This window comes from Amphiura filiformis, chromosome 15 (genome assembly GCF_039555335.1).
Source record: "Amphiura filiformis chromosome 15, Afil_fr2py, whole genome shotgun sequence".
Lineage (NCBI taxonomy): Eukaryota > Metazoa > Echinodermata > Ophiuroidea > Amphilepidida > Amphiuridae > Amphiura > Amphiura filiformis.
Genome location: NC_092642.1, coordinates 17,915,299 through 17,987,387, shown reverse-complemented (window position 1 = coordinate 17,987,387; position 72,089 = coordinate 17,915,299). Strand labels below are relative to the sequence as shown.

The window sequence follows — 72,089 nt, the reverse complement described above, 5'->3', positions numbered from 1 at the left end:
CAACCACCATCTGAACTACCTCCGCCGGCTGTTCAGGACCTGTCAATTCAAGTCAATTCACCAAACGTGAGAAGACAGACCCAGCGAACTCAAAAGTTTTCGACATCATTCGCAAAAGTTGGCATAAAACGTTTAAATATCTGTTATATTAAGGGCATAAAATAATTTTATAACATTAAAAAACATTTCTTGATAACCTACTGCAAAAATTCTAACCTAATTTTATTTAAGTGTTGACAAAATATTAGGCAAAAATTTGCAACAATAACATTTTGGAAATATTTTAAAAATATTGTTGCAGTGTGTTTTCATACAAAACGTTTTAAAACGTTTCCATGACCTTTATATAACCCGACATTTAATGTTATTAAAACGTTCTTATCTAAACCAAAACCCAAAATATAATATGTTAAAAACGTTTGAAAACATTTTTGTTTTTGCTAGCAGTGGCTGTGGAAGCATTAAAATTTAGGGTGGGGTGGGGTGGGGTGGGGGGGTTGTGGGGTTCGTGGGACGAGCGTATTTGCTTCTGTGTTACTAGGATTATTTTTTGCGTGTGTGAAGCGCAGGAAAAATTACAATTACAGACTGTTAACACCAAATGAATGTGTGTTTTGCTATTTGATGGACCAGATGGGCCCAAAAGTGTTTTTCATGCTAAAAAGGAAGATGCACAGAGCAATTGAATACATGAATACAAAAGCCACCTAAGTCCATGCGAAGTTATTTTGAGAAAAAACCCGTGTATCATTTTAATTCCTTCAGTTAGATTTACCTGGTCAATATGGTAAGTTTTACGTGCAAATGAGTGGATTAACCTGTATTAGGTATGACGATTAGCATTTCAGGGACTTCGTGGGGTTCATTTTAAATTTTGGACTTTTGGTGGTTTTTTGAATCATATACAAAGACAACAATGTTAGAATGAGATTACCACTAGTAAGATAATACAAAATAAAGCACACGGGTATGTATAATGTTGATAAGCATTCTGCCATGTAATATAAACCACACACTTTCCTTTATTAAACCCATTTTTTGTTCAAAAGTCATTCTCTAGCAATGAATGTGTTACAAGTGGACTTTTATACATACTGGATTTCAATCAATGTGTTACAAGACTCAAATCATGGAATTGGGTGATTCTTTCATACATGCTATTTTTCACATGCCCAATAGACACAGAGAATGAATTTGAGTTGTTCTTTCATGCATATGACAGGCCTATGTATAGCAGCAATTTCCCATGCTTAACTCAATTTGGCCAAAGTATGGACTTAGGTGGCTTTTGTATTCATATATTCAATTATTTGCTTATTGTTTCTTATATTATTATTTTAGGGGGGGGGGGGCGTTCCCCTTGCTAAAATTTAAGGGGGAACATGCCCCCTCCCTTCCCGCTTCCGCCACCTATACCTGGCATTAACCCTTTGGTTGCCACCTCTTGATTTCTTTACATGGATACCTAGGTCTCCATTCTCTGATACTAAATCATGCCGCCAAAAGTGCTCTATTTAATGGTTTCGCAGGACAGATGTTTCAAATGGGCAAATCATATATTAAAATGTTCAGAAGAGTCTGGATGATCGTTTCTACCATGTTGCAAATTTGTAACCTGCGCATTCTATTCGTTTTCATAGCAATTGGTCACGCGAAAACCCATCCTCGAAGTTTAAACGTCCATCCTACCGTGGGTAAAGTGGTAGGCCAACGAACTTTTTGCTAAAACATGAAAATGAGCGCAATGGATGGCTCCAAGATTACCCCCAAGTCATTTTGTTGATTATAAATATGAGTGTTTTAGTGCATCAAAGGGGGCGCAGGGGGGGGAGATTGATACAAATGATCAACAAGCAGACACTTATGATGTTTGGGGGGCAGCTCTTAAGCGAGCGCCCCATATTTTGTCTTGTACTGATGTTTTACATCAATTATGGAGTTCTTTAGATTGACCTTTATCATGTTAATTTTGATTTTACTATTTACTAATAATACTAGAGACAATATATATTACTACATTTACGTTATTTTATATAGCATTTACATTATTATTTAGTGATTTCCTTTATGAAATGGCAATATCCAGCTGAATCAAATGACACTTAGATACAAAAATATCCTCCTGGGGTGTACCAACTCCGTTAATAACGCCCTCACCTTTTTGTTCATCAGTATTTGTGCCTACCGCTATCGATGATCAGTGAGATTTTATACCAATTCCAGCTCCAGGTGACTCCTAATTAATTTTCTTGGACCTTTGGATGCATTGTTAATAAACTGAGCTCAAAAAGAAACTTTAGAATCACAGGGTCATATCTTAAAATCCTGTCTATCAAAATGAACCAAAATTACACACAGGATTACTTCAATACTCCACTCAAAACACATGTCAGTAACCAAGCAGTTGTCCAACTGACACAACAGTAGAATACAATGACACGGAACAGCTTCCTGGACCACTTTCACAGCACAATATTTGGCACCCAGCATAAGAAATCTGTAAGAATGCATACAAGATCCTTGCACAGATGATGAAACGGTGTTGCGTTCTGCTTTTCACGCACTTTCTTCAAGAAACAGGTCTTGTTCCGTCCTATTCCACTTACTCTTTGGGAATTATCACCTGTGCAAGGATCTTTCTCACAGATTTCTTGTGCTGGGTGCCAATTATTGGGCTGTGAATGTTGTCCAGGAAGCTATTCCATGTCAGTGCATTTTTGCTGCTGTGTCAGTTGGATAACTGCTTGGTTACTGACATGTGTTTAGAGTAGAGTATTGAAGTAAACCTGTGCGTAATTTTGGTTCATTTTGATGGACAGGATTTTAAGATACGACCTTGTGAAAAATTATAAGTTTCTTTTTGAGCTCAGTTTAGGTATTAGCATTTCACTTTGAAAAATCAATATAACAGGACTGTAGTGCAATTTGCGTTCCCCTCCAGTGAACATTATGCCTAATCCTACCCTAGATTGACTTTGTATTTTGTCATGTTTGTTTTGTTCAGAACAAATAAATGAAATTTATTACTGTTTACTCTAATAAGACTGGATATAATACATTTACATTATTTTATATCTACATTGTACAGTCTAAACGCAGGACAACCGTTCTTTTGTTCTGCTTAGTCGCGCTAAAAGTCGATCGATACATGTTAAAATCAGCACAATTCCGAGATACACCTTTTTGCTATGAAATTTATTTTCTCGGTCAAATATAAAGCAAAATTTTTTTTTTCTTCAGTAATGTCAAATAAAAACATAGTGCTTGGATGAACATTTTTTTTTAAATCCTGGTGTTAAAATTAAGCATCAAATTGTGTCTTTTATTGTGATATTTTTGATTTTTATAGGCCTTTAGTTCGCCCGTGAGCTTTTTGCAGAATTCATTTTTAGCGTCTCAAACTAATATAGTTTGCTAAAGAAAGATATTTCCCACCTCTGTAAAGCACATCGTGTGGGTCTATATATTATAGTTTTGTCAGAATTTCCGTTTTTATTTTACCCTTTTCCCTCCATGCTCCGAAAATGTCAAACTTAGTACTTTACCTCGAGAGCAACCAGCACAAATAATCGATATTTCAATTGTTGTCAACCCAGGTCCCTTTTCCATTGAAAACCAGGATTGCCTGACCAGCGATTTGGTAGCCCAAATCCCCAATTCTGGTAAATGAGGTGGATTTTGGAAATTTGCTCCCGTGATAGCCTGCAATTTCAATTTATAGGGGCTATGGATTCCATGATTATGAAAACCATTTTGTCTGTTTGTTTGTTTACCTAGGATGAGGTCCATGGGAAAATCCACTGTCCAAACCTAGAAAAATTCGCGTGTTATTAGAGGGGATTTTAATTTTCTGTCCCTCCTATCTCCAGGTGAATTTTGAATGACCCCCCCATCGCGGGTTGGCATTTTCATTACACCCTTCAGACTTGCGTTCGTACTTGCATCATATTGATGATGAGCAGTGAGATTCTGATTTAGTTAAACGTTGGTTAACGTCAAATGGCACATAAAACTTCTCCCATCCAGGATATGGTATGCTAACTGGAAATTGATTTTTGGTGTCAATCATCTATAGTAAAAGCAAACAGAATGATGCGCAAAGATATAATAATTATGTTAGACTGAATTAATTTAGTGTATCATAATTTAGTGAATAAAACCTTAACGATCTATATATCTATGGCCGGTCAAACTAGACCCTCCTTCGCGCCCGTGGATAACGACTGGTCATATGACTACCATTATTATCCAACCCAAAACACTTTTTTTTCTCTTCCGCTTCTTCAGTTAAAAAGACATTTCGTGATCCACAGCATTACCCCCCCCCTCTCCCCACTGAGCCCCCTCGGTATGTTGAAATCACTTACACTAGACCCAATAACAGTAGGACTTATATTTGTGTACTTATATCCACAATGTAAATAAAACCTAAGAGTTACAGGCCGTGCCCATGGTGACGTTCCGAGGTAGAGCTTTCTGAATCCTTGCTTCAAACAGAAGTCTTCAAGCAACTCCAACAATCTTGTGCCAAGTCCTCTTCCACGTCGGGATTTTTCAATGACAACTGAAATAAAGAAATGGACAAAAACTACCGCATTTGCAATTAATGTAACTCGATTTTCCGGAATATTATAAGCCGTTAACATTAACGCGCATTCCCCCGCCCAACATCCAATTAAATTTGTATGTAGCACCATAGCCTTGAAAGGCGTTTGGAGATACTCCATTGACCGCGTTTTATACTACACATAACATTTTTGATCGATGCGGCGTGCGAAAAAATAGCAATCTATTCACCTCGTTCCCGGGAAACAAATTGAATATGTTATGTGCGACTTTGCTTGTTCTATCCTATAGTGACCTTGAATCGCTTCATTGTGAGATTTTAGTACTTTTTCTGATGATTTTTTTGTGGTTATTTTTGAACGTCATGATTTGACGTTAACCGCAATGGGAGCACTGTACTATGACGTGAATTCTCCGAATAGATTACATCATCTTGTTCGCGGGCATACTATTAAACTTATTTTGGACTAGTGCTGGACTAATGTAAAATCAGGTTGTAGTGCAAGTTTCATGTTTCACGTAAAAATCGCAAACTCTTTGGTAATGAAAAGCGTACGTTTTGTGCGTAATTGTGGCAAATGAAAAACACACTCAGTGCCACTAGTGGTTCCCTGCTCAGACCAAATCATGCACCCCACACAAACTCCCATAATACCTTACCCCAAACCCAGTAGCTTTTGGAACTACTAAGTGATGCCCTAAGAGAGAGAGAGAGAGAGGTGAAGGCTGATTAACTGAAAACACGTTCCCGAAGCCGCCACTATATAATTGAGTCCGGGCATTGAGTGTGCGTTAATTAGGGATTCAACAACTCTTCCTATACTTGTGTACAGGAGCCAACCGTTGTTAATCCATGATGAATCCACACTTTTGCAGTAAGCGTATACGCGAACGCCAGCGCGCAACCGCGTTACGGTGATTTCGTTGTTGGTATCAACAATAAAACTACAGAATAAAACAGCAATATTTAGTCGCTACCTGCAAAATAAGTTTGTATGTTAGGCTTAACGCATTAGGACCAGGCTTCGCTATTCCTTTTTTTGGAAATCAGTCTTCTGTAGCTGTAGTCTACGCAAGCCTGTTAGGCCAGGCTTGGAACGCTTATTCCTGAGCCTGCCTCCGAGCAGGTTTGAGTTCATAAAGTCTATTTCAATTTTTTTAAATGGTTTAAGTTGCAATGCAAACTTGAGTTTTTATAGTAGTAACATACGATGTTTTTGATTAAGGCCTCGATTTAGTTGAACATTTTAATGCACTTTGCTTTGTTTTCTTTCATATTTTTCAGCTGTTGCTTTTCAATTAACATAATTAACATCCATTCAGCTGACCATTGTTACCATTCTTTTGTAGCGTTCATTTATTGAAAATGTTTCGTTGCTATCATAGACCCTATATAAACATGATTTTTTTTAAAGTGGACCAGAAAAAGTTCATTTTTTAAGTTAAAAGTAAAAAAAAAAAAAAAAAAAAAAAAAAAAAAAAAAAAATAGGACTCAGTGCACACATGCTATGCATGGGTGCTGTATAATATTATACCAGCATCAGTGCACACATGCTGTGCATGGGTGCTGTATAATATTATACCATGGATGCTGACATGCTGTATAATATTATACCATGGATCAAAAATAGGAATTGCAAATGCAATAAATTTTGATGATTTTTTAAAAATATTTTTGTATTTTGTGTTGGGGTTCGGACATGGAGTTTATCGACCGTCGTCGTCTACCGACGCGCGCACGGCGGCGCGGAAGCGGAACGATGGGAGTTATACGCGTTTTGTGATTTTTGCTGGACGCGTCTCGGTCGTCTCGCTTTCGACGCTATTCTAGACGTACGCGGTTGTCATTTCGCGACGTCGGGCGTCGACTTCAAACTTAGGTTAGGGTTTAGAATTGGGGACGGCTATACGTTAGAGGTACATATAGGATTTAGGGTTATTGCGATGGTTAGATTAGGGGTATGATTGTGGGTGTAATTTTAGGGCCCCCCACCCCCCATTTATAAAACATTCTTCCATTTAGACAACATGGGATATTTTTAGCATGCAATAACAAGATCCATTGTGCAAAATCACAGGTCCATTGCAATGCAAACAGACAATGTAAACAGCTAGCCCTCATTTCATATTCATAACCTTGGATTAAGGGTGTAAATTACAAAAGGTGTTACATAACAAGCTTCTATGGCCATGCAGAATCATAGGTTATGTGTGTACTGTATACTAGTACATTGTAGTATAGGAAAATTTGTCTACTGAATAGAATGCTAATGCACAAAAATTAAATGAACATCTGGGAAAAGTTAAATTATATTTTTTTTAAATTAAATGCAGGCTTTTTGCTAATCAATGGTTCGTTGGATGTGTTCGCCATCTCACGATGCGTCACAAATTACAAATAATTGACGCGTCATTTCAAACGGCATAACTGTGCGTATTTAGCCGATAAAATTCGGTATGCATAAAATTTCATTTTAAAAAGGCTTAATCTTGTATATGTTGTTGCTACCCTATGGCGATTACAGATATGGCCATTGCATGCATGCGCTCAGCTACATGCAGTTTCGGTCAAAGAAGAACGGCACTTGTTTACATTTTGAGAGCGTGCACAGCGTAAACACGGACGTGTGTTTCTGATCGGTGATTCAATCTGGTTCTGGTTCTGGTTGGATACTGCCTAACGCCCCTGAAAGGGGTCAAACAAGCAGTTGGTGCTAGGCTGCAGTTCTTAGTTGTTGGTTGCTTTTCTTGTGTAATACTGTAGAGCTGTTTCTTTAAACTTTTTCTTGTCCGGATTTGATGTTATAGTTGAAGGTAAATTATTCCAGTCGACAGTGGTACGTGGTATAAATGAGTACTTTAGGCAGTTCTTTGATGTTTGAAATTGGATAAATTTGCTGTGTCTGGATGAGCGTCGGACTGGGTGCACGATGTTTTCCAGTGGAATGGCGAGGTGACCTGTTAGCGCTTGGTGGTAGATGGTGACTCTTGTAGCTTTCCTGCGAGTTTCTAACAGGTCCCAGTCTAGGCTTTGTTTCATGGATGTTACGCTACTCAGCCTTCCGTAGTCGCTACATACAAATCTTGCACTTCTGTTCTGCACTGCTTCTATCTTTTGTGTGAGTTCTTTAGTGTGTGTATCCCAGACTGACCCACAATACTCTAGACGTGGTCGTACTAGAGATTTATATGCCAGGTTCTTAATTTCTTTTGAGCAGGAATACAAATTTCTTTTATGAACCCCAGAGTTCTATTTGCCTTTGATACCATACCATTGATGTGTGAGTTCCAGGTTAATTTTGATGTAAGTTGAACTCCTAAGTAAGGATACTCATTTGTCTCAGCCAGAATTGTGTTGTTTAGGGAATATTTGTAGTTTGATATGTTGCGAGCATGTGTCATTTTCAACACAAAGCATTTTTTGGCATTGAATTTCATCTGCCATTTTGTTTGCCATGTAGAGAGAGCATCTAAATCTTTCTGTAACATACCAGCATCCTCTGGACCGGAGATCTTTCTGTATACGATGCAATCATCTGCAAAGAGTTTTATACTTGATGTTACATTTTGAGGCAGGTCATTTATAAAAATAAGGAAATCCAATGGACCGGTTACTGTCCCCTGGGGAACACTGGATTTCACATCCACCCACTCAGAGTTCAGCCCGTCAATTACCACACGTTGTTTTCTTTGTGTCAAAAATGCTCTAGACCAGTTTAATGTCTTCCCCCGTATGCCATAACTTTCCATTTTCATTAGCAAACGCTGGTGTGGCACCTTGTCAAAGGCTTTTTCAAAATCCATTATGACTACATCGACCTGATGTTTTTGGTCAAGATGTGTGGCTAAGTCATGAATGGTATTTATGAGCTGGGTTTCGCATGAATGATTCTTACGGAATCCATGCTGATTTGGGCATAAGATGTTATGTTTGTCAAGATGATGCATTATGTTAGATTTCATGATGTGTTCAAATATCTTGCTACAGACTGCGGTGAGATTAACAGACCTGTAATTTGATGGACTTGACCTATCTCCCTTCTTGAAGATGGGCGAGATATTTGAAATTAACCAATCATTGGGAACCACCCCACTGTCATATGAAAGTTGGAACACAGTCTTAAGTGCAAGTCCAATTTGGTTTGCAGTTATCTTGAGGTATTTGGCAGGAATTTCGTCTGGGCCGTTTGCCTTGTTTGGATTTAGTTCTGCTAGTAACTTAATAACACCCTCCTCACGAATCACAAAGTCAGGCATGGATGGAATCTCGCTGACGGGCATTTCAGGCAGCTGACTCAGATCCTCATCAGTAAACTGAGATTTAAACTGGAGGTTCAGGAGCTCAGCTTTTTGCTTACTATCAGAAACTAGACGACCTGTAGCGGGATCTTTCAAAGCTGCAATTCCTGTATTGTCATTATTCAGCGACTTGACAAGGCTACAAAGCTGTTTTGTGGATTCTAAACATTTCTCCCGTATGTATTTCCTGTACGACTTCCTTGTTTCTTTCTTTACATGTTTTCTTAGGTCATAATACTTATTCCAGTCCTCCTGTGTGTTTGTCTTTACTGCTGTGTTATAAGCTCTCTGTTTACGCCTATGGTAGCGCTTTATTTTATGCGATATCCATGGCGATGTGTTTTGTTTACTTATCATTTTGGGGGACATTTTGTTCAATGGATGCAAGAACTCTATCTTTGAACTCACCCCAAAGGTCATTAGCATCCACCGCAGTAAGATCTTTACGAGCAAAATCATCACTTATCTTCTGCGCGTCTGACATCAGACCTTCAGTGTTTGCTCTCCGATAAATGAACACCTTTCTGGGTTGCTTCTTTGCTTTCTTGACCCAGGTATCAATGACAATTGATGGAATTCCATCGTGATCACTAATCCCCGGCACTGTTGTTGATTTAACAACCAAAGTAGGATTCGTTGTAAAAAAGAGGTCAAGAATTCTACGCTTTCTTGTTGGCCTATCCACCAACTGTTCCAAACCAAAATCGTTGGCCAAGTTAATCAATTCCTTACAAAGGGCTGGTTTTGGTGCCCCTGGGTTGACAGTCTGGGTTGGCCAGTTTATGTCACCCAAATTAAAATCACCTGCTAACCACACATTACTGTGGTGAGTTTTGTTGACCATTTCAAGGGATTCACGTAACTTGCTCAGGTAAGCCAAATCTGAGGTTGGTGGTCTATAAAACACCCCAATGATGACCGGTTTGGCACCAACAATTTCAAACTGTGCCCAGAGAATCTCACATTCAGAGTCCAAATCATCTCTGCGCACTCCGATGATGTCATTTTGAAAGCAATCAACACACCACCGTATGCTTTACCTTTGAAATTTGGGTCTCTGTCTTTCCTGATGACAGAGTAGTTTGACGGAAACAGTTCACTACTTTGGGTATTACTATCCAACCAAGTTTCCGTACCAATAACCACATCTGGATCATGCGTTTCCAGGCATACTGCGAATTCGGCTACTTTACCACGTATGCTCTGGAAATTGATGACCATTGTCTTTATTGGACGGCTTTTAGTGCTTTGGGTTTGTTTTCTTTGTTTGGACTTTCTAGTTCCAGTTTTATCATAGTCCTCTATCTGTATGCGTCCTTTGTTTTGATTTCTTTGGTTTTGTTGTGGTGAGGATGTAGCAATTGGGGATGTGATATTATTAATATTACATTGTAGATCTTCATCTTCAATTGTGTCTAGTGTGCTGAAACTATTTGATAGGTTGATAGAACCTAGGTCAAAAAGGCTACTGGAGAAATTTGGCATGTTGCAATGCCAACATATCCACGTAATCTTACTGTTCTCTGCAAACACGTCAAAACTAGTTGTGTTCATTCCCAGACATTGAACGTGGTACCACCCATCACAGTGGTCACAGCATATCGAGCGCTCGCCCCACAGGCATGCTTTGTGACACAAGTGACAAGGAAATTGGGAATCCGACAACACGTTTGAGGCACTTGAATTTGAACCATTAACATTCACATTATTACTGGGTGTTGGCCCCGGGTTCGGTTGGCAATCATGGGCCTGAACAATTACAAGAATACAAACATACAATAAAGCACACTTGTTTGTTTTACTAGTATATGTTGCAAGTTTTTTGGCTTTGAGACATTGAGTAGGCAAATATTTAAACTTGAACTCTGGTATTAATGAACCACTACTATCTCTCTTGTATGCAATCTCAGCGCTTTCACTGGCAGTGCCCCGCTTGTTGTCACGTGGGCGTGGCGATGGCATACACGACAATGGTCGAAACATACTCCAACAGATGATAAAAACGGTTACGATACTCACTGTAAACGATGCCATAATTACACATAAATGCAACAAAGATTTAGGTAACAGGTCACCCCACACAAACCACTGTACTCAAACCATGCACCCGTCCACTGCTAAATCTCTACTCCATCTTCATGGCGGATGTCACGCACTCCATGTGTAGGTATCCAGGCAAGATGGTGACGATTTCTGATGGATGAAAATCGTCCAATATTTCCACAATCCACTGATAAAATCGTGTCCAAAAGCAACCAACGTGCAGTTCAAAGGTTTATGGTGGTATTTAAACCTTGATTTTGTGGGGAAATTAGCTCAAAAAGATGGTATTTTTAAGCTCGGTAGACGCAGTGATCTCAAAACACGTCCGACCAGTTCTACCCACAATGCACCATCGTCTGACTTCATAACAACATACGCGGACGCGGTAACCTGATTGGCCGATTACGTGTCAAAATGTTGCGTCAAAATGTCGCTCATTAACAGGGCGCTTGCGTCAATCTGAAGGGACTGCCGTTCTTCTCTGAAACTGAGTGTGGTTCAACATGCATGCATGTATATGTGTATACTGTGTCAGTAAGCTTAAACAAATTTTTGTGTACTCACTTCATCAAAATTGAATTCACTATAAATCCATTATAACTTGACTTCGACGAAAACATGGAATTGAATCAGGCCTTATAGTTAAATATATAGACCTAGCCTTTCAAGCACATGACACTGTTCACTTTCAAGTTTCAACTCTTATTATTTGATAAAACCGCCACTTCGCAATAGATAGATAGGATGTCGCCATTCTTATTTGATTTGTTTTTCTTGTTGCACACCACTATACATGCAAAAATCCTCATTGAACGACATGTTCATATTGATGATTTTGTCAATGCTGATGGGAACTACAAATGAAATTTGGTATCAAAATAAAGCTATTCATAAGTGATAATGTTATTATATTATCTGTATACCATGCTAATCATCAACTTCTTTTAACCATCAACCTTACAACCCCCTCCCCACCCCACCCCCATTTTTTTTCCATTAAATCAACCTGGTGTGGTTCTCAGAATAAAACACCGAGTTTTGAGTTTGATTCGAACCCGATTTGGTGGTGTGTAAAATCAAGATTTGTTCAAGTCTACTCACCACATACTCACAACAAGTATGCATTTCTCAATGGGCTAACTTTTTAGCCTGATTACAAGTCTGTCATTTTTAAGCAACAATTTCTCATTCAATTAAAGCATCAAAATAAATTGCAAATTTCTAGATTTTTTTTTTTTTATGAAACAATATGGACTTTTCATAGTCCATTTCGAAAAAAAACCTCTTTATAGTCAAAGACGTGTTACAGTGATATTTGTATGCCTATAATATACTAGTTTGGACAATATTTTCATATTATTATTAAGTATTCTTAATAAGACGTAATAATGCAATTATTATAAAGCAACAAGTAAAAATTATATATACAAATGTCTAACCTCTTTCTATATACACCATATCATCGATGTCCTTAACTGGTGCAAAACGACAATGCCCAATTACAATGTCTTCATCTGACAACAGGATCAATGAGCAAGGCGGATCTGGACAATCTGTTTCAATTTCTTTTAACCTGAACATGGAATAATAAGAGAGTAACTCAATTAAAGTTTAAAACTTGCACATTTAAGGATTTAGTGGAAAATTTCGCCGGCTTACTCGTCGACATGCCCGTATAATAAGTACGTTTAATGTTCCAAATTTTTAATTTAATTGTATTATTTCCATGTGCTTTATGCTTTAATGAGCATCCGTGTATAAAAAGAAGGTGAACACCAGTTCAAACCGGGCTACATGTAGAACCAAGCACGGATCAGTTGAATATAATCAGCATTTTTGTAAACATTGGATATGATGATAATATTATTGACAATTGTGCTTGATCTTTCATTACATCACTTGTTCCATAAGCTGCAGACAAAATTCACTCATTACAAATATCCGCTATCACCCACATCAAAAAATATACAGAGCGCATAAATATTCCGATCTCCTGGTTGGAATATTTGTGGTCCACTTACATGAGTACACAAGTGAAAGCGTCGCATTACGAACTGGGTTTGGAAGATACCTTCCCCCAAATTAACAGTATTGCATACCACCAGCATCCATGGTTCGATGTAGAGAGTCTTTCCTATTCAGAGAAAATATTGCAATTACACACCTTATTGCCTTTTAACAATAACCAATGCCGGGAACCAATGACACTAGCACATAGGCTATACACTTCAGGGCCATGGATTCCTGAAAAGTGTAAACCCAAAGTGCATGATATGCTTGGATTAGGGTTGTTCAATGGCTACACAGAATAATAGGCACAGTGCATAGGGCCTGCACTTTGGCTCCACATTTGAAAGGGGCGTGAATTCATTTTTGGATACGCCCCTATTATAATTAGGTAATACTCACACATTCCCTATATGTATATACATGTACCACATGTAGTAAATCTGTCTGCTTTATCTGTATTGTGACGTTCTTAAGCAAATAGTTAAACACGATTTCATCAAACATTATAACAATAGCTCTTTTACAGTGTGCAATCATCCCGGGCAATAATTGGGCAATAATAGAGGATGTGCGTGAAATTATTGATTGGCTCCATACAAAGGATTTGAACCGGTGTCCTTCACCGTAATCATGGCGCAATGCAGTGCATTCAATCAAACGTTGTCGTCAACCTATTTGATCGTATAGTGCATTTGTTATGTGTGTGTGAGACGAACTGTCGCGGTAGATTGCAATCATGGTTTTGTTGAATGAATTTGAGTACTCCGCCATATTTACAGTATGATACGTCATAATCTAGGTGATTATTTGCATTGGATGTCTTGAATACGCTGGCGAAGTTGTGTAATAATCGGATTAATGCTATAACAGTAGATGAATACAAGGTTTGAATATATCGCGTTGCAAAGCCCCATTCAGTGATCCCAGCGAAAGTGAAAAAAAAAAATCAAATTGTTACTTTTATAAATTTTTTTAATGAAAAAAATGGGCAAAAAACCCAAGAAAACGGCAGTATCGACGAAGTTGAAGCCCCATTGAAATACATGTAGCTAATTTATATATAGGCCTATTGTCAGTATAAAAATTACAGATTCACGTAAATGCATTATTTTTGTCTTAAATAGGCCTACTCGGCTTTCGGCTGAACCACTAGCAGAAGATACCAAATTGATGTTTTATAACCTTTGAAATTCTTTTGTTGCGAGTGACATGGTCAGTTCAATTCACGCCGAGTGTCCTTGACAGGTTTGACTCTGCTTCAGTGGTCATGAAAGAATTCAAAAGATAACCTCTGCCCCACCAATCCCAAGCAATTGTCTGAAACTGCTCTTCGGATGATGTATCATAAGAACTCAGTCGTCAATGATGATAGTCATATAATGACCAAAAGATTATTACTGACTATATCATTGAAGACTGAGTTCCGCATCTAGTACAAAATCTGAATTTTGATGATTTTTACGATCGTCCGGATGAAAAAATCACTGAATGGGCCGTTAGTACCCTCCTCTCCTTACCCTGGCAATATGAATCAAAGAAAAATAAAGAAAAATTAAATAAAACAAGAAAAAAAAAGTCAAAGAAAAGAAACAATAAAAGAAAAACAAATATGAAAAGTTCGAACAATATTTGGTTTATAAAATTAATGTGACCGTGATGAGGCTCGAACTCACCACCTTCCGATTTAAAGTTCGAAGCGCTCGTGTACCAAATTCTGATGCCTTACCAAGTGAGCTGTTCTCCTGAGATACGAAATAAAAATAAAATAATACACTGTATACCTGCTTGTGTCGGTAATTGATTTGCTCTAATTCCATAATGGTACAGTGCAACAGAGCAAAAATGCCCAAAATTTAAAAGCTATATAATTTATGAACAATATACACTACACATAAAAATACTAATACAAGGGAATTTCAACATAAGAATCCAAACAATTAAGTACCAACATGCACAGCTTTGTCCTTATATCACATTTGGGTTTTTAACAAAATGTTATCAAACCTCTACTGTGATTGGCAGCTGCACAAGGCATCTCTTTGATAGCTGATAATGGCCATCCATTCAGCAAGTGGCTACTAACTGACCTTGACAGGCTTGAATGAGCACTGTCATCTGCTACAAAACCATCACACTCTAGGACCTGGTCACTCCATGATCCAAACAGAGAGCACAGTACTTTGACAATGGAGTGAAATTATTGATTAAAAGTACAGCTCCTATGCGTGTATAGCAAAAAATTGGAATAGAATGTTTGGAATCATGTAACTAAAATACTAAATGTATTCTGCAAAATGTGCTCTGACCAATATATAAAGCATTTCATTAGCTTTAATTTGACATATTGTTTGACATGTTTGGAATTATGGTAAATCATTAAATAAAATATTTATTAATTAATCAATTATGTCAATTAATTAAAAATTTAATGCAAATATGCATATTTTCTCTGACGGAATTGTAGGATTTGACAAGAGCCATCTTTCTTGTAAGTTTGATTCTTATAACATGCCGGTATCGTATTGCGTCCCCAGTTATAGTTGCAGAAAAAATACGCGTGCAGGACACACATACGCACACACCCCACACACCCAGAGGATCGTACCGTTTTACAATCATATAACATTCATTGGCGCTAGTAGTAGTAAATTCCAATTTTCTTTGCTTTACCTCACTTGTTCTGCTCAAAATTAAAAGGGGACATATCTGACAGTAAAAGCATTTTTATGGAAATTATGTTTAACTATTTGCTTAAACAGCACAAAACAGATAAAGCAGACAAATTTACTATACATAAGCCTATACATGTATGGTATGCCAGGGACTGTTTAAGAATATATCATTTACTTCGAGGACTGTTATATATCAAAAATGTGAAAAATATCAAATTTTAATTATTTGTCATAAAATTTGTATTATATCTTGAATTTCAAAAAATGTAAATTATTTGATATCAGAAAGACATGCTTCGTATTCAGAATGCAATTCGATATGTCTGATGTGCTCTCGTGTCCCACAAAAATACTATCGAAACGCTCAAAACGCTCATTCCAGATCCCTTAATTTGGTTAATTTTCTTTGTCTTTTTTCTTTTCTTGTTTTATTTATTTTTTTCTTTATTTTTCTTTGATTTATATTGCCAGGGGAAGGAGAGGAGGGAACTAAAGGCCCATTCATTGATTTTTTTGATTTTTTTTTCATCCCGACGATCGTAAAAGTCATCAAAATTCAGATTTTGGATATTAGACTGCGGAACTCAGTCTTCAATGATAGTCAGTAATTTTTATATTTTGGACATTATTATGACTATCATTTGAGGACTGAGTTCTTATGATCCGAGGAGCAGTTTCAGACAATTGCTTGGGATTATTGGGACAGAGGTTATCTTTTGAATTCTTTCAATACACAAGCATAGTCAAACCTGTCAAGGAAACTCGGCGTGAATTGAAAGGCCATGTCACTCGCCACAAAAGAATGTCAAAGGTCATAAAACACCAATTTGGTGTCTTCTGCTATCTAAAGGCGTATGGCTGATTTTGTACCTTTCGTCATTGTCATAGATGTGCTAACATAGCTTGCCAGTGCAGTGGTTCAGCCGAAAGCCGTGTGTCTAAGACAAAAATAATGCATTTACGTGAGTCTGTAATTTATATACCGGTACTGACAGTATATAAATTAGCTACATGTATTTGAATGGGGCTTCAACTTCGTCAATACTGTCGTTTTCCTGTTTTGTTTTTTTGCCATTTGTTTTTCATTAAAAAAATTTATAAACGTAACAATTTGATTTTTTTTTCACTTTCGCTGGGATCACTGCATGGGACTTTGTAGCGCGGATTATTCAAAACTTGTTTTTACCTACTGCTATATAGTATTAATCCGATTATTACATAACTTTGCCAGCTTATTCAAGACATAGGTTATGTAAGGGATAAACTGTACATGGGTATAGAGGCCCTGCATGCTTTTATCGATTGGCTCCAAACAAAGGATTTGAACCGGTGTCCTTCACCGTAATCATGGCGCAGTAGCCAACAGTCCATTCAATCAAATGTTGGCAGTGTGCGAGACCAACGATGTATAAATCTAGAGGTCACATCATCACTTATCATGCTTATTGTTGTCCAATGCATATACTGTGTGTATTGTTCCCGGGAATTGTCAATGCAGTCAAGCAAACAGGTATTATATATATTTTGAAAAGGCCGCTATAGTATATTCACAGGGGTGTCTTGAATGGCCAATCATATGGGACATAATCAAATTGCAGTGACTGCTTCCTTTGTTACCACATGTCAGTCATCTTGTGATTATTGGACCATGTAAACCTGCAAAAAACGAGACAAAGTGCTGGCCCTATGGTCGACAAAATCAATCTCGAGACCTGTAGTGCACACGCAATGTCCAAAGGACCTTGAAAATTGGGGAGAAACGCAAAGTTCTAATTCCCACAAAAATTAATTAACATAGCTGTCAATGTAGATGCAGCAAGTTCAAACATTCATTCAACTATCGTCAAAATTGCAGCTCAGTCGGAGTGGGTCAAAAGTGGGTCAAAATCCCGGGGTCAAAATTTGTGTGTAACAAAATCGTTCCAATTTGACAGTCATTGTTACGTTTTGTACTGACGTCTATGGGGCAGCATTGGCTATAGCGGTGAATGTCAGGTTTTTCGAAAGTATTGGGTTTTTGGAGGGTTGTAGTTGGAAACGTAGATTTGCTATGGATAGACTTAGGGTTAAAGAAGCTGCTGCCCAAAAATCCTGAGAAAAATATTTAATTTGTGGTTAAAATGATGTTTTCGTCATATTTTTGTAACATATAACCAGTACGACAGCAACTTCGTGACCTCTTTTGTTCGACAGAAAATTTATACGGGTTGGTGAACACGGGTTACGTAACACAATGTTGAAATTTTAGCCGGCAAACGCTTTTTATCAAAATAGCTCCAGAAATGGAAGACACGGGTCGTATATTGCATCATTCATGTACCCTGACCACAGATAAGACATCAAACATTTGTGTAAAGCAACAAATAACGTGTAAAAGTTGAATTAAGTGGAAAAAGAAGCTTGAACATGTCCAAAGTAGCTCGGAAAATGAGAAAAATTGCATGTCACGAACACAAAAATGTTCATATCATCAAGCAAGAAAAAGCGCCGGAATCAAAAATCGGTGTCATGTTATAGAATAACTTAAGGGAGGTGCAATGAGCGTGAACCTGGTTTGGATGCAGAGGGAGTGTGCCTGTAACAGACACAGCCACCAGAAAAGGACCAGCTCAGATCGCGCGCCAAATAAGTTTGCAGTCCAGAAATTTCATTTTTTTCTCAGCCTTGCAAAAAATAGGCAGAGGTGGGAATCGAACCCGGGACCTCGGTGTTGTAAAACCTACTGCGTTACCACTGAGCCAACTGACAATCAGCTATGAGAAGTTTGATAGTAATCCTTGATATTGCTGAATAGAATAAATCAATACTGATAGGTATATTTATCTAATGTACGATGTTATTCAAATTGGCCTATAAACTAGGAATATAATGTGAAATGACTATCAATCGATCAATCAATCAAGTTGTCAAGTTATCAACAATCAATAATAAACCGACGTAGGCCTATCATGGAATATTACTAACTAGGCCTACTAACTAATATACCAAATAAATAAAATAAATAAATAAGTCAGTAAATAAATAAATAAATAGGCATAGGCCTAAATAAATAAATAAATACATAATGCAGAATGCAGTTAGTATTTTAGTTGCAAAATTCCAAACATTCTATTCACACATTCTATTATAATTTTCTGCTATACACGCAAAGGACCTGTGCCTTTAATATGTCCGCGCCTAATCAATAATGAGTCTTTCACCATGCTCACACACCATGTTAAACTATTGTATCCCTGCAAGTATTACTGACCAAGTCCTAACACCTCAATGAAATGGATGCTATAACGTACCCAATCAAGCGAACATATCAAGGTCATATCAGGGCGTTATACAAAGAATGGTCAAAGGTCAACGTTTCCAAAGAAGTATAGTAATAGATGTAGACACAAGCTTTCGTGCGGGAAACATAAACACATAGTCGTCAGTCGTGTGGTTTTTATGAGATTTGATACGGCGCTGAAGTCTATTGGCTGTCCCAAAATCAGTACCAGACCCGGTTTCCAGACGGCAATGTGTGTGTTGTTACAAGGAATGCAAACTCATTTTATCAATGAGTGAACCACATAGAGGAATACGACATCTATCGTGAGCCAATCTGCATTCTGTTGCCTGCAAAAGCCGACGATCAGGTAAGAATTCTAAAAGCAGCGTGACTAGATATTTGCGTTAATTTCATGATACGTGTAAAACGCATTGAAAACGCCAAATTGCAGTCATAAAATATATAATATTAGTAAATCACCCAATTGAATGTTAACGTAGGTATGTGGAAAAGAACTGCAATAACAATAACAAACTATGTGGCCAAAGAGTTGGAGTTGGCATGTCGGTTTGTAGAAATATGAGCAAAAATATCAAATTTTGGAAAAACGCCCCAAAATTTAAAACAAACACGAACCTTCCAAAATAAATATATATTAGCACTCGGCGGCCCAGTCACTACCTGCCGCTGTGATTTGGGGTAACTCATTGCTTCCCCTCTCCAGATACCGGAACTTCAAGGTCGCTCATACCCCAGCCCTTAAGTTAGCTTGCCTGAAAATTTCGTGAATTTTGGTTGGGGTATACAGGGTGTATCAAAATGATTGGTACCGAAGACTTCTCATTTTTTGCCGATTTTTTAAACTATTTTTTGTGCAAGTTTGGGGTTAATTGTTTAAATATTTGTAATTATAGAAGTTTCATCTTCTCTAAGAATTTTAGATCATAAAGATATCACATTCAATTTAGAAGTTACATGATTATAAAGGAAAGTAGGTGTTTTTACACTTTTCATCATAACGCTGGATCAGTAGCGCACCATTTTCAAAGCTCTATTTTACTGCAAATACTTTGTGAGGATGATATGTTGAAAATCATGGAAATGTTTAATATTTTCCTTGCCTTTTTCTTCATTCATAATATATATAAATGTTATAATCAATATTTATTGCTTGAGAGTAATATTATTGACTTGAATGATTCAGGTGGGGTGAAAGAAGTTTGTGTATCAACACCATCCAGGGCGGTAATTTAAATTGTATTATTGAGATTACTAAGTAGATGGTGTGGCAGAATGGCTATAGAGTGTGCACAGTGTAGGTTAGTTTAGACCTGCTAAAAGTTATTGGAATGGCTCCACAGTATTCCACACTTCAGTGTGCATTCATAGTTAAGAATCACTGGTCGACACGAATCTACGGAGAAGTGCAGAGAATATTTAGGAGACAGTTTCTAAGAGCAAGACGTATAGCCCATGCAAACATGCTAAAACTTGCAATGCTTCAAAATTTGATATGGGCAGTTACAGAATGTCCCAGGTGTTAAGTTCTTTCACCTCACACTGCAAGAGTCGTAAGGCAGGGACTTCAGGAACTATCTTTCTAAAAGCATGTGTAAAGCAATTTTATGTTATGTATACTATACTGAGGAGTATGTATGCAATAAATGGTTCAAGCAGTGAACCTATTCATCTTGTGTTGTGTAAGTCAAACCATGATTACGTCGATCTTCGTTTAAATGACAATAGCTCCCAGATGCATCAACCTATCAACTTCAAATTAATAGATCAATAAGTTAACATATGCCCCTTTCTATTTATAGTACAAAAGCTATATTAATTAGCAATTTTATATTTTTGATATATTTTTGAAAATGTCACATAGCCCGGTACCAATCATTTTGATACACCCTGTATTCGTAGTCGTATATTGAACATGTTGAAATGTTTATCTTAGTGCGTGACTACTGTCACGCCATATATTATACGGCCGATGTTTTTCCTGCAAAGAAACTTTCATTGTCAATTGTCCATTGTTGGTTATTCAACTTGAAAATAATACTCCCAACGTTCAAACAATTTTAAAAGTCAGCATAAAGGTTTGTGTTACATTATTTGGACGGTGTTAATTCATTCCAGAAATAAAATACACGAGTGAGGCCCTGAGTGGGAATAACATTGCTATTATTGTCACCGAATTAATCATATCTCTGGTATGGCTTAGTGGGAAATACATGTATTTGGAAGTTCGATCTTGGTTCGAACCCCGCAAGCACCTCTCTTTGATTTTTGATTGGATTTTAACTCATATTTTTAAATCCTAGTTTTCATTAAAGCCATAATATACGATTTCGGGCAAATTTGAAGTTTTGTCATTTCAAAAATTATAACAATATTTATAATATTAGTAAATAACTGTCAGGAAGGTTTTCACGTTACATTTGAAGCAGAAGTAGCGAGATAAAAATGAAAGAAAACACTTAATATCTTGACCGCTTAACTGTGGTGTTCTATGGGGGATTGGTCTAGACAACGAACTTGGCTGATTCCAATTATATTAGGTGTAATCCGAGGTGTAAGTTGAATATTGTGTAAAAATTACAAATATGCCAAAATATTAGGTTTGAAATTCGTGCATCTCATGATTTGATATGTATGCATAAAAGCTCATAAAATATGTTGCCGATATGGGAGGGGTCTAGTCCAATTAAAAAAATCGTGAAAATCTGTGTTGACGTTCCTTTATTTGATAGGCCTAGGCCTATATATATTCTTGAACTTTTAAAAATTACTTAAGTTTGACATGCTTTATTTGATTATATCATATTGAAAGCTACTGAACTTAAATGCATTTTTAAAAAAAGATATGAACTCGAATGTAGGATTAGGCTTAAACATGAACAAGAAATAAATCATGATAAAAGTGGGCCTTCAAGCCAACATTCATTAGGCCTATATTATTAAAGACAAAATGGAGAGAAAAAAAGAAAGGAAAAACGAACTGAAAAATTCCACATCATCGATAAGATAACATGGGAATCGAACTCTCAACCTTCGGCACTGCACACCTTCGCTCTGTCCACTAAGCCATCACAACTTGTTCGGGCAAAGGGTATTCTTTTGCTATCTTATTTCTCGTTCAACGTGTTCAAGGATCTCAGTCAACAACAATCTTTTCAAAACTGCTTGTACTTCAATTAAATGAGATGATACTACCTTCTTTGACGACTACAATATTTTGTTACACAATAGAGTATTTTGAATTTATAAAATATATAACAACAGACGTTTTTAATTGCTATATTAATCAATATTACATGTATAATAGACAGCGCCGGCTGGTATCCATTTCGTGAAGCATCGTGACACTTGCAACGTGCGCTTCCGGCACGCGGGACTCAAAGAACGCAACTTTTCAACCTACGACTAGGTTGTTCCACCGCTCATTTTCGCTGAAATTTTAATACAAGCTGTGGTTAATTAATGTTTATCACAACAGAAAAGCATTAGACCGGCGTTTCCTCAAAGCTGCAGATATAACCATTTTAGTGATCGTGACATGCATTTTCTCTCATTTTTTAGGCTACTTCGCGCACCAAAAGCATTCATTTTTTCCACAATAATTCAACTTTTACACGTTATTCTTTGCCTTCATTTTTTCCACAATAATTCAACTTTTACACGTTATTCTTTGCCTTATACTCATGTTTCAAATCTTATCTATGGGCTCAATATGGAAATGAAGGGAGAAACGACTCGTGTATTCCATTTTTTGATGTTTGCTAAAAAACCGTATTTGCCACCTGATTTTCAACATTGCGTTACGTAACAGCAGAGGTCACGCCGGTAAAAATGACCGGAAGTGAGCTAAGTTGCTGTCGTACTGTAACATTTTCAGAAAAAATAACACTGGCTAATGATAAATGATACCTCAACATATTTTTTTATTTTCAAATGTTCTCAAATTAGTGATAAACGCTCTTTAAAATGGTAAAATAACCCCTTCCACACTTAAAATAATTGAAAAAGTTTTGCTCATTTGACTGACTCTCTAAAGCGTGTGTAGCAATGATAAATAGCAAAGCCGTTGTTCAGACTGAAACGCCTTGAAAATATCATAGGAGCAATCTTGTTTTAAAATACATCAGAGTATTTATATACCCAATAACTCTTCTGTGAGTACATTCACATATTTATCAACACATTGACGAGGTTTCATATTTTGGGGCCTTGTCTATGGTGTAGAAAATACCGTTCAAAAGTTGGCATTTTAACTTCGCTACTTCGAAGGTTCAGTGGAAGACATTGTGGGCAATAATGAATAGAGATGCAGTCACCATGGTGACTGAGCGGTCAACCGTCTAGCTGTATTGTTGAATACTAGTCCGAAGTCCACTGCCCATTGTGTAGGGCATTTACATGGTGTGTTATGGTTGGGATTAGTGTCCGATCTCTGTAAATGAAGCATATTGATATTCAGGAAGAATCGATCAGGGCGCTAGCTTTATTGTCCTATGAGATGTAGTGCGAACTGCTCAAGCTGACTGTTCATTTAGTATCATAATCTATTAGGGAAAGATAAACACTATTCAAAATATCAATAGACAAGAAGAAAGGGATTTAGAGATTTTTAATTGAGTAGTTAGATGAATAGGCATGATTGAACACAAGGTTCTTTCCAAAACCCACTCGTAATGCGGTGTTATGTAATTGGATTAACTTTGCTTAACAACATGCATTATTACAATGCTCATTTGCTCATTTCACTGCTCATTCGCCCGTTTCACTGCTCATTGACTCATTTCTCCGTCCCTAAATATTAACATCCCTAAATATTAACGTCCCTATCTATGAACGCTGGTAAAAAAAATCAACTTCTCTATTTAAAATGGCGGTATTTTATTTACATGACTCATTCATATTCATCTTTGGCAATTAGCAGCGTCCTCATGATTTTTTGTTTTGAATTTTTTTGAACGATAAGTCACGCCCCCTCATTAATATTCATGTATGCTAATTAGTCACGCCCCTCATATATGCTAATAAGCCACTCCCCTCATTAATATTCATGAGCTCGTATGACCTTGAAATGGTCCCTACAGCTACGTATACTACTACTGTAAAATGTTTATCAGAAATGGTTTTGCCACGGCAGTGGCTATAATATGGAATTTGCACTTAAAAAATAGCCCATTCGGGTGCTATGTGGGTCTCTCAATCTTTTAATAACTTTATTTATTACACCCAATGTTGGTGGAATTTATGTCTAATAACATCTTTAATTTGGGCTCATACTGCTCATTGTTGCCAGATTGGCATGCATGAAGTTGGGTTAGACCAAAACTTGGATCATATGTCAGTGTACTATGCTTCGTCCTGAGTTCTATTCAACTACATTCATGCCCTCCAAGCCATGGAATTCACTGACTAGTCTACTAGAATGCATGCAGCTGATGACCTTGAGAAATAAACAATTCAAGATTAGAGTAGGCCCTATGCTAGTGGTGATGACTTTGTTTATTTAACTAGAAGAATTCAGGCAGATATGAAATGTGCTGGATATGTTTTTTTTTGTTTGTGGGTGAATTTTGCTATAATCAAAGAAATCTGGTGCATGACTCAATTTCAGTCCAGATTGACACCAAACACGTTCAAGTTGCTAACGTGAGCCATTTTGCGAGGACAGACAATTTTGGAGTTATAAATTAGAGTATTTTAGGATAGGAGTTAATGTTTTTTAAACTTTGCTTGATGTGATCACAATTAAGCTCCCATAATTTAAAGGCATATCAAGGTCATAATGTGTTCAATTGAGCATTTACATGAAACGTGGTGGATGTGATCACAATTAGGCGCCGAACATATTCAAGGTCATGTCAAGGTCATCTGAGGTCTGTTGTTGGATTGTTGGACGGTAATGAAATTTGGTGGGTGTCATCATCTTTCAGTGGGGAAAATTTCAAGGTTATCTGAGGTCAACTGAATTGATTGTTGTATGCAACCGTCATTTTCATTGATTTTGAGGCCAATTCATGACCATTTTCAACCAAAATTTAATACAACATTTCCCTATTTATAGTAAGATTCTGATTTAAATATATTTAGCACACATTTTAAGAGTAACATTTGTATTTGTATTTCGTAGTATATCCTTGGTGGTATTTACCAATAAATACCCATATGTCCGATCCGGTTAATTATTTTACACACAAAACAAATTACCAGCATATCAGGCACTTATCAATGCTAAATTATGAAACTTGATCTTCAGCCGTGGCATTGTCTGTTTAAAGACATTTCTTGTTAATAATAATACCTAGCTGCAGCTCGATAAAGTACACAGCTGCTTTACTGATATCAAGTTACCAAACGGTATTATGCTTAAAAATGTACAGCTCGATAAAAGTAAATATGCACAAATGTGTATACAACGTCATACAATTACAATTTCTGTAAAATGTTTATCAGAATTTTTTTAACACCTAGCTGCAGCTCGATAAAGTACACAGCTGGTTTACTGATATCAAGTTAACCAAACGGTATTATGCTTTAAAATGTTAATTATAATACAAAAACACACACAAACTCTGCATAGTTGCTTAATATGCACACCGAAGCCTACAATTTCTTGAAATATCATACAGTCACGTAAATTCTCAAAATGTAATTGCAAATTGCATAAAATTCGGCAAAGTTGCAAACAAATTTTTATACACACTTTTTATAAACTAATTGTCGATACTGCTTAACTTTAAACAGTAAGATGTTTAGTTCATACAAGCAATGAAAAATACCCAATTGATTTGATGTGTTTATCATTTGGGGTTTAGAAGTGTGTTGAAAGTCTTTAATTTAGTATTTACCCCTTAGGCTTATATACTTAACTGTGAAAGCACCAAGAAGAGTTTTAAAAGCGTTACAAGTATAAAACATATTGAAGTTTATAATTATATGTGTTTAATGTGCACCCCTTTTATAATAAATGCTAACAAATACTCAAACATAATACCTTATTACCAATGCGCCTAAGGCCTTCCCTGACAAAGTTGGCTATCTGATTTGCTCACATGAATTTACTTTAACATATTGCTCGCGGATCGAGCGAGCGATTGTGTGTAACGCGATTCTGATCATTGCGTTTTAATACGCGGTTGCGTCGCCAGCGTACAGACAAATCGTCCTTCAACGCGTATGTATTCGCCCAGCGGGTTTAAATTAGCGAGCGCGATTTGAATCTGCCGCTGCAAAATCTAACTTCAGACGAGGCAGACCATAATATGGTAATAATCAAGCTAAATTTCGCGCCTTAAGGGAGGTCTAATGAGCGTGAACCTGGTTTGGATGCAGAGGGAGTGTGCCTGTAACAGACACAGCCACCAGAAAAGGACCAGCTCAGATCGCGCGCCAAATAAGTTTGCAGTCCAGAAATTTCATTTTTTCTCAGCCTTGCAAAAAATAGGCAGAGGTGGGAATCGAACCCGGGACCTCGGTGTTGTAAAACCTACTGCGTTACCACTGAGCCAACTGACAATCAGCTATGAGAAGTTTGATAGTAATCCTTGATATTGCTGAATAGAATAAATCAATACTGATAGGTCTATTTATCTAATGTACGATGTTATTCAAATTGGCCTATAAACTAGGAATATAATGTGAAATGACTATCAATCGATCAATCAATCAAGTTGTCAAGTTATCAACAATCAATAATAAACCGACGTAGGCCTATCATGGAATATTACTAACTAGGCCTACTAACTAATATACCAAATAAATAAAATAAATAAATAAGTCAGTAAATAAATAAATAGGCATAGGCCTAAATAAATACATAATGCAGAATGCAGTTAGTATTTTAGTTGCAAAATTCCAAACATTCTATTCACACATTCTATTATAATTTTCTGCTATACACGCAAAGGACCTGTGCCTTTAATATATGTCCGCGCCTAATCAATAATGAGTCTTTCACCATGCTCACACACCATGTTAAACTATTGTATCCCTGCAAGTATTATACTGACCAAGTCCTAACACCTCAATGAAATGGATGCTATAACGTACCCAATCAAGCGAACATATCAAGGTCATATCAGGGCGTTATACAAAGAATGGTCAAAGGTCAACGTTTCCAAAGAAGTATAGTAATAGATGTAGACACAAGCTTTCGTGCGGGAAACATAAACACATAGTCGGCAGTCGTGTGGTTTTTATGAGATTTGATACGGCGCTGAAGTCTATTGGCTGTCCCAAAATCAGTACCAGACCCGGTTTCCAGACGGCAATGTGTGTGTTGTTACAAGGAATGCAAACTCATTTTATCAATGAGTGAACCACATAGAGGAATACGACATCTATAGTGAGCCAATCTGCATTCTGTTGCCTGCAAAAGCCGACGATCAGGTAAAAATTCTAAAAGCAGCGTGACTAGATATTTGCGTTAATTTCATGATACGTGTAAAACGCATTGAAAACGCCAAATTGCAGTCATAAAATATATAATATTAGTAAATCACCCAATCGAATGTTAACGTAGGTATGTGGAAAAGAACTGCAATAACAATAACAAACTATGTGCCCAAAGAGTTGTCTTTGGCATGTCGCTTTTTTGAAATATGACCAAATATATCAAATTTTGGAAAAACGCCCCAAAATTTAAAACAAACACGAACCTTCCAAAATAAATATATATTAGCACTCGGCGGCCCAGTCACTACCTGCCGCTGTGATTTGGGGTAACTCATTGCTTCCCCTCTCCAGATACCGGAACTTGAAGGTCGCTCATACCCCAGCCCTTAACAGGTTCTCATAATGTGTATCTATCTTGGAATAAGCGTGAAGTGCGCGAAGATTTTAGGGTTTTTTTTACTGTAAAATACCATGCATAACTTTGCTTAACAACATGCAGTGAATCGCCCTAGCAACTTGGTGACTGGTATTATAGATGTCCTTCGAATGTCTTACCTGCTATTGTAGTCATTAGGCCACTCATCAGACAGAAGCCCAATACAAGATTCAACCAGATCCATACGTGTATGTAGCGGTACAAGCTTGAGAGCCATTTCAGAACTCAATGCAAATACATGTTTTAAAACTGGACATAATATTTATGTATGCTTACATGTACATTAAGGCCATGTAAAAAAATAACATGTATATCGTCCGGACTTTTTCAAAAATCGGTGAGGGAGGTTCTTATTATTTGTTATCATGTTATTTTTTTTACCATTCATTTCTGTATAAAATTGCAATTGCAAAGTGTTTGTCAACAGTACATCATAAAATCGGGGAGGCCCCCTATTTTTTTGTTATTTCCCCAAAGCCCTACCCCTAGCTTGAAGAAAGAGTTTGCAATGTGTTTATAAATGATAACCAAGAACTTCTGAACATGTCTTTTTATCACAACAATTTTAAAAACAAAGTTAGGAAGCAAATAGGAAAAATAACAACAATATTTGAAAATCCCCCAAAATCGGTGAGGGCGGGGACGATATACATGTTTTTTATTTTACTTGGCCTAATATAATTCTTTACATGCTTTCACCAGTATGACCAGAGCAAATAAATCATGATATGTGGATACAACAGGGCTATCGCCCCGTGGGATGGCAATCGTTGTCCACTAATATAGGTTAATAACAAATTAACATTAACATTAACATTAACATTAACAATGTATTATCTGTTAGGAGTGACATTAATATTTATAATGCCTCTAATGCACGAACCTCGTAGGGGAGGCGAAGTACATTAGGGACATCAACATCTCAGTAATGTGAATAACCTATTTCATACACGAGATAAAAATCCCGTGACTTTTGCTGTTTTCATTTTTATACAAAATTGTCACTAAAAATGTTGGAAAATATGAGCAAATGTAAATGTATCAACCCTCAAGAACCCGTACTGCGCATTGTACGCGAAGTACATGCCTGTGCAATTAATACACTGCTGGCATTTTCTAACATTTGCTCTGATTGGTTCTCGCTATCTAAGATTGTCTGAAACACAAACACAGCAAACACAAAATGTGATTTAAACCTAGAGCTACGAAGGGGAGTTGTACCCCCTTCTCATGTTTACGCCCAAACGACCTAAACTAAATCGTAGAACCATCCTTTGCGCTCATTTTAGTGATAAAACTTTCAACCCATCACCTTATCCGGGGGTATGACCGGCCATCACAGATGACCAAAGAGGGGGTTGGTGAGGCCCACCAGTCCTTTCTACATTATAATCAATGATTTTCATTTCGCTCTTGCTAAATTATTCCATTTTTGTAGAATTTTTAGCCGAAAAGAAAATCAATTTTGCCTTACATAGCCAGAATTTCCCAAATTTGCATGGGCGCCCTCATATTATGACGTCATAGCGACATTATGTGGGGAATGTTTGTACTTATTTGGTATCACTGGATAGAGCGGACCCATAGCTATAATACATTGGCACCAAATAGAACGGTATGTGACGTTTATAATTAACATTTGGGGGTCGCAACAACGTCCTCGTCGTAGTCCGTGTTACAAAATACGGCTCGCTCAGTAGTTTAGGCTTAAAAAACGTTTGTTTGCGTTATAAAACGTTTTCTCCAAAAAGTTTAAAATGATATACACATGCACACTACACAAAAGTAATGCAACATTGCTGGAAAAAAGAATAATTTCGCAAAAAGTAAGTGAATATTGATACAATATCCAGTCGATTTCACATGACTTACTGAATGGAAATGATCTTTGAATGAAATAGGTAAGATTAAGGGTAGACGAGGTATTGTTGGTCGAAGCAACCAAAAAAATCAAGTTTCATTATCTAGATCCATATATTATTGAAAAATAACGCCTTGATGTTTTGCAAAACTTCATTCTACAAATCCAGTACCTTGACAACTTGCTTAATTTATTGTTGTTAATGAGTTATTTACGTTTTACAAAGGTGTTGTTGTTTCAGCCCTGTTTACAACATAACTCAAGAACCACAGGACCTATCAAATATATCTGTAATATTTGAATTCTTCTACACGTTCGCTATGAAATGAGCAATGCAATTTTTGCCAAAGCTCACTACCATTCGCAAGATGCCGTGAACGACCAAATCACAACAGTTTAAAATAGTTAATAACCTCAAATGGGATTTAAGGTGTTACTTGTGGTGACATCATGTGTCTATTACAGTGCTTACAATGGCGACAAATGGAAATCCGTTTGAGTGCAGACACGAAGAAATGTCCAGAAATGTTCTTCACGGTATAAGGAAAATTTAGTGCATCATAATTAGCAGAGGCTCCGGGAGATGATAAATAACGGGGGGGGCCTAGCCAAATTATTGTGTGGGGGGGGGCAATGGTACTTTTCCATAGGTATCCAAATTATTGCCCCCCCCCGGTTCGGGAGCCACTGTTTAGTGAATAAAAGTGGAGAGACTGAACGATCTATAGTCAAACTAGACCCTCCTTCGCGTCCGTGGATTGGACTGGTCATATGACTGTACCATTATTATCCAACCCAGAATACTGTAGAGATTTTCTGTTCCACTCCATCAGTTAAAAGGGCATTCCGTGAGTCACAGCATCATCCCCACTTTTTCTCAAAAAAGGTTGAGATTTGTATTCCACTGGAAACCTCTGGCTACAATACGACTGATAACAATGCTATTGATAACTAACAGAATTCAACTTTTCCGGTATGGATCATTCTGGGACACCATGTAGCTTAAGGTGACAAACAGACAGGTCTCTAGATCGATTCTACAACCATTCATACGTATCACAGTACCCGTTTTATTGGCTGACTCTGTCAACAGACACGCCCATGGTAAAAACAAATGTAACTTGTAGAAAATCGTGTTTATGACACAAAAACATTAAAAAATGATACTTTAAGGTAATGTTTGTTAGTTTCTGTATGGCACATCATACATACACATGTGTTGTGGTCAAAAAGGTAACAATCTTTTTTTTGCCCCTGACCCACGTGCCATTCCAGCCAATCCCTTAACTGGTGCAATTCTACAATGCCCAATTACAATGTCTTCTGTTGACATCAATGAGCAAGGAGGATCTATACAATCTGTTTCTATTTCTTTTAAGGGCTCTGGTATGAACGTTTCGACATTATTTTTTTGTGGGCCATGAGAGCACATCAGACATATCGAATTGAACTCTGAATACGAGGAATGTCTTTTCTGATATCAAATAATTAGCCTTTATCTGATAAGCTATTAGCTAGATATTAAGGTGACATTTTTGTCTTTAACAAACTGTTTTAACATGCCATTTTTCAATTTTACACTAGGGGCAAAAGTACCAATTGGAACGTTAACACCTAATCAGTTACCAATGTAATGCCAAAACTTTTTAACCCTTTCATGCACCAATTAAGTTTTAAATTCACAAAAAAATTTATATTGTGTTATTTTACAAGGGATTACAAGAACATAGCCAGTGTCAAATTTTTTGGTTGGTGTTCCATTAATTAATTATGCACATGTCCTCATATGAGGACACTGCGCAACAAGGATGTCAATATTAACAAATATTTACATGCTACATCTACATAGAAAAACTTTAGACTAAAGTAATTTTCTGAAATAATAGAGAAATTGGGGTAAAATGTAAACAACATGGGCTAAAAATGATGTAGAAATATTATTTGGCTTTACAAAATAAGCAATTAATTCAAAAAGCAGAAATAAGTGACATGTCTGCAACCATGTACATGCATACAAATGAATTGAAGTTCACGAATTACTACTTGTGAATTAGATTTCATGAATTACAACTTGTAAATTAGAATTTAAATTCAACTAGATGTTATTCCTAGCCTAATTAGAGTTCAACAACTCAAGTTAAAATACAATCACTATTACATCCACTCTGTAGTAGGCCTATTTCAATCTATATGTATGTACTTTCCTACTACCATGGTAAATGTTACATCTCTAAATGCACAGTGTCCTCTTATGAGGACGGGAGGGCGCTATAGTAAGACACCACAATGGCGCAGTGTCCTCATTTGAGGACACATATTTTTTTACTATTTTAAAATATTTGTAACAATATAGTTGTTTCCATTATGTTCTATAACATCTATAAAATACTAATAAAAAATTGTAGTCACTCTCCTACATCATAAATCAGGTAAAACATTTGGCCGAATCCAGGGATCATAAAGAATAGCGCATGGCTGTGAAATCCCAATTGTAGAAATGTGCCTGGGGGTAAATAGAGCCTGTAGGCATTTATAAAAGCTCAGAGAGTATACTGCCCTCTCTTGACACTGTAATGCTACATTGCACATTGATCAGGGGGCAATACATTTTTCATTGTGCATTTATTATCCGTCCTCATATGAGGACACGGTGCGTGAAAGGGTTTTGATATGCGTTACGTAATTAAAATCTATTGTCTCTCCTTGCACAACACGGAACAATTTGAATTTGGTTTATTAGCTCGGTACCTCCCTTATCCTGCAACATAACAATCTATGAATAGTGTAAACAGTATTTTTACCATGACCTTATGTATTGACTTAATCAATAAATAGTTCGAGGTACAGAAATTGTTGTTGTGACATTCATCCGACAATAATAATGTAGCTTCGGTTCATCCACATCTGATCAATTCCGTGGAGTAATTATTGCCTTTATCTCTTGAGGAAGAGCATCAATCAAGTTTACGAGGGCTGGGGTAAGGGCAAACTAAAAGTACTGGGAACTAGAGAGAGAAAGCGTCGAGGAATCCCAAATCACAGCGCCAGGTAATGACCGGGTCACCAAGTGCAAATGTGCATTTATTTTGGAAGGTTCATGTTTGTTTTAAAATTTGGGGCGTTTTTTCCGAAATTTGATATTTTGGTGATATTTCAAAAAGGCGACATGCCAAAGATAAATTCTGGATCAACAACCTTCATTCCCTTCAACCCGAAGGCCTTAATCTTAATCTTATTGAATACTAATTTACGCCCCCACCCACTTTTTCACGCGCGCGTTTTTAAGGTTTTTTGATCGCCGTTCCCAGATCAGATGTTTCCAGTCCACTGTCCTGCTTGAGTATATCTACATATGTAAGAGGTGGGTTAACAGGGTTTATTGTTCAATGTTTGGGTGTCAAACTTAACAGTTTGGCTTCAGGTTTGTTTTTACTCCTAAAAGCATGTCTACAAAGCGCGAAATCTATTTCTAACAGGGTTATCACAACTATTTTTCATGGCAATCTTAAGCTCCCACAGAGTGTGCTTCCTTTGATGACAATAATGAGCTGTACATCTTGAACAGGTCAAAGCACATACTATCCTGGTTTTAGTCGACTTCAATGCTAGATTTGGAACAGACAGCCATCTCACTTACCTTGCAGTTGTTGAACGCTGTTGCTAAAATACAACAAACCACAACAGCGAGATCCCAGTGAGCATTTGTGAGAAACATATAAGACTTCGTGACATCCACAACCAAATTTTTCTGATGCATAAAGTCATATAAATCAGGTGATGCTGCTATGTTAAATACGCAAATGATGTCTCAAATGATGATTATACCACCAAATGGAAAATTATGCGTGATCTTTCTGGCAAAGACAAGACGTCCAGCGGCAAGGTCAAGGGTACTCCATCAACAACTGAGAAGGACCAATACCTTCAGTAAATAATAATTCAGCTCCCTTCAACAATACTTCAGCTAAACAACAGCAATGGTCAACCACCATCTGAACTACTTCCACCGGCTACACAGGACCTACTAATCCAGGTCAATCCAGCAAACGTGGGAAGACAGAGACAGTAGAAAGCAGTCATACACCAAATGAAGAACATTAAGGCTGCATGTCTTGACCGCAGAATTACATCTGAAGTACTCCAAAATGTCAGTGATATAACGGTAGATGTTCATGGTTTTGGCACTGAAGTATACAACACTCACATCACCCAGCTTATGGACCACTAGCGGCATAGCCCCTCTACCTAGGGAGACTCTGTCGTTGCTTCTTTCTATTGGAGGCTTAAACCCACCACAAATTCTTTACCTTTTGACAATCCTATCATCGGACTTTAATAGTACACATTACATATCAGATTTATAAGAAACCTGAGATTCTCAAGATTTATGGGAAAAGCTTTTTGTACCTGATTGTAGTCATAAACCTTTTTTTGTTCTTGTGATTTTTAACCATAAATGTCAAATAGCAATAACTCGATTGACGTTCGGAACGTACAAATTTCGTCAAATTTCGAAGTTAAAAGGAAAATCACCAATATGCGGATTTGTCGAAATGTTTAAACGTCTTGCTTTAAGCGACAGAAGGCAAAGTAGTACTATACAACAAGTTCCCTTCAAAACGACCAACATTAAAGCAATGCTGCGATATTCTATAGGTGTTTTGTTCCGGTATACATTAAAATGATGTGCTTCTGCTTTCATAGGGAAAATAAATGGGTTATATAAATATTAGAGATTTCATTTATATCGTATTTTTACTGCAGGTAAATGGAAACTTTGTGTATGGAGGATGCCGTGACCATCAATTTTTAAAAGCTTCTTAAGTGGAATAACAATAACTTGTTTTATGTATTGCAAGACCATTGAAATTACTTCATTCTAATCGCAGCATTACAGCGAAGGTCTTCAAGTGGTCGGGGCACCAAACGCCGAAGCTTGTGATTGCCTTGTGCCCATTCAATTAAGTGAAACTTGACTGTGCCTGGCTAAATATTGCATCGGGGTTGCAACATTTTGCAAATTTCTGCTCAAATGCTTACTCTGTGTTTTTTCTGAGAATTTGAATTAAGGGCGCATAACCATACAATACTATTTGGTGGTGTAAAATCATATCAAAAGTGTGCACAAGCGAAAATGAATTCAACTATTTCAGCCGATGATTGCGACGTTTTACTTCAAGAAGAAGAGGCTGTTCCAAACTTGTACACCATCTATAAGAAGATCTTCATTGTAGTGATCGTACCCATTGTGGCAGGACTGGGCATACTTGGTAATGTTGCATTTTTATTTGTTGTATATCGCGTGCAAGAAATGCGGACTGTCACTAACTTTTACCTATCCAATCTTGCTATAAGCGACGCAACTTTGTTAATCGTTGGCGGGGTTCAGTACGTGTGGGCATACTTCACCACCCCAATTGATTTAGGTATAGTGGCGTTTCACACTGGCATCGGTTGTGTGTTAATGGAGTTCATCACATACATGCTTTATTTTACATCAGTGTGTTTGATAACACTCGTTGCCCTAGAACGATATCTGGTTATCTGCCACCCTTTAGCGCATCGAATTCGTAAAGGCAGAACTTGGACTGTACGGATGACAATTAGTGCGTGGTTGATTTCATTAGTTTCGGCATGTGTGACTCTTAATTATCATGAAACTGAAACTATATGCATAAATTGGTCTAACAACAGCGCATATGATAACATGGCGACAAAGTTTATCATCTGTAAGATAGACGTGAATACTTTCTGGTTTCGAACTCTTACGGTAATTGACTTTGCACAATTTACTCTGGCAGTAGTTTCGTCCTTATACATGTACGGCAGGATTATTTACGTGCTTAGTACAAGGCCAATTCTCAAGACCGGGCACAACTGTGAACAGCAGACGTCGTTAATACTTCACGATAGAAATCAAATTGCACGAATGGTGATTTTGAATGGAACTGTTTTCTTCATATGTCTGGGCCCATATGAAATATTCAATCTTGATCTTCTCAAGTATTGGTTGGTTGGTGAGGGAATATTCGAAGCGGAAACAATAAGGTTCATCTTTTGGCTAGGTCGCGTTACTTATCTATTGAATTCGGCAGTAAATCCGCTCCTGTATAACGTAAGTAACGAGCGATACCGAAGAGCATTTGCTGAAGTATTTGGATGTGTTGGTAAAAAAAAAAGAAAAATGAAATGAAAATGTTCTGCATAGATATAGAAAATCAAAATCACCAAAAGCACAAATAATTCGCGGAAAATAATTAACATTCTCGATATGAAGTTCCTGATGACTCTGTGATTCAATCCTGCAAATGCAAAGCACAAACACTTCATCTTTAATCGAGGCCGGGTGAATCAGAATTCATCTTGCCACGTGTAAATAGACTTTACATTACATTCATAATTTATTTGGTTACATCACGCTCCATTTGTTTCAAATCTTTGTAGCACATCCAATGATTTCTGTCATAAAATTGTGATAAAACACTAAAAATAGGTTTTTGTCGTTTAATATCTAAAACTATATATCGATCTTCGTCTAAGCTTTCAAACGGATTTCCGTACTGCCGCCCTGGAGAGCTTTGGAATACGCGATGTGACTGGAGTAGAAACCTTGCATTCCATTGATATCACATCTTCATTGTTTCATGCAAAGAACTTTATTGTCTAGTACGTATTGTGAATTCTATAGGATATTGAATGAATGCTCAACTTACAGTTTGCCGAATTCTTATTTTTCAGCGATGTTGCAATACGTTTGGCTAGTCTGTGTAGATTGTCGTACTGACAGACATTATTTCAAATCACAGCAAGATATCATTACATAATATTGTTACGAGTCGCTTAATGATTCAAGGTCAAAAACACCTTTTTCCCAAATTGACTTCAGAAAAAGAAAAGTGTGGCGTGAGAAAAATTGTGTCCTGCGAAGATCACTGTTCAGCGTAGTCCACTGAAGACCTTTAAATCTTTTGCATTAAATCCTCGCATAGTATGATAGTAGAATATCTCCAAAATAGTGCTATTGTCACCTTCCACACTATTACTAATGGAAAACAGGTCTGAATTTAGCAGCTGTCCCCCTGTTTCCACTTACATTGACAGATGTGTTGTTTCATAAAGCAGACTTCAGCAATTCGACAGAAGAATATATTCCGTTTTTGGAAGAGGTACGCACTTTGACATATTCTAATTCTTCTCCGATATCACTTACTAAATAGTAGTACCTTGACTACATAAAATATTTATGTACGCAATTTCCTTTCTTTGGAAATGGACTGTAAGCACACTGTTACTAGCCCAAAACAACACTCTACTGTGTCGAATTGTCTTCACAACATTTCACATTACATCACTTCCTATGGGTTTTTCCAAAAACGATGTCATTTTCACTTTACAATTTTGGGGATTTTCCCAATTGTGCAACACAATGAACATTTTAGAAAAGGGGATTCACAAGTATCCAAAATTAGAAATGATTTAATTTGTTTTCATCAACTTGATGAATGAGAGGGAATTCCCCCAAAAAACACCACTCATGAAATAATCTAACTTGTAAACAAAGATAAATGATCAAATTAAATTACTCAGGACACATCACAATATTCAACATTTTACAAATTAAAATACACAACAAATGTCAGCGCATACGTATCATGGTTAAACTGTTTAAATTGTAGGATCCACCTAATTGTATTTACGTATTATAAGTACAATAAGAGAACTATGTGTCATTGATACATTTTCACGCACGGATGTATCAAAATAAATCAAACGTTAAAAAATGCCAATAGAATATAAAGTATGATGTATCTGATAGTTAAATCAACATCTTGTTCTCCCACAACTGTCAAATAACGGGCGTGTGATAATAAGGACTCCCTAATTCTAATAAAATAAATTGGCTCAATCTCTGCCCTCTTTACAGGGATATATTGACCTTGATACAAAGTAAACCATATATTTATCAAAAGTCCGGTACCAACCTAGAAAATTAATTTTTTTTTAACATCGGTCAGAGGCCCTGTTTACCTATCGTATCTGTTTTTAGCACAAATTTTGATATATCATATCTCGCTGATTCAATAGGACCTGATACGCACTAGATAAATGCAGTCATGGCGGCATTAAATCGTGATTTTAGTCGACCAGCAGTTCCTATCCCTGGTTTACATGTCTACGATGGTATAACCTTTCCACGGATCGTCAAGGCGTCCAGCCTAGATGCCATGAAAACATGGCAAGTACGGGAAGACGACATATTCATAGTGACTTATCCCAAATCCGGTAAGAGTACAAAGTAATATTATAAATATTCTAATTGACTCGTGGAACTAGAGCCTGATTCATGATCTTTAAAAAATATATCTCAAACTATTTGAAGACGTGTTTTTTTCATGTACACATAAGCATCACTTTTGGGGCGGATGAACAGACTTAATAAAACAATCGAAATCTTCTGTCTTAATTATCAACAAACACGGAATTAGCTCTCATATAAGTAATTTTATTAAGCTTACATATAATATTATTATAAATCGTGTTTCTGTTGTGCTGACTTGGTAACCGGGACTAGGTGAAACCGTGAAGTCAAAAATATCTTCCACGTCCCAAAGGCAATGTTCGGTTCCATCATACCACCACAAAGGTAACTAACATCGTCAACTTTTGTTCTGTTTACTATAGCATCATAGCTCCTATCCTAGCAAGGGATTCAAGGGAGTCTAATACCGCAGACAATTATGGTCCCAATTAGGTTGTTCCGGTTGAAATCCATACACCCTCTATTTGATCATGTGTGTGAGGGAGTATGAATTTCAAATGGGGTTACCTGGAGAGGTGGCTAAAATCTACACCCCCTGTGTGTGAGATTAAGGTCATGTCTTTCATGTGTATATGAATTTGAACTGCAATATCCTATTATTATATTCCATATTTACCCACTTGACGTCCATATTCCCATACAAGAAGAGTGTAAAATGAACACTATTATAAGGGAAGTAAACATTTCAATGATGCTCTCCATCCTGTCATGACTTTCATGTAGTTGTGAAATCATTGGATCAAGTCGGCGGTTTTATCTTATAGTATCTCACATCTAGTCGTGTGGCTAAGACCCGGGGCTAAGGCTATATCCCCAACCATGTTATTGATGTTAACCTGTGTCATCGTGGTCATTACTTGATGTGTGCTGATGTTAATGTATTTAATCACGTTTAATAGGCACACACTGGATCTACGAGATTGTTAATCTGATCGTGAACAAAGGGGAACAAGCTAACTTTGATCGTAGCCATATGGCAACAAGACCAGAAAAAACTATTATAAATGGTGACCTGAGAACTATACAAGATAACACAGATGCAGTCGCAGCATCACCCGCAGGTTACGAAATAATGGATAGCTGGGAATCACCTAGAATTATTAGCACACATATGCATGAACGACATATGCCTCCAGATGCGTGGACAAAGAAGGCCAAGGTATGATGTAAATTGAGATTCCAATATGTATACACCACTTATAGTTTGCCAAACAAGGTATTTTCTATGAGCACAACATGTAGAAGATTACCAAGTACAGGGTGTCCAAAAAGAGGTAACATGACTTGTAGAAAATGAACCGCATTTTGCGATGGTACCCCAATGCGATCTAATTCTGTCAGATAGTATTTGATTCCTTCATGTACAGTAGTGTCTTCTAAGGTTCAACACCGTATCGTAAAATCAACTTAAATCCTTAATGTACGATTTCCGTCAAATTTTAATTTTATTATTCTTTATTCAAAATGTTGAAATAGTATTAGTAATAACTGCCGGGAGGGTTGCTGTCCATTTAAAGTTGAAATAACAAGGTAAAGTCAAAGAAATCACACTGGTTATTTTAGCCATCTAACATGCAGTTTTTTGGGAGGACATATTATCATAATTTTTAAATTATGATAATATGTCGAACTTTGCTCTATTGACCTACAAAGACAACAAATTTGGCCGATTCCATTTAGGTGCAAGTTGGGACATGTGTAAACATTACAAATATGCAAAAAAATCAGGTTTGAAAAAAATTAACCAATTTCACATTATAAGATCGTACATGATGGCCTTAACTTATGAGACCAAGGGAATGACTAATCATCAAAATATTGAAGAAAAGTTGAACGTGGAACAAAACATCTTTGTTTTCACATTGATATAGTGCACATCTGAAATTGAATTAATAAAACTACTGTATCTACTATGCTATGGTTGGGTTATCTTAAATGCACCAATTCCCGATATTAACGAGCATCGTGTTTAATTATGACACACAAACATTGTGCTGGAGATTGCATGGAATGCGGGCGAAGTACCTAACGTATTTGATATGCCATTTGTTAACTTTAACGTTTTGATTTTCACAAATATACCCTTGTTTGGATACTCTGATCAAAAATCAAAAGTTTAAATTTCATGAGTGTGTCATTTTTTCAAAGTCATAGCAGAAACGTTGTACAGGGTGTCCCAAAAAAAAGAGGCCCCTCTTTGCGCCATCTTTTTCTCCTATTTCAAAAAAGTTGAACAAGTATATGTTGGTATGTAAAGAAGCCTTCCTTTACCCGTTAGCTTTAATAAACCGAAACAATTATTTCAATCGGCTCATAACTTTTGAAGATATGCCCTTTTAAAGAAATGTATCCGTTTTTCACTCTGTCCACGGCGGAGGTTTGGCTGCTTCAAAGATTGAAAAGTGCATATACCATGCATTAATATAAAACATTCCTCGATGATAACTTTATAAAATAACTTTATTAAATATACTTTATTTTAGGGAATGGGCTTTACCGGTGGGCTTATCATGCTTATGGGTTATGGATTTTGTTAAGTGTCATTAATTTGGGCGAAATTGATGTGGGATACGACTTCTTTTGCTATACTTGCAATTACTTATGTTTTTCTCGGTTGTTTTATGCCTTTTTGTTTTATTATGTTTCTTGCTTTCTTTTTATTGACAACATAAGTCATTTCTCTTTTTGGAATAAAGGGTAGCCCTGAAAAGGGCTGTTTAGTTTGTCTTTAGTTCTTTTGAAGTGAGCTTACTGTGATGCTCTGCCCTCTATCTGGTTGCCTCCTTGACGAATACAGGTTTCAGCCCTAGTCCTCATTGCATCAATTGCGTTGCGTACCAACCTTGTGCGCCGGATACTTGCGAATATAGCAGTAATACGTTTGCAAAGATCTTGGATTTTGCCACAAATGAAGAAATCAAGTGGTGTGAGGTCGGGTGATCTTGCAGGCCACTCCACAGCATGACCTATCCCAACCACTCTGTTTGCTATCCGTGGACAGAGTGAAAAACGGGTACTTGTCTTTAAAAGGTCATACCTTCAAAAGTTGTGAGCCGATTGAAATAATTGTTTTGGTTTATTAAAGCTAACATATTTGATCAACTTTTCAGAAATAGGCGAAAAAGAGAGCGCAATGAGGGGCCTCTTTTTTTGGGGGACACCCTGTACATGACTTTTATTGCCTCGATCAATTTGGTATTTCCTGCAAGTTTAGAGTTGGAATGTACTAATCGTCATAATGTATAATCGTTTTTTTTTCACATAACTCAATTTATTCAAAAAATAGACAATCTGGACATTTTTTCTCTTCTTCTAATTCTGGCGATGTGTGATTCCCACGAACACGCATTTTTACTCTTAGTCTTTGCATTTTAGATAATATATTTGGGAAGAAATCCAAAAGATGTCTTCTGCTCCTTCTTCGAATATACGCTTCCAATAATGCGTCCGGAATTTCAAGACTTTCCTAACCACATCAAAGTATCTCTTCTAAGTGATGAAGGTAGGGTGAGGACGTTCTCTCTTTGATTTATTTAGGACTTGTCATTCGGGCTTCCAGCAACATACCACTGGCTATTATTCTATATCACTATCCTGCACTAAGATCCAATAATGATCGCAGAGCTTAGGATGAGGGTTAAGTTTCTACCGTATCTCACAGTCTGTGATCTAATCATGTTGCTTTCCATTGTTTCAAGCAATAGAACGCGGTTGAAGCACTTGTGCTATTTGCCAAGGCGCTGGCCCGGGCGCTGGTGGGTTTTAAAGACTGCTTACCATAAAGCAGTAAAGATTACATCAAGGTATCGGTCCGCGGGAAATGTGTGGCGTTATCATGCAGAAAATGGTCAGTATGCAGACCCATATGAGACGGATAAATCACTATGAATACACTATTGCGAAGTAATTATCCGGCATAAACCTTACGAGTGCATGTATCAATGCATACGTTAATTACTGTATACCAATCAAATTAATATACTCGATTGCCCATTCAAGTATTATGACGCAACGCGCGAATTGAAACTGAAAATGAAATAATATCGAATGGTATAATATATGTACACTTATGTCATCCTTTTATTTAGTTATGATGGGAACGTGGTTTGACCACGTCTTAGGCTACGAGAAGCGACTCAATGATGACAACTTTCTGTTCGTAAAATATGAGGATCTTCAAAAGGTAAGCTAGTCTCTACACATAATTTAATTTAAAACTTTCTAGATTTATTTGCCAATATTATAGCTATTATAATTCGAAATCTCTGCAATTTTTTATATATACCACAAACACAACAGAGCTTAGCCATACGGTTCTGGCTGTGAATCAACGCTGCGGCGCCCGAAAGTGTAATCACATACAAAATATAGAGTTTTCGTTTCATGAACATCATGCGTCAATAGATTTCCTAAGCTCAAAATTGCATCTAATGACTTTGAAATAATGAGCAATATAAACAATAAGTTTCAGCATAATCTGTCAATATATACAAAGGTAACCTTGAATGGCACCATTCTGATGACTTTAAATGACCTCCGATACACACGTCTTTTATTTAAAGAATGCGTACACGAAGTTTCATAGCAATCCATCCAATAATCATCTGGTGATCTTGAAATAACCTCCATGATGTTTTGCATGATACGTACACATAACAGATTTCATTTTCAAACAAGATTCCATTGACAAAACAAACTGAATTTCTACTCATCACTATATTCGTCAGGTATAACTGATATGGTCATCTGATCCACTTTCCCGGGAAACTGGTACTTCTTAGTCTCTTTTCCAGTCTTCAAAAGAGGTTCGTAGACGTGACTTTTGTCCCCTCCTCTCTGTTCATGGTCTTGCTTCCTCTTCTCCTTTTTCCATAGCTTCCCGGATCCCATACTTCTTTAGACTTTTTGTTATGCTCCCACCCAAGGATCTTGGATTCGTCCCAGTTTATCACATGATTTTCTCTGGTGACGTGATTAGAAAAAGCTGATTTTGTCTGTTCTTTTTCTGCAGGTTTGCATTCTGAGCGCGTGTATTTTTTGTTATTTGTCTTTTTCACTTTAGCTTAGTGTTCGACCAGTCGGGTCCCAAACATTCGCAAAGTTTGGTAAATAGGTCAAGACCATAAAGCGGGAAACACGTTGGCATGGTTTATAATTTTTTCCCTGTATAAAGTTCGATGACCTCTATGGCGGCCATATTGTTCCCCAGACTAAATACTACATCTGAGCCAAATTTCACACTTTTCACAAAACTTTAACAATGGTTTCACCATTCTGCAGCACTATTTTGCATGCTTCTTTTGCTAATAATGGTGATGAACACAATGAATATATACAAAGTGTGATCTAAATGTCTGCGGTATGCTGCTTTATTACAGGACCTCCTTGGAGAAGTGAAGAAAATTGCTACATTCCTCGGTAGGCCATTATCCGATGAAATTGCCGAAAAAGTGGCTCATTTTTCAACTATGACTGAGATGAGGAAAACATATGACAAAATTGAGCAAGAAAATCCAGAGGGCAATAAGCACACTCGGGGGTTTGGCAAACTGAAAAATCTCAACAAAGGTAAGCATCCGTATTTACAATTAAGTTACAACTGATGAAAGATGGGCAATTATCCAATAAACTAGTTCATATTATCACTAATACAGGTGCCTAACCACATGTTAACAAATATGTAATAGTTATTGATGATTATTAATAATTATTAATAGTAGCATGTAGTGCGACTCTTCAAATTCTGACTGTAAGACAGATTTGTTTATAATTACATGGTTACCTATTAAGTGATATTATAAGTAGATTACCTCAAGAGCTACGTATAACAGGCAGTGGCCTCTGGACACATGTGCATGACTTTTGACCTTAAGTGTTTGAAATCAATTATGGTAACCAAATGGCTATTATCCCGACGCCCCCGTTGACTAAAATTTTAAAATGTTTATGTAAGGTCACTATAAAAGTTAGTTACGTAAGGCAAACTGTTTTATATGGTAAAATAAAGTAAAACATTTTATTTATCTATACATTCATTTACTTTTACAGGAAAAGTAGGAAATTGGAAAGACAGGATGACAGGAGATCTGAATGCATTGTTCGACGAGGTCTACAAAGAGAAGATGGCTGGCTCCAAATTACACTTCGAATTTGAAATCTAATCACGCTTGTTTACAAAAAGCAGCAGCGAGAGTAAACATGAAAATGCATAATGTAATGACAACGTCCAAAATTTTTCTGAATACTCTGGTCCATCCGGGGGTCCATCTTTTATCAGAGTCGCCGAGAGTCATTACATCTGACAATTGGGCGTATGGGGCAACGCCTGAAAATTTCCACAAACGACTTACTGGGGTAACAAATTGCTACAAATATTGCAAGCGCAACAGCAATAAGGCACATGCTTATATCTTGAAATGCGTTCTGTTAACTTCATTGCGGGCTCTCATACCCGACTCTAATGAGGCCGCCCAATTTTGCCCCACTCAAATCTGGTAGAAACATTTACAGAACAAATGGTGGACACCACACCAATTATATGGCATTTTACTCAAATGGAATTGATTCCTACCCTACTGGTCCGCGAAAATTCAATATACTAGTACCGCCCAGCGTGAGGCTAACCTGAGAATTGCCATGATAGTAGGTCGAATCCACCAGTTCTTCATCAGCCACGCATGGCGAATTTGTTCGAGATAGACCGATCGACTCAGAATAAGCAAACCACCGGATACCATCAAAAAGAGTTCTCCCCATTACGAATGCAGCGTTGCCATTTATTAGCTGAAATGACTAATTTTTACAATCTGCGCATGCTCATTATCCTCTTTAACGTTGCCAACTCAAGAAAATTTGATTTTGTTTTCGTCAGTTTTTGTTTCCAATACGCACAGTAACGCCTATCATATTCTATCAACACATATATTCAACTGCAAGTCTTACAAAAGTTCTGTACAAGTAGCAAATATAACTGTATATATTAAAGGGTTTGAGAATATAATCATAATTTTATCAAAAGAATCTACACCATCATATCACTACATGTAGGCTATTTTCATTATAGGAATAAAATTAATTCATATCAATGTGCAACGGAGGAATGTGATCTTATGTTCCCTGAGTGTACTATTATATACAGACCATTGAAAAACTCGACCTTCAACAATACAGGGACAATAGGTTTAGCCTGTTTATTTTGAAAGAAAACTCATAGGTGAATTAATTACATCGCTGAGCTATTAGCGATTGGTTTTTAGCCAATGACTGGCTTTTAACCAATCGCTCACCGAGCGCGGAGTACAAATATAAGCTCTATTTGTAATAGGAGCTACTTTCAGCAGCCGACAGGCCGTTTATAAGACACGTGCTTTGATGCCTATACAAAATAATGATTTACCTGGCGTGGACGATGTGTGACGCGGCAAGAGTGGGTCCAATAAGTGTTGGGGTGCATATATCGAGGGTTCAGAACCAGAAAGCCGTAACGCACTATGATCAGCTCTCAAAAAATGAGCTTTAAGTTGGCTCTTTGCTTTGGTCTTCAAAAATCAATATTTCCTCCACAATATCTTTTGTTTTCTATTGAATTCTGCCATGATTAATTCTATAGTGGCCTGGCCACTTTATGTTCATTTTGTGGGAGCAGGTGATTGTGAGTTGAGGCTTTCTAGCTCGCAACCCTTGATATATATCAATGTCCTGGAGATACATGACCATTGACTTTATTTCTTGGGACAAGAGCTGTACTTTTTTGTGATCATTTATAACTTGATTAAGGGATCTGGAATGAGCGTTTTGAGCGTTTCGACAGTATTTTCGTGGGACATGAGAGCACATCAGACATATCGAATTGCATTCTGAATACGATGAATGTCTTTCTGATATCAAATAATTTTAATTTTTTGAAATTCACGATATAATACAAATTTTATGACAAATTATTAAAATTCAATATTTTTCACATTTTTGATAAAACAGTCCTCGGAGAAAATTTTATAAATCTAAAGACATATTCTTAAAGTGTATGTAGCTGGGAGGAAAAGCCGACGATCAGTTGAAAATTTTGACCTTTCATATTGAAGATATGGATTTTTTTCCCCAAAAGACCCAATTTGTTTCGGTGTTTTGGGAAGAAAATCCATATCTTCAATACGGAAGGTCAAAATTTTCAATTGATCGTCGGCTTTTCATTCCACTTACATACACTTTAAGTATAAATCATCAGATTTATAAAGTTTACTTGAGTACTGTTAAATATCAAAAATATCAATTTTAATCATTTGCCATAAATGTGTATTACATTGCGAATTTCAAAAAATCAGAATTATTTGATATCAGAAGGACATTCTTCATATTCAGAATGCAATTCGATATGTCTGATGGGCTCATAATAAATACTGTCCAAAAGTTCATACCCCACCCCTTAAAGCATTTAAAAATTTAATCCCCGTGTGTGACCTTCGACTTCAATAACCCAATTTTTTTCCTTAGAACCCGGCATATCATGAAGCTTCACACCTTCCAACCCATTTTTGTAATGCAATTATTTCAAAATGTCATATGCAACGACAGCGGAATGAAAATGATACAGTTCCATTGCTGGATAAAAAAGAAACATCAGCGCTGCTGTAGTTACCTCACCGAAACAGTGTTGCAAAACAACGTGAAAGCTGGTCTTGTATACAAGGAATGCACGAGATATCGCGACTTGCAACCAGCGCGATATGTTTATTACTACGAGATATATCAAACAGAAACGCGTACATTTTGATATAGGTCGACCCATCTGGTGGACACTTTTCGCAGCAAGAAGCATCTGAGTTTGAACCCAAACTTGTACGATACACAATATCGCATAACATAAAACAATTATCGCTTGGTCATAAAGGTAATCTGCATTGATACTCAAAATAGTGGTCGCGGCAATGAGCCTCAAAATGAACCAAATGAAACTTGCAGCAGCTGTGATGAACAAAAGATAGTCACTACTCGTAAACCTGAGTGATCTGCACGAATTCGTTCGGTAGATCTTATATGTTGTCACAATACATGCCAGTATATTAGGCAAAAAGACTGCAATTTGAATTCCATAGTTTATCATATACTGCGTGTTACCTAGGTCAAAAATGGTCCAAGATAGAAATGGGTGCAATTGGTAAATGACAAGATCAAATATGAATAAGCCTGCATGAGTGACAATGACGAATAGGGTAAATAAACCTGTTTTGATTTTGTCATTCGAGTGCAACCGTTTGTTGCGGTGGTTTACCTTTGACCTTAAAAGTCCATACTGCTCCGACTCAGTAACATCAGGACTATAGTACCACAACACCTGCTTACGGTCTTCATCGGATTCGATCACGCAGCTGTAGTCATCTAACACTTCATCTGCATACCGTCTCACATCTGTTGTAATCCTGCTATCTCTCATTCTGGACACTACACGGTCTTTCCCAATGAGATTCCACAGGTGGAATAGAAGACCCATAGAAATGGTCAAAAATTCCAGGAAGAATGGGTCTAAAAATACCATTGTTATTTCGATGGCTTCGTAAAACGTTGATTCAGTAGTGTTTTCCGCGGTGCTGTTTCCTACGATGTCGTTTTGTGATATGATATTGGCAAAGCTTCCCAAAGTTACCGTTATCCACACCCAGACTTTGTCAGCAATCATCAACGCAATTGAATAATGAAATAAGCAGTTGTTAGGAAGTATGGCGCCGCCATATTTTGCAAGAAAAATAATCTGAATAACTATGTAAAATAAGTAGGTAAACACATCAAGAAGGGTTACCCAATATAGTTCATTGTCCTCGAAGCATATGATATAAATTATGTTACACACTAACCAGAGACCAGCTCCAACGCCAAACACAACTACCATTTGCAAGAAAGGTATTTCATGACGATTTTCAGTTCGCGCTGGTGTCAAATTGTGGTCTGAAATTTTGTCATGATCAGTGGAATGGTAAACGTGTTGAGAGAGGTTGATTGACTTTCGTGACTGTCTTTCCATGAAGTCTACTTTACCATTATTTTTCCACGTTTTCGTTCTACCAATGAAATACAAACAAAAGGCGGACACCGTGATAGTACAAAGCGTGTGAATTGGCTGTGTGACGTTTCTGGCGTTGGTCGAGATCTTTTCAGGTTCGTTTGATGAAGAAATCAGGACAGGAACGAAAGCTAACGCGATGGCAGCACTACCAAGAAGAAATATCAGCATGAGAGCGGAATGGTAATTGCCGTTACTGCCACCCTGTGGTTGAATTGCAGTCTGAAAAAGAAAAAGTAGGAATATATATATAAACCTTTGACATCGTCACCCGGGCTTCGGCGTACACTATACCTTCGTGCGTGTAAGATTCTATGAAATACACCGGTCGGTCAATGTATCAATTTGAGGCCAAAGCAATAATTTCTCGTAACCAGAATTTAAAAATTAAAAGTTAATTTTACAACTGGGATCTTGATCGATCGAAAAAAATTAGCTATACAATAAGCTACAATAAATTTGCCAACGCCACGGTAAAGCCGTCAAATTGGGCTAGTTCAGTTTATAACATAAAATCGTTTACGACCAAATTTCATTTCAGAAAACACATTACGTATGATATTGACGCTCTATCAATTGAATTGATTCTCCAATGAGAAAGGCACGATTATTAAAATAATGTACTGTTGGCCATTGCAGTCAACGACATAAGGTAAAATATTAATCAACGGTTATTTAAAATTGAAATTACTGCACCAATGTGCCTTCATCTTTGCATCACAGAACCAGCAAATACAAGAACGTTTTAAAAAGGTTTTAAATAAGTTATACTTTGGCTTTTGGCTTAGGTAAAAACGTTATTATAACATTAAAATGTCGGGTTATATAAAGGTCATGAAAACGTTTTAAAACACACTACAACAATATTTTAACAATGTTTTCAAAATGCTATTGTAAACTATTATTGCAAACACTTTTTGACAAACATTTTGTCAACACTTAAATAACATTATGTTAAAATATTTGCACCCAGCAAACACAGAAATGTTCTTAAAATGTTTTTTTTCAAAACGTTTTAATATCGTTGAAATGTCGGGTTATATAAAGGTCATTAAAACGTTTTTAAAACGTTATTGCAAATATTTTGGGCAAACATTTTTCGCAAAATATTTTTTCAACCCCAAAATAATATTCTGTTTAGAATGTTTTGTATCAAGTTTTCAAAAATGTTTTTGGAATGTTATTAAAACCTTTTATACCCTTTATATAACCCGACATTTAAACGTTTTCTGTAATACATTTTGTGTTTGCTGGGCAGTAGATTATCAAAAAATGTTTTTTAATCTTATGAAAACGTTTTATACCCTTAATATAACCTTTATATAACCCGATATTTAAGCGTTTTCTGACAACTTTTATAACCTTTTGCGAATGATGTCGAAAACGTTTTGTGTTTGCTGGGGACGTATCATACTATCAAAATTCATATTTCGACAAATCGCGTGAATCGTTCCTTATTTTAATATTAACAAACAAAATAAAATAGTTACCCCGATCTGTGAACTTCAAATCAATTTAGAAATAAAAACTTACCTGGTGTCGCCCATGTACTGAGTCCATCCTATCAAGCTCTTGAATTATCGAACCCATTTCAACTGATGGAGTTAGCCTATGTACGATATCGGAATATCGGAAAATAATAATAGCGTGTTTCCTTGAACGGAGAACTGACAAGATTCTAAATTTGTAAGTTTGAAAGCTCAATATTGTGTTATTAGTGGTCTTTTCAGCTACGTAATGAGACTAGATTCTAAACTAGGAATTGAAAGCAAAATTTTATTATCGAAGAAAACCATTAACCATTATATTTGTAACCTGGCCAAAACTATAAAGCAACATAAAATGACTAATAATTTGGAGGAACTGACGGCAAAAAATAACGTTAAATAATCTTAAAGCAAATATATTAGCTGTTATATGAACAAATCAGACGACAATCAGACGCAATCCTTCATAAAAATCCATTAATTACTTCCCCTTACGTTAATTGGACAGTTAATTGTTGTAGCCATTATATAGCTAATTCATATTGAACAAGAGGAATACAATGGAATAGAAACACAATATAAAAGGACTAAAAAGTACGTTCAAGTTCAAGTTCAAGTTTATTCACATATATGTCTGAAAGTAAATATTTTTACAAATAGTAGGTAGAATGAGTAGGTAGGATGGTAATGTACACTCGTCCTGTAAAGTGTTGTTCAACCGGTACACACAAATGACTTAAGCTAATCGTGGATCCACCATTTGAGTTGTTAAAAATGTTAACCCACCAAGGGATATGGACTTCAAACTTGGTAATACCGTCAATTTTGCTTATATTCTTGCTTTATATAGCCAGAATTGCCAGGGGTGAATTACGGAGGTAAATAAGTCTAAAAGGAGAAACGACAGTCGGGGATAAGGACCACAACACAGATTTACAGAAACAAAGTTAAATGCATTAACAGTTCGATTTTGTCCAGCATTCATATACATATATAGGCTGCATGGCTAGGGCAAACTATAGAGGGCATTAACAGTCCGTATTAAAGTTACTTGAATTTTTTATGACACCACCCGGTACTCCACTAGTTTGATGTTAGGTTGGTTTAAGGTGTCGACACCCAATGGGTTTTAACCTCAAACCAAGTAATATTTCACCAGTTCTGAAGAACATGCCTATTATTACTAGTAATTTTCTGTTTGTCACCCTGTTTCGGACTTTGGGGTAAAGCGCGTTACACCCCATTGTCGGCGACACTGAACATTGTCATCAAAGCACAAAATAGCTCCAACGCTAAACACAGCCATTTGCAAGACATGTACATTTCATTTCCAGCTGGCTCTTTACGTGATTGTTCGGCTGGAATCTGATCAAGATCAGTAAAATATGTGTACATCCACATCAAAATGATGCACTTGTCAGCTGCTACATGTGTCTCATTTCACATAATAGCTAAAAATATAAACCAGACTCATCTCAAGGGGAGTTCTCTTCAAATAATTACCACATCACATGGTTAAGGAATGCTCTCAGTATTCCTAAACCATGTGACTTGGGGATGATTTGAAGTGACCTCCACTTGAGATGAGTCTAGTATTTATTCCTAGCTAGCATTTGAAATGAGACACATGTAGCAGCCGACAAGTGCATCGTTTTGATATGAATGTACACATATGGTAGACGAATCTTTCAGAAGAGTGTTTGGGATTTTCTTTTCATAAATATAACTTTTTCTCTTTTGTCTTGATGAAATATGAACAAAAAGCTGACATAATGACAGAACAATCGTCATGAATTAGTTTTGAGCGGTGTTGTCTCATTTTCAGTGATCGTTGATATCTACCATAATAAAAATGCCTTTTTTGACAAAAAAATCAAGAAAATTACCTCGTACTCTAATTCAGTTTGATATCTATAAATTTATGAAAGAGTGATATTCCGAAGTTGAACACAAAAGCTATGTTCAAGGTTGAAATGATAATTGTCGTCAAAAAATGGTGTTAATGTTCTAGAGACACATAATTTTTCAAATTTGTTGAAAGTATTTAACTTCTTAATTTAGAATAGTCAATTTAAAAAGACACAAACGTCTTCGTTGACGGCAAACATACCATTATAAGTTCACACACTCCTAGCCACTAGAGCTACGTAAACTGAAACCTCGATTGAAACATGTTCTAAGGTCTCACAATGTAATTATTATATGTACACAGTTCTTAAACCAATATGTATTTATACATTCGTTGAATGACGTTGGAATGCATTGTGTTCAAAAATTTGAGGTTATATTTTGAGGAGGAATGAACTGTGCCACTGGACAGGAGACCATTAGTTTTTGACTCCTAGCACTACTCCATTTTCCAGAAAAATACAACACTAAATTTTTAGGATTAAAAGAAATATTTTGCCATATGAGACATAACTGAATCCTAATCATTTAGTTAGTTCTATAACTGGCAATGAAAGTCACATTTTAAGATTTGGCCAATGTTTCATTTGTCTAAGCAGGAAAATATTTTTTGAATCAAAATAATAATAAAAAAAATAGTGCTGTATTTTTCTGGAATAGGGAGTATGTCAGTGTGTATGTCTTGTTATACTTTCCCTTTTACATCCAAACCTAAAAACCTGATATAGGATATGAAACTATACTTACATTGAAGATAACAAAGGTATGCGTAGCAATAACTGTTTATTCTACCTATACAGTAAGTTTCGGTATCAGAGTGTGGTTATGAAGAAATCTGTATCGGGTTATTCCATTTGAAAACCACACCCCAGTGGACTACATTGACCATCCAGCTGTATTTATTCTGGTATTTTTTAATTTATTAAAAACGTTGATCAAAAATTAACCTGCAAGATGTTGAAATCCAGTTGAATTTAGCACAAAATTACCCCTTTTGAGAAATGTTGCTTAAAATTAAAACATCTTCAACATTTTATGAAAAATTTGAATTTTGAATGTCCAAAACTGCTCAATTTCAAACATTAAATGGAATGTGGTTTTTAAATGGAAAAAGACATAAGTCCAACTTTTCTATCACTTTCTTCCAGTCCTTTTGAAATTACGTTGAGGACGATGTTGGTTAATATTCAGAGAATAAAAGATAGGATTTTGTCTTTTGCCTATCCAATATCGTGTCATATACTTCTAGTGCCCGTTTCTATTCATCGTTATGTATTCTTCTCCCGTGCATTATTTTCGCGAACTACTTCGCGTGCAGGTTTATATAAACCTGCACGCTAAACAATACATTATCTAAAACCCGCACGCTAAACAATAGATTTTAGATAATACGTGCACGCTCAAATACTAGAAATACTACTTTCGCATTACTATATAACTTATATAACTATGTTCGATATATATACCACCAAAAAAGTACGAATATACATTCTGTGGTGTTAAAATAGTTATAGGGTATGGTATTTTTTCATGCGCACTTTGTAAATCATAGGTTACACACTGTTCTATTTTGCAACTATCATTGCCATAAATTATGATTAATGAACTCAAATAAATCAAACATCAAATGAGAATAATCGAGCTTCTATTAATTAAAAGGGCTAAAAACAGGTGGACCATAATTATACAAGATGACACCATTACAAAATATTCAGCATTTTACAAATGAATTACATGTAGGCCTATATCTAAGATAACATAAACACGCCCGGGAAACACACACTAGCGTATAATATCATGATCATGCTTTGTAATGCTGAACAAATTGAAAAATTTCACTGTCGTGTGTTTTAACAATATTAGTAGATTTTAAAGTTCAAATTGTACAACTAGAAAGTCCAGTTGATATTGATATATAAGTTTATTCTCTCATCTCCATTCACCGTAGTACTACATGTAGTGGGACGTCAAAATCGATTGTTCCCAGGTCAACTGCTTCAGTGCTCTCTGTGTTCGGAACCACGATATTAAATGATCACAACATAAAGTCAATTGGTTACAAACCATGCGTGAATAAGTTACTAAAGTATGACGTATGGCGCAATCGATACCATTGATAGCTAACTTATACAGTGTGATTGATTTTCTTGACCAGTTACTAGTAAATACTACCTGGTCAATGACCTGACGGTGTTTTTAAAATTTAAGATATTTTACCTAATATTCAAACCAATATAATGAATGCAGCAATTAATATTGCCTATTGTTTTAATACACTCAGTATATGACGGATAATGTACTCGTGCAAATGATTCGTCAAGATAATCGCACTTGCCATGGAGTTATTGCATTTAGCTCTCGAGCCTATCGGCTCTCGAGCTAAATGCAATAACTCCACGGCGCGTGCGATTATCTTGACTAATGCATTGCACTCAGTTCATTATCCTTATCATAATGGATGGGCTGGCCAATAATTGGAGAAGTGGATGCCGTTTACAAGTCTTATTCAGTAGTATCCCAGCAAACACAAAACGTTTTCGACATCATTCGCAAAAGATTAGGAAAGGTTGTCAGAAAACGTTTAAATGTCGGATTAAATAAAGGGTATATTAAGAGTATAAAACGTTTTCGTAACCTTAAAAAACATTTTTGATAATCTACTGCTCAGCAAACAAAAATGTTTTACAGAAAACGTTACAATGTCGGGTTATATAAAGGGTATAAAACGTTTTAATAACATTCCAAAAACATTCTTGAAAACTTGATACAAAACATTCTAAACAGAATGTTATTTTGGGGTTGAAAAAATATTTTGCGAAAAATGTTTGCCCAAAATATTTTCAATAACGTTTTAAAAACGTTTTCATGACCTTTGTATAACCGACATTTAAATGTTATTAAAAGGTTTTGAAAAAACATTTTAAGAACATTTCTGTGTTTTCTGGGTTCAAACATTTTAACATAATGTTATTTTAGTATTGACACAATATTTGGCAAAAATGTTTGTAAGAATAGTTTACAATAACATTTTTTCATACAAAACGTTTTAAAACGGCCAGATGCACTAGTATTGTTTCAACGTTGATGTGTACTGGCTAGTCGGGGAAATATTAAAATTTGTTCATGTTAATGACATGTTGATAATTTTCTATGTTTAAAGTTGTGCGATATTAAAGAATAATAAGCTTGGTAAGACGATGGTCAAGCTACGAATGCACACAATATAAATATAAATATTATTGTTATTTCGAGTTCTGGAGAATTTCATAAGCTATGACAGCTGCATGAAATCGATAAAAATCCATTATAGGGAACGCTATCAATATTATCAATCGTGTTGTAATATTGCTAAAAACATACGAAAATCCTGGAACAAGATTAGGCATATAGTGTGTCGCCCATGTGTGGCTTAAACTCTGAACTGCCCACTGCGACAAATTGATATTAGCCGAATAAAGCAAACCATACTTTTGAAAGTTAGAAATTGGTACACCAGATTTGTGAAGTCTGCTCATCGCTAGTATGAAAAACGTGTGACTCCAATTTTCAAAAATGTAAGCACAAGCAGAAATGAATAGATATGTTGATTCTCCGTCACTTATACTACTAGATGGATCAGGAAAACTTAAAACCACCAAAGATACAAAAAGGTGCAAGAAGGAGAAGATATAGTTTACGACATTGGCTAATACCAGTACAAGTGCCTGAGTTGACAGAGACGTTAAGCTCATCCGGTATTGTGAAGTTGCTTTAAAAGTGGGAAAGATGACTATTGCCAAAGGAAGAAAAAGTGCCAATCTGTAGGCAAAGTAGACGTAGATGACATGTTCGTATGATATGTCAAAGACTTTCCCAAAATGACCGCTGAAAATGACGTACATCATAACATACCCGGATGATAGAACCACTGATAAAACGATAAGCAAAGTAGTGACGATTTTACTTCGACGAACGACATTACTCCTTTCCTCAACTTGCTCCAAATCTACGTTTACGGCGCAGTAATCCTTGTCATTTGAGGCTTCGTCGTTGAAAGTGGTATTTCTGCGGTCATTGATGCTGTTGGCCTCTTTCGTGATAGTTTTGTGGGTGTCCATAGAATTCCAAAGATTTAGTAAAATTCCGATGCAAATGGTTAAAAATTCAATCAGGAATGGCTCGAGAAAGCTATTAGTGTTTTCAATGATTCTCTGCAAGAGAGTTTCGTTTTTGTAGGAGGAATTGACTGGTTCCTGATCACAGTCTTCCGATAGAACATAAATTGGTCTAAATGTAAGGGATAACCAGGTCCAGAGCAGTAGTATAGGTATGGAGGTTTCCAGGAGGGTGAATGAGCAAGTTTCAGGGGCAGATTTGGATATGCTTGGATATGGGACAAATCCTGCCCTCTGATTGGACAATCCCAATGGGGCAAGGGGTGAGTCATCAAAATCCTGCCCTCTGATTGGACTGTTCAAGGTTATGGGGGCGTGGTTAGGGACACGAGCAGAAAATACAGGGGCAAGAGCAGGAACAGCAGGGGCAAGGGTTGGAAATCAGGGGCAGTAGCAGGTTGTTTATAGGATGGTAGTTAAGGACAACAGTATAAATATTTGTTTTTGTTAAGAATCCAAAACAACTGCAGTAGGTTAAAGTGAAATAAAATTTTCCGATATTTCAAGAGGTGTTACTAGTGTGTAAAGTACTGTAGGGTATTGTAACCTATGTTATACTTATACTAACTTACGGGTATCTTGTTTGGTCATTTAATAAATTACACCTATAGTGAGTACATCGTGCCTATTATAATGGGCTAAATGCTACTGAAACATATTATAAAATAGACCCAAACAACAAAAACATTAGAAAGTAATAGTACTCTCAACTTGTCATAAATCTTAATATAAATAGTTCATTCTAGCTCATTACTGAAAAGCTTCAGGCAAAAAGTCAATACTTGCTGTCCTTGACAACAACAGGTATCAATATTTTGTTTACAAAACAGAACATTATGCTACCAAGGACTTCCAATCAATATTAAGATCAATCATCAATAAATTACTCTGTTTACCATCTTCTCCAATAATATTTATTGAATTTTGACAACGACTCGTTCTTATTTACTTAAGCTCAAGGACGTCATGTAAATTTCTAGTTTGAACTTGTTTAGACTTGTTTTAAGACAAAAGAATTGATTCCAAAAATAGCAATGATGTTATGGATATTGCCCAAAATAGCAATGATGTAATGGAGACATGTCTGGACTTGTCTAGATCAATACAGATCCTATCTATATAAGAGCGTCTGATTAAGACTGGTGGTCATTTACTCTCCTGATCTTACCAAGATCCAATCAGCCTTAGAGCTTGCTTTAATTCAAGTTACAACATAAACTACCTGATTAAGATACTTCGTATCCAGCAAGTTCATGCCAATCTTAAGAGACTAAAGTTAAAAATCATGGCAAAGCACCAATGTACCTTCTGTAATGCTACATTTAATCGCAACTATCATTTGAAACGTCATTTACGTACCCAGCATAGCCAAGTGAGAGTATCCTTCGTTTGTGACATTTGCACGAAATCATTTTCACGAGTTGATAATTTAAAAGCACATCGGAAATCTCATTTTGATGACAGAGGTGAAATTATTAATGTGAGGCACAAGGAGCCTCTACAATGTTATGTTTGTGACAAGACCTTTACACGTGCCTATAATTTTAAGCGTCACCAACGGACTGTTCATACCCATACGGAAGATTGTGGTGCAAGACTTCCCAAGCAGAATTTCCCTACAGAACATACAGAAGGTAAGTTTCGAACTCTCGTATGTTTAATTATAACTCGATTGATTTAGTTTATATTAAGAGTTTGAACTCAGTTCAATGGTCTGTTTGACAGTCAAATACACACCCTACACAGAAACAGCAACACAACAACTTCAACAACAAACCCTGTGACAAACACCATTATAAACAAATACGCACTCAAACATCAAACTATGCATATCCACACCCCCATACACCCCCACACAAGTGTGTCTATGCAATGCATAGCTTTTAAAACTCGCCATAATGCTAGAAGATTCAAGAAGCTAGACGTGGTAGAATACACATAATGAAGATAATAATAACTCATTCTATAAAAGAACACACAATTCAACTGAGATAATGTTTTGTACAGTTAAATTATTGTTCCTGACAAAGAAATGAATTACAATTTTTTTATCAAAGATAAATCCAGAGACAAATTTGACCAGTAATTCCACACAAATAATTCCCCATGTTTATGAAGCACCTTTTCAAGAGTGAAATGTGGTGATCCATCTACCTGCACCCACTTAGATATAGTAGTTGTTAAAGTTATTTGATGAAATGATCAATAGTAAGACCTTTTATTTAGTAAGGTTGGTCAATTGACATAATAGATCTATCATGGCTCTATGGTCAATATAGCACAGGGCTTTCCCAGATCTGTAGCTGGAAGTTATTTTTACACAATATTGATCAATCGCTGACCTGAGAAGCTATACAATTTATTTAATACACACACACACAATTTATCATAACTGATCAATAAGGTATATAGTAATAGCATACTCATGATATCCTGCAATATTTTAAACGATAAAGAAAAAAGAAATGAAAAAAGGAAGAAGTTTAGAATTTTGGCAATATATCTTCTTTTGAGTTTTTATTAAAGTTTGAATTCTTTATTTTACAAATATATTTAGTTTGAGTGTGCAAAGATACATAGCAACTGTGCTAGTATAAATATTTGCTATATTATATATGTTTATAATCACTTCCACTGACCCATGCATGTTGATATTGATCATACATAATTATAGTCTGTACACATTTTTTCATTTCTGTCTCACAGAAACATTGGCTCAAAGCGGCAAAGATGCAAGCCAAGAGGAAAGTCAACCAGCAAAGCGACAACGACTTGAAACAACTGATGCTGATGAAGAACTACCGACTGAGGATTTGTTTCAACATCTGAGGGATGATGAAGTGTTACAAGATATTTACCGCAAACAGTGGCAGAAAATCAAAGACTTTAAAACAAAAGGAAGAATTAGAGACATGTATAACTTTAGACTATTATCTCTAGATTTGGATTATTTGAGTGAGATAGCACTAGGTGTGTTTGATAAGCAAAAAACAGCATTTAAAATCAATGTTGCATATGGTTTTGTACTGAAGAATAACGAAGATGGAAAGCTTAGATATCATTATGCTTCCTCAAATAACAGATTGTTAAACACGCCCATGCTTGTTCAAAACAGATCAGATTTCATGAAATTTTTGGCAGAACTTCTGAAAAGAGACCCCTTGGAATATGCAAAAGCAGAGAGACCTAATTCTAAGTGGGTAGTAGATCTCATAACAAACATGACACTGTATGTATATAGAATCCCAGATCATCCCATAGGTGCAAGGGATGTACAATTGCCCAACTACATTCAAGAGAATCAAGCAGTCCTGGCTTTGATCAATGACCCAAACAAAAACAAGAGGGATATAGTGACAATTTATGCTTCTTCAGATGCTTGGCTCTTCATCGGAATTGTCATCGGAAGGGATTGGAGACATTAACGAAGAAGTTATATCATGAGTACACACAAGAACCAGTCAAGAAGTTCAAAGGGGTGAAACTCTCAGAGCTGAGCACATTGGAAGAGCTTTTCAAAGTCAATATTATTGTTTATGAGCTTATTGAATCACGCTCTGATGGTGATGCTGACGCTTTTGAGGACGAGTTTATGATGGGAGACTATGGAGATGATGTAAACGAAGCAGCAGATAGTGTCGTTATGATAGAGAAGGATCGTGAAGGAGAGATACAAGAGGAAGATGTAGAGAAAGGTAATGGTAAAGCAACCAAGTCATACTATCATGATATGAAAAATGATAGATGTGGATCTCTGAATGTAGTAGCCCGACTGGTGCAGCGTAGTGTTAACAAGTATGATAGTACTATGTATATCAACAAATATGAAAACCACTTCAGTTACATAACAAATCTTGCCCAGTACAGCAAATCCTTCAAATGTAAGAAATGTCACAAATTGTGGAAGTCAGGATGGCAATTGACTCGCCACGAGGCTACGTGTGACGCAAATGGAACAAGACATATCTACCCAGGAGGATATTACATTAGCCCACCTACAATCTTTGCACTGCTTGAGGATGAAGGTTTCAGTATTCCAGAGCACATGAAGTTCTTTCCCTACAGAGCTGTATATGACTTCGAGTGTTTCTTAGACAAGTCTACTGCTTCACAGACATCAGAGAAACTGACATGGGAAGCCCAACATGTTCCAGTCAGCGTATCTGTATGCAGCAACATTCCTAACTTTGAGGTGCCAAAATGCTTTGTATCCGATGGTAATTCTCAGGAGTTGGTCAACCAAATGATGAATTATTTGCTAGATATAAGCCAGCATAGCACAGCTTTGTTGGATGAATTGTACCAACCCATTTTCAAAGAATTAGATAGAAGAATAGAAGCACTGACTCCTGAGGAAGATACTTCAAAACCTGACAATGGTATAAAGCAACGCAAACATTTTGTCAAACTAAAAACTCGCTTGGAAAGTTACATAACTGAACTCCCGGTGATAGGGTTCAACAGCGGAAAGTATGACACCAATGTCATCAAACCATACATCTATAGCTTCCTTCAGAACAATGACAAGATTCAATTCATTGTGAAACGAAACCATAATCATATGTGTATCAAGACCAACTGTTTCAAGTTTCTGGATGTTACGAACTATCTAGCTCCAGGCTCCAGCTACGATAAGTTCCTGAAGGCTTATAACTGTCAACTCCAGAAGGGGATATTTCCTTATGAATGGTTGGATTCGATAGAAAAGTTAGATACAACACAGCTACCACCGAAAGATGCATTCTTTAGTCGACTCAAAGGTACGAATATATCAGATGATGACTACCAATACTGTCAGCAAGTTTGGAAAGAGAATGGTATGGTTACCATGCACGATTTTCTGGTGTGGTACAACAATCTAGACGTAGAACCTTTCATTGAAGCACTTGACAAAATGGATTCTTTCTACAGGGAGAGAGGTATAGATACCTTTAAGGATGGGATGTCAGTTCCAGGCCTAACAATGAAGTACCTATTTAAGACGAGTCCTGAAGCCACATTCACCTTGTTTGATGAGACTAACAAAGACCTTCACCAGCTCTTTAAAGAAAACCTAGTAGGCGGCCCGTCGATCATCTTTCACAGGTATCATGAAATTGAAAAAACACAGATTCGTGGTGGCAAGTTGTGTAAGAAGATAGTGGGCTATGATGCTAACGCATTATATCTTTGGGCCATTACACAAGACATGCCGACAGGAATGTATATCAGAAGACGTCAGGAAACTGGGTTCAAGCGAGAACAACACACAAGAATTTCAATGGTAGCTCAAGAATGGTTGAGATGGGAGGCATACACTCGAGGAATCAACATTAGACACAATGGCAACAACACTGAAAAGCGAATCGGGCCACGTATGCTTCCAGTTGATGGCTTTTGTACTGAGACCAACCAAGTCTTCGAAATGCAAGGATGTAGATTTCATGGGCACAAGTGTGCAATGAATCCTCAACATGAAACACCAGAAATGAAGGAACGTTACAAGAGGACCTTGGAGAAGAAACAGTATATAGAAAATGAGGGATATGCTTTTGTGGAGATGTGGGAATGTGAATTTACCAGACTAAAAAGATCCAACAAAGAGCTACAAGCTTTTGTCCACTCTGTTAGACCACCTCTCTACAAGAAAACCACTCTGACTCAAGATGAAATCATACAGGGGGTTCTTCAAGACAAGTTATTTGGATGTATTGAATGCGATATTCGTGTGCCAGAACGTCTCAAACCGTATTTTGAAGAAATGCCACCTATCTTCAAAAATGTTGACATCTCCATGAGTGACATAGGTCCCTTCATGGCGAAGTTTGCCAAAGACAACAACATCATGTCTACTCCAAGAAGAAGTTTAATTGGAAGCATGTTTGGAGAAAAGATCCTGCTTTCAACTCCTCTCTTGAAGTGGTATCTTCAGCATGGTTTAGAGGTTACACAAATATATCAGGTGATTGAATATTTGCCAAAGGCCTGTTTCAAAGAGTTTGGCAATGTTGTATCAGAAGCCCGCAGAGCTGGGGACATGGATTCTTCCAAAACAATAATTGCTGACACCATGAAACTTATCGGCAACTCTTCTTATGGAAAGACTATCACCAATAAGGAGAGACACACAAATGTCAAAATTGCAGACACTATAGAGGCCAGGAAAAGAATCAATGAACATCTCTTCCGTGATATCAATGAAATTACTGGTGATTGTCATGAGGTGATCATGGCAAAAAAATACATCAAGGAAGACTTACCAATTCAAATAGGATTCTTTGTGTATCAATATGCAAAGCTACGCATGCTACAATTTTATTTTGACTTCTTAGATAAATACATTGATCGATCAGACTACCAATACATAGAAATGGACACAGACTCCGCATATATAGCTATTTCTGCAGAACACCTTGATGATCTTGTGAAAGATGACCTTAAAGACCAGTTTCAACACGACAAGCCAAACTGGATTCCCAGGACTGATACTGAAGAACATAGACATTACGATAAGCGAACCCCTGGTCTTTTTAAAGTGGAGTGGGAAGGAGACGGTATGATCGCCCTCTGTAGCAAAACATATTATTGTTTTGGGCCTAAAGATAAATTCAGCTGCAAAGGTGTAAACAAAAATAATAACATCATTAACAAAGATCTCTATCTTCAGGTATTGACAGAGAAGAAGGCGCAAAGTGGTGTTAATCGTGGTTTCAGAGTGAAAGATAACAGTATCTTCACATACACCCAAACAAGAGATGCTTTCACCTTCTTCTACCCAAAGCGAAAAGTCCTAGAAGATGGGGTGTCTACAACATATTTAGACATATGATGAAATGAAAACTAACTTTTATAATTTTTAAATCTGTAGGCCTAATACTTCTAATTAAATGTAAATGTATACTATATCAAATGTTGTACATTTTAAAAGAGAAAAATAATCTGTTAATAAAATCAATGAAAATCTCAAGTAGCTGGGTAGAATGAGCAAATGCGCCGTCTGCAACCTAAAATGCGTTAAGCCGCGTACTTAGTGCTTAAAAAGCGTTACGCCGTCAAAATGTGTTGTGTAGTATCAGTAGTTGTCGAAAAGCGTTGTGCGGCGTTTGTAGTGAGTTCAAAAGCGTTACGCAGCGTCGATAGTGCGTTCAAAAGCGTTACGCAGCGTTTGTAGTGCGTTCAAAAGCGTTACGCAGCGTTGATAATGCGTTCAAAAGCGTTACGCAGCGTCGATAGTGCGTTCAAAAGCGTTACGCAGCGTCGATAGTGCGTTCAAAAACATTGCACCATATTATAAATAGTCCATCAAAATGGGTTTTATCATCGCTTGAATCATGAGTTAATTTATGCTAATGTCAGTCCATCTTCTCGTCATTTGTGCACAAACCATCAAAGGGTCAACATGAATGTTCTTGCTGCTAAACCTCACCAGTGTTCCCTGTGTGATAGAGGGTTCACTCGCCAATATGATCTTAGGCGACATGAGAAAAATGTACATCATGAAGAAGAGTCTGACCAAGAGGAAGGTGATTCAGAAGATGATGATATGGACTTGGATGATTCAAAAGTAAATGACAACAACGAATCCAAAGATTCTGAAGTAGATAATTCTGAATCTGAGGAGGAGTCATCGGATGAAGAGACAAGCGATGAGCTGGAAGACAACGCTACCTATCGAGAATGGTATGCACAAGCCATGGAAGACACTGAAGAAATGAGAGCTAAAAAATATGAAAAGTACATTGCCGAGGGATTGGACCAAGAGCAGGCCAGTGAGAAAGCCTACACGAAGACCTTGTGGGCTGTTAAACGTATCTTTCTAAAACATTTTACCACATTTTTATGGAGTTATGCCCATTTGAAAGATGATGACCTGTATCAAGAACTCACAGAAGAGCTTGAAGACAAAATGGACAAAGGCGTGGATATTAACAAAGCTATCAAAAGAGTGGTGGCTAAATATCAAGCCAAATTCGATGGTCTATTCCTGTACGATGAAGATGCTGATGAAGGAATGGAAGCTGATGATGAAGACAGCATTTAAATGAGGAACTAAACTTTGCTTTACCAACACCAAAACTTTTTAAGTGTTAAAACACATAAAACAACTGTAAATGATGTTAATATCACTTTCAGTCGAGATATAACCATTTCAAGCAAAAAACAATGGGGAGAGTTAACACAACTATATGATTTTAAACCATTTAGAGTAATGTTCCGTTTCCAAAAGGGACTTAACATTTCAGGTCGCTTCCGATTGGATGCAAGTTATGATGTGTAAACATGAGAAATGTGCTTAAAATTATGATTTCAAAATGTAAAGTGACATTCATATAAAATAATTCGCAACCTGTATAATAGTATGATTAATATACTTATTAATTAAATGTATACTGTACAAGACATATCATGTAATGTTTACAAACAGCCTTTGAAAGTCTATTAGTATAATAAAAGATTTTTAAAATACAGAACATATTTCTACTTGTAATGTTACTTTATTTCTTGTGGTTTTGTTTGAGTTCTTTATGCTTAGAATAGGTATCGCTACAAAATATAGGTATATAACATTATACCTGCTAGTAACAATTTATTAAATAGCCCTCATAAGGTTTTAACGACCAAACAAGATACCCGTAAGTTAGTACAACATAGGTTACAATACCCTACAGTACTTTACACACTAGTAACACCTCTTGAAATATCGGAAAATTTTATTTCACTTTAACCTACTGCAGTTGTTTTGGATTCTTAACAAAAACAAATATTTATACTGTTGTCCTTAACTACCATCCTATAAACAACCTGCTACTGCCCCTGATTTCCAACCCTTGCCCCTGCTGTTCCTGCTCTTGCCCCTGTATTTTCTGCTCGTGTCCCTAACCACGCCCCCATAACCTTGAACAGTCCAATCAGAGGGCAGGATTTTGATGACTCACCCCTTGCCCCATTGGGATTGTCCAATCAGAGGGCAGGATTTGTCCCATATCCAAGCATATCCAAATCTGCCCCTGAAACTTGCTCATTCACCCTCCTGGAAACCTCCATACCTATACTACTCAGAGCTCACCTCCGATCATAAATGCAATAAGGTAGTGAAATGTGCCACAACTTCTCAATACAGCGCCCCTGTACTTAGAAAAGAATACCAATTGTACTATCACCGATATTGTGTAAATTATGCCTACAGCGATTGAAAATATACCGTGAAAGTTGTAATTGTATGTTTGAGACATACGAACCGTATAGACAGCTTTATACGTGTAGCCGATGTTTTCGCCTGTCAGGTATAGAATACCTCCAATACCAAATATGATGACTGTATAGGAACAGGAGCTTCTTCCAGAATGTTTGTCAGGATTGTTGCTTTCACAGATTTGCTCCTCATCATCGAGTATAAGGATCCGTTCATTTTTGATCCACGTTTTCATTTTCAGTACAAAATAAGTCCAAATTACACTAAGAAAAACGACGTACAGGTTCTTTGAGATATTCACAATGTCGTTTACCTGATTTACAAATGTACGGGAATGGTGCTTACATGAGACCATTATTGGTAATACAGACAATGTGATTCCACATCCAAGTATTAAAAATAAGAGTCTCATTGACGAGTTTAAGCTACTGTGATTAAATTTTGAATTTGGATCACCGTTGTTATTGTTCGATGGCTGTCCACAATCAAAATGCGGTCTTTGGTTTCTTACGGATTCAGCTGACGTTTCTATATCCCTGCTGATATTTGGGGAACCAGGAGTACAAGATTCAAAATGATTTCCAAAGGTTACATCATGGCGATTGCGTAATCGACTAACATTTCCGGTGTGTACATGGTCATTGGTCGATTTCAATAGAGCCGTAGATTCGGTGTCGTTCTGTAAAATTACGCAAATTATGAAAGGTAACACTTGTTATCCATATTATATTTCGAAAAATAGAAAACTTTGTCTTTCTAAGCGCTAAAAAAGGTAGTGATACACAGACATGATAAATGAATTAGAAAAAAGACTAATAATTTGTGTCATGTACATAGCTAGAAAATCCACTTGACTAAATAATTTCAGGACAAATGCAGTTGTCCTATTGTTCATTCTGATTACACTTTAAGTGTTCTTGATATTAATGTTATTGATAAATATGTTGATAAATATGTTGCTGATAGTCATGTTGATGATAATAATGTCGTGGATAATATTGTTGTTGATAATCATGTTGATGATAATCTTGTTGATGATAATAATGTTGATGATAATAATGTTGTTTTACCCAATGACGTACCATTGTGTACTCATGTAAATGAAGATGAAAGTAATAATTATGTTGTTTTATCAAATGTTGTTTCATCAAATAATGATACTTATGTTAATGACAATATGCATGATAGTTGTAATATAAATGACATTACCGCTGCAGATGAGAGTTCTGATTATGTGCAACTTCAAAATGGCAAAGTACCTAATTTTAAGACCAAAGGTATTAAATTTGCCCATATTAACATAAGAAGCCTTGTTGGTAAAATTGATGAGTTTAAATATATGTGTGGTGATGCGTTTGACATCATTTGTGTGAATGAAACACTTTGTGATCACACAGTGTGTGACAACGAGGTTAATTTTGATGGTTTTAATATACTCAGGAAAGATCGTAATAGGGGTGGCGGTGGTGTGGCAATTTTAGTTAATAGTATGTTCGATTTTAAGAGAAGGGATGATCTATGTGATGATTCTCTTGAATGTATTTGGGTCGAAATTTCACCACCTCATACTAACACACTTCTTGTATGTGCTGCATATAATCCTGATGGAAATGATAATGATTTTTCAAATATATTGTGTACAATGTTGTCAAAAGCTGCAAATGAAGATAAAGAGTTAATTTTACTTGGCGACTTTAACTGTGATTTTTCTCCTCACGTCAACTGTAAGCAAGTTAGAGATTTAAAATTTGTGTGTGATTTGTATCAGTTGCAGCAATTAATAAACCTTCCAACTCGTGTGACATCTCACAGCAAGACGATTATTGATTTGTTTTTTACATCAAAGGATGAGCTTTTTAGTGAAAGTGGTGTGATTCAAACTTCAATCAGTGATCACTATCTAATTTATGCTATAAGAAAAACCAAGCCAATTAAGGGTCAACATAAAACCATTGATTATCGCTGTTTTAAACGTTTTAATGATCAAAGTTTCATTAATGATCTCTCTGAACAACCATGGAGTGACATTGAACAAATTGACAATGTTGATGATGCGGTAAGCATGTGGAATTCAATGTTATTTGATGTTGTTAACTTTCATTTACCTAAAAGACCAAGCGTGTTAAATCAACTCCATCGCCTTGGTTAGGTAGGGAAATTAAGCAGTGTATGCATCATAGGGATAGCCTCCATCGTATTGCAACTCGTTCTAATAGTGTAAGTAATTGGAAAGCCTATAAACTTGTTCGTAATCAAGTTACTAGTATGATAAGATCTGCAAAATGTAATTATTATAAGGGCCTAATAGATGAGAGTTGTAATGATTCTGGTAAGCTATGGCAAACACTTAAAAAGGTCATTCCATCCAAAGTTTCCCCAACTCCATCATCTGTTGGGTTTGGAGATAATGTAGTTACATCTGACATTGATATATCAAATGTGTTCAACAGCCATTTTGCTAGTGTTGCAACTAATTTACTTAATGAAAGTGATGAAAGAATTAATGATGTAAACAATGTTAATAATATTGCTGATGTTAATGTGTTACCTACATGCGAATATCTTCAAGTTAAACCTGTTCTTAATATGCCATGTATTTCATATGATTTTGTTGACAGAGAAATTCGCTCCATGAGCAATAAAAAGGCTACAGGTCTGGATGATGTCAATTGTAAGATACTAAAACTGGCTCGCCCAGTCATTGTAAAAAGTTTAGTTTATATTATGAATCTCTCTTTGTCAAAGGGTATTTTTCCTACTTTGTGGAAAGAAGCCAAAGTAATCCCTTTGCATAAAGGAGGTGATCTTGATAACACCAATAATTACAGGCCTATTTCCATCCTGCCTGTAATAAGTAAGATCATTGAAAGGGCTATGCATAACCATGTTTACTCTTTTTAAATCGAAATGGTATTTTGAATGTTCATCAATCAGGCTTTCGTCCTGGTCATTCTACCGAAACTGCTCTTGTTGATATGGTTGACGATTGGCTTGCGGGCATCAACAATGGTAAAATGACCGGTGTTGCCTTTATCGACCTTAGAAAAGCGTTCGACACCGTAAATCATGATATTTTGCTAAGAAAGCTCCACGATATTGGAGCATCTGAAGATACAGTTAAATGGTTTGCTTCATATTTGTCATGTAGAAAGCAAAGAGTTACTTTTAAGGGTATTGTTTCGGATTCACTTGAAATGAAAGTTGGTGTTCCCCAAGGCAGTATATTGGGCCCATTATTATTTCTCATTTTTATCAATGATATGCCAAATGTAGTATCACATGGGAAAATATCCATGTACGCAGATGATACCACGCTGTCTGTAAATGGTACTGATACTGATATTATTTCTAAAAAGCTCACTGAAGATCTTTCTGCAATTAAGGCATGGTTAAATGTTAACAAGTTGTTTCTTAATGCTGAAAAGACAAACGTTATGCTCATTGGTAGTGAGCCTAAGTTACGTAATGATAAATGTTCTGCTTTTTCAGTTACCATTGATGATCGTCAACTTGAAAGAGTTCATAGTGCCAAATGTCTTGGTGTAAAGATAGATTCTAAATTACTCTGGCACAATCATGTTAACTCTGTTATACAGAAGCTTTTTTGTAAAATAGGACTCTTAAGACGTCTTAAAACATATCTTGACGTACGCACTCTTAATGTTTTATACAAAGCTCTTATTCAACCGCAGTTCGACTATTGTAGTGTAGTGTGGTTTGGTCGCTTCAATGAAGATATGCGTAAATTAAGTGTGTTACAGAAGCGATGTGCAAGAATCATATTACGTGCCAATTACCTTACGTCTTCTGATATAATGTTTCCTATATTAGGATGGGAATCACTTCCAAATCGTGCAATGTATTTCAAATCTTTGTTAATGTTTAAATGTCTAAACGATATGGCTCCACAGTACCTAATCAACAGGTTTTCTTATATACACGAAAAGCATAATGTTAACACCAGACAAGCTGCGACAAATGTATTGGCTCTTCCGCCTTGCATGAATGGTTATGATACTGAATATTTTAAATCATCTTTTTCATACAGTGGGGTTGAAGTTTGGAACAAGCTGAGTAATGAATTAAGAAGCTCAACAAATATGCAGACTTTCAAACAAAGATTCAAGTCCTAAAATTTTGTGCATACTTGTAAATGATGTGTTTTTATTTACTTTAAAAATTGTATGTATTTTTGTATTTTAAATTTGTCTAAGAGTTGTATATACTATATAAATTGTATGTTGAAAATTGTTGCTTTTAAATTATTGTATATATGTGTAGCAGGGCCCCATGTTAGACCAGCTATTTGGCTGAATTGGGCTACCCTGGATAAATATGATTAAAATAAATAAATAAATAAATAAATAAGTGATTGCCACCACTGGCGATTTTCTAATCTAATATTGACATATGGAATCTTAGTTTCTGTTAAGGCCGTACTACACCCATATATTGGTTTGATTGGTCTAAAAAAATATTTGTTCATTTATAGCTAGGCGATATATGCACGGATCATGTGAAATAAAATAATTATGAAAAAACTTTGTAAAAGTGTGTCTTTTCACCCATTTGTCTTAAAGTTGACTGGTTGGTAAGGACGCTTATTTTTTTCGCGATCCACTTTTTACGTCTGTGACAGGCGGCGTAGGAAGCGCAACACGTGACGTACGAGGCTGGCGAAGATACACTGACAGCCCCATTCAAACTACACGGTTAGCAATTACAAATAGAAAATTCGGTGCCCCGCCAATACCCGCCATGATGTGCTGCTGAGTGCATATCCCATAGACAATCCATTGGATTATTCAAAACACTGTTAAATGTAGGCCTAGGCCTAGCGGTGGGCCTGGGCTGCGAGATCTGGCCCATCTGGATCATGTATACTCCAATAAAAGCAGTGAATTCTGCACCCGGGATTCTGCATCACACTAGCTCACACTAGAGTTGGAGATAGTCTAGACCTACCACACAATTTATTCGCTACCTGAAGTCGCTAATAGAGAATGAGAGTTCATACATACATGCTATGTAACGGCGCGCGTGATTGGTCGAGAGCCGGGCATAAACAGCGTTTATGCCCGGTGGCCCGGATGTGCGATCACGGGGTAGGGAAAACGAAGGAAATTTACGGTTTTTAATGATGTTACTTGGCATTTTTTGTTATTATTTTGATGAAATGTGACCGTACACCACGAATGAGCCGTAAATGTCCTCAATTGTATTCTGAGTTACAGTGTAAAATGGGCATGAAGGTCGTATTCATAGGTACCTCAATTTGGTGCTACGTGTACCTCATTTAATGAGATACACGTAGCACCAAATTGAAATACCTATGAATATGACCTTCATGCCCATTTTACACTGTAACTCAGAATACAATTGAGGACATTTACGGCTCATTCGTGGTGTACGGTCACAAATAAGAAGCACAAAATGTTCTGGCATGTATGAACGGGGTTCACTCCTATCTTTTCATGACTAAACGGTTGTTTATGCCCTCGGGCCGCAAGCGGCCCTCGGGCATAAACAACCGTTTAGTCATGAAAATATATGAATGAACCCCTAAATTAGAATATTTGTTTTCAATTTTCTAATATTTTTTTTCAATACGTTCCATTAAATAATTCTTTAGGCCTATTCTGTCATGTCTGTAAAGTACGGTATCGTACGCGTACCGGTATCAGAGAATCCGCGGTATCGAGTATCGCGCAACCTTAGTCAAAGGTCAAAACCAATTATAAAAATATGGCGTCGATTTCGTCGGCTTATCTTCGAAGCGAGCAGTGATGTTATCAGTTCCAAGTTTCACACGGATTTTTCATCTTTTTCTCAAAGTGGAAGGAATACACACCCGCTACAGGTAAGTGACGAAACCGTTACTACACATGAAGTTTTAGGGTGTGTCCAACAGTTTAATATTGAGGTTTTACCATTGTGAACATACCGATTCACATTATTATCGTGTTTTGTAAGCTTTGCTATTTTCTCAGAAAACTGAGCAAAAATTCACCTAATACTGAAAATTGACTGTTTTGACTGTTCTTTAATTTCAACCGTATCAAACCTGAAACAAATGTGCTGCCTTGTGAACACAAATTTTGCATATCATTGTCAACTGGAAGGGGAAAATAAGTTTAATTTCATTGATAACATGAAATTGATGCATATTTGTGTTTTCAAAGCTGTGCATAATTAATGCATTTCCAAAATAAAAAATATTTTGGTACTATTAGGGTCTGCCATTGCTGATAAATAAGTGTGTAAAGTGGATTCACGTCAGCAGTTCTGAAATTGCAAATATGATCAAAATTGTGATGGGGTCATCATGTACCTCTCTTTGGCTTGTACAATTAAAAGCATGTAAGCTACATTATTATCAATACCACCAATAGAACGAGAAGATTTGCCCCTTCATTTTGCATACCACTTTGACCAATTTGTTTTTCTCATTTCTTCACAAAATGCAAAAAAACCCGCAAAAAAATGTGATGGGTGTAGTACCCCCTTAATGATTTTTTTGCTTGAAAAAGATGACCAATATTGACACAGAAATTGAATTTAAAATCATACCATTATTATAGTTATGAGAACAAAACAAACATAGATTTTCTCCTTTACTTTATTCTATGATTCAGACAGCCTATCTTAATATCCTCTGCCAACTTACATTACCTGCCTCCCTGCTACCAATAGGAACACTCACTTTAATATTTGCGGGCATACACTTTGCGTTTTTATTCTGACACATTTATTGAATAAATGAAGGTATTGTTGCACTCACCGTGTTTTCCGTTGTCTCAACAACTAGATCGATTTGGCCCATATCACACATTATGAATTTGTAGTGCTGCTTCCAAACATTAAAGACTTCAGTAGAATATTTGAAGAAACCACAGCAGTCTAAAAATACTTTACAATAGAATAATCCCTGAACAATATATAGCATCGTTGATGACCATATAAATAATGTGAATATATTTTATTGTTAGATCTTACGTATAAAGCCATTTGGTACCCGAAGGGTAGTTTTGGTTTCTCTTGTTCGAGAAGTCAGATATCTCGGTTGTTTTTATATCTAGTTTTAATACCGTATTACATTACATTAAAAAAGGCACATGGAAACCAGATTCTTTTAATTAAGAGAATAAAATCAAAACTGTTATTGTTACGTTTGTAAAGGTTGTCACTCATCCAGGTAAAACTGTTAAATTAGACTCATAACAGTATTCAACTGGACTCACGTTTAAAGAATTTGGACTCATAATCAACGTTCTCTGGCAGCACCATCTTGCCGCCAGATCATGCACCTAGGATAAAGTGCGATACCATACCCACTCAATAACACAAGTCAAGTTGATTAGTTTTATGATTCCAATTTAAGGGCTGGGGTATGAACGTTTTCTGTGGGACTTGAAAGCACATTAGACATATCAAATAA

The 72,089-nt window shown here is 36.6% G+C and overlaps 1 protein-coding gene across 1 annotated transcript; it reads left to right on the top strand.

Moving 5' to 3' along the window:
* The first annotated feature begins 37,670 nt into the window (after positions 1 to 37,670).
* On the top strand, positions 37,671 to 44,037 carry LOC140170755 (sulfotransferase 1B1-like). Its single transcript, XM_072193983.1, has 6 exons — positions 37,671 to 37,839; positions 38,776 to 39,035; positions 41,252 to 41,378; positions 41,965 to 42,059; positions 43,255 to 43,444; positions 43,925 to 44,037. The coding sequence occupies exons 1-6, from the start codon at positions 37,671 to 37,673 to the stop codon at positions 44,035 to 44,037; spliced, it is 954 nt and encodes a 317-aa protein (XP_072050084.1).
* Positions 44,038 to 72,089: the final 28,052 nt, after the last annotated feature.

What these genes read in the sequence shown, in the direction of transcription:
- LOC140170755 (XM_072193983.1), top strand. Translation starts at nt 37,671, where the DNA reads ATGGCGGCATTAAATCGTGATTTTAGTCGACCAGCAGTTCCTATCCCT. An exon ending in CGTGGACAAAGAAGGCCAAG is followed by an intron (nt 39,036 to 41,251) that starts GTATGATGTAAA and finishes TTTGCATTTTAG; the next exon opens with ATAATATATTTGGGAAGAAA. An exon ending in AATATGAGGATCTTCAAAAG is followed by an intron (nt 42,060 to 43,254) that starts GTAAGCTAGTCT and finishes GCTTTATTACAG; the next exon opens with GACCTCCTTGGAGAAGTGAA.